The 72,089-nt window shown below is 37.2% G+C and overlaps 4 protein-coding genes and 1 long non-coding RNA gene across 5 annotated transcripts; 4 read left to right on the top strand and 1 right to left on the bottom strand.

The window, feature by feature from the left end:
* Positions 1 to 15,404: 15,404 nt before the first annotated feature.
* Positions 15,405 to 21,638, top strand: LOC131008094 (probable sugar phosphate/phosphate translocator At1g06470). The gene is made up of 4 exons (XM_057934994.1): positions 15,405 to 15,599; positions 15,740 to 15,924; positions 16,317 to 16,403; positions 21,459 to 21,638. The coding sequence occupies exons 1-4, from the start codon at positions 15,581 to 15,583 to the stop codon at positions 21,636 to 21,638; spliced, it is 471 nt and encodes a 156-aa protein (XP_057790977.1). The 5' UTR covers positions 15,405 to 15,580.
* LOC131011473 (uncharacterized) lies at positions 18,276 to 20,150 on the top strand. Its single transcript, XM_057939267.1, has 3 exons — positions 18,276 to 18,691; positions 18,780 to 19,841; positions 19,930 to 20,150. Exons 1-3 carry the CDS (start codon positions 18,359 to 18,361, stop codon positions 20,068 to 20,070), a joined length of 1,536 nt encoding a protein of 511 aa, XP_057795250.1. The 5' UTR covers positions 18,276 to 18,358; the 3' UTR covers positions 20,071 to 20,150.
* Positions 21,639 to 23,011: 1,373 nt separating the features above from the next.
* On the top strand, positions 23,012 to 23,904 carry LOC131011472 (uncharacterized). The gene is made up of 2 exons (XR_009096939.1): positions 23,012 to 23,610; positions 23,708 to 23,904. It is a non-coding gene; the product is annotated as an uncharacterized LOC131011472 (long non-coding RNA).
* Positions 23,905 to 29,047: 5,143 nt separating this feature from the next.
* On the top strand, positions 29,048 to 31,474 carry LOC131011470 (premnaspirodiene oxygenase-like). The gene is made up of 2 exons (XM_057939265.1): positions 29,048 to 30,042; positions 30,117 to 31,474. The coding sequence occupies exons 1-2, from the start codon at positions 29,152 to 29,154 to the stop codon at positions 30,738 to 30,740; spliced, it is 1,515 nt and encodes a 504-aa protein (XP_057795248.1). The 5' UTR covers positions 29,048 to 29,151; the 3' UTR covers positions 30,741 to 31,474.
* On the bottom strand, positions 30,936 to 32,157 carry LOC131011471 (serine acetyltransferase 1, chloroplastic-like). Its single transcript, XM_057939266.1, has one exon. The coding sequence runs from the start codon at positions 32,155 to 32,157 to the stop codon at positions 31,105 to 31,107; it is 1,053 nt and encodes a 350-aa protein (XP_057795249.1). The 3' UTR covers positions 30,936 to 31,104.
* Between the last annotated feature and the right edge of the window lie 39,932 nt (positions 32,158 to 72,089).

Raw genomic sequence — 72,089 nt, 5'->3', positions numbered from 1 at the left:
GATTTGATTTCAGCTTATGATTTTGAATTGAATTATATATATATTTGGAAGCAGAGTTATTAGTTTACTCATGCATGTTAGCTTCGCATGAAAAACCGCGATGTGAATTATTGAGCTAGTCAATAATTATTATTCCAGAATTATAACTGACTTACCAAAGTCATGTTATTTATTACTCCCTCCGTCCCGGCCAAGACGCTACATTTGCTTTTCAGCACGGGATTTAAGGAGTTGTAGATTAATGTTTTAAGTGTGTAATAATAAAGTGATAAAGTATGAGAGAGAAAGTAATAAAGTGATAAAGTAAGGAAGTGAAGATAATAAAGTGATAAAGTATGAGAGAGAAGGTAATAAAGAGTACTTAATTAGTGTTAATTAAGTGTTTAAAATTCCTTATTTTTGCCAAATATAGAAATGTAGCATCTTTGTTGGGACGGCCCAGAAAGAAATATGTAGCATCTTGGGCGGGACGGAGGGAGTATTACAATAGAAATATTATTTCTATTATTATTTTTTTAATATTATTACTTAAGTCATGAATTTATTCTGACTTGTCAAGATAATTAGATCTACGAATTTATTTTAGATTTATTTTATAGTCTATCGATATTAGCAAGCGAGCAATCAAGTATCGAGCTGATACATAAAAACGCATTACATATTACAGATTTATAATTTCCAAGACACAAGGATTCCATTTCATTTGTCACACCACAACTTTTACAATCTATCTTTTCCAATTATCACACAAGTTCCTAGCCCACAATTCTAAAACACCATCTGCTAACACAGAGAAAAAAAAAAAGAAAAAAAAAAGGGGGGATAGGAAGCTTGTGTGTGTGAAGCTGCTACAGCTACAGCTACAGCCGCACCCCCCCTTCAATCCCCTTCTCCCTACACCCTACCTCCTCCTTAGCACACTCATTCCCCCAATCCCCTTCACTCTACCTCTGTATCTATTCTATAGCACACTCAAATGTACACCCAACATTCCTCCTTTTAGCCTCAAACTTCATCCAGCAAATCACTTTCATTCTCTTCCATTCCACACATAGAATCCACCGAAGAGTAAGGAGAAGCTGCATTCTTTGTTCTGCCAAAACTCAAGAGGTAAGTTTTGCTTTAACTCTTTTCCTTTCAGTCGTTAGTCTCACCTGCATTAACACAAAGAGCAACAACCTTGAATATTTCAGATTCTCCCAATCCATTTATCCAACAACAACAGCCAACCAATAAGATACTCAAGGTATTTATGATATCCCAGACATTCATCCAGTCCACATTCATACCAATAACATGACAAGGGCTATAATGATAAGAGAACCTTTTTATATATGATAGACAATAGCTAAAGCACAAGTTCCATAGCAGAGTATAGACCGACTCAAGAAGAATCAAATTGTTGTAGCTAAAACAAACGCATCTCACACTCTATAAGGCAGAACACCAATCACTTTTCTTGTATGTATAAGAACCCGAACGAGCATAGTATGATTCTTAAGCAAAGCAAGGATGAGACTGCATCTTGTTTATATTTTAGATTAGGAATCGATAGATGAAGCAGAGTAAGATTTGGCTTAGCTTTTAGAAGGGGTAGGCCTACTGCCTTGCTGCCCCATCGGACTCCGAGAACAGCAGCGTCGATGATGTCGAGCGGTGAACGGAAGACGACTCCCGACCCCAGCTATGGGCATCCTCATTTATTTTACTTGGGCCATTTTATTTTTATTTTTATTTTTCCCTTGGGCTGCCTAATTATTTCATTAGGCCCAAAATTATTTATTTAGCAGTCGGACCATCTTCCTTGGGCTCAAACTTAATTATTTTACTTGGGCCTTCACCCAGCCAGATTATTTTTCAAATCCGGTCTTATTAATTATTTATTGGGCTGACTGCATTTATTTTTAATTTCGACGACTTTCATTTATTTAATTATTAGGCTGTCTTATGTTGAGCCTTTTAATTACTTGAACTTATAATATTATTCCACTAGCTCGTTGAGCATGACTAATTCAATCCAGTTATTTCTAGTTACGACTAATTCTTACGAGATTACCAAATGAGTGAGACGACATAGCTATTTTCATTTAATTGATTGAATAGAGCGAGATCTTTTAATTCCCATGTGGGTTAGAGCATCCACAATGCTTGTTGCTTAGAGGGGTGTCTTAGGAGTGGGCCCCACCTAAGACACACCCCTCTCCAATGCATTGTGTCTTAGGTGGGTGCTTAAAGTTAAATCCCCATTTCCACAAAATTCATATTTTTACACTTTTATTTTTAAATTCCCAATTTCATTAAAAATAAAATTAAACATTACAATATTTTAAAGACATAATTTAAATACAATAATAAAAAAAATTACAAGAATTTTCTTCAGCACGTCGCTCGTCCTCGTGGCTTGATGAGGAGGAAGACATTTTTTTTTTTGAAATTTATTTGATGTGGAGATGATTTTTTGAGATGTGGAGATGTTAAATGAATGAAGAAGAGTGGTGATATATATAGATAAAAGGGAAAAAAAAATTAAAAAGGGGAATTCGGCCGTTTGATTCCAACGGTCCTTTTATTAAAAAAAATTCAAACGGTCAAAACATTCAAAATAAATCGAATTAAATTTTTTTTTTTTTAATAGGCGCGTCCGCCGGACGCGCCATAAACTTCCGCCTCTCGCCCCGGTGCTTCGCCTCGCCACGCCTTCGAACCAGGACGGGTCTCCAGCGCGCGGCGTCTTCCTTCGTCCCGGCTCGACCCGCCCTTCAATCTTTGCGCTGTGGATGCTCTTAGAACACCCTAAGACGAACAGATTAGTCTTATTTATTTATCCGACCTCACGAGACGAACTTCAGTTAGTTCATTTTATTTAGTTAATCTGGTAGCCAGGATTAATAATAGAAATTCTCTGATTATTAATTCATGCATAAGAGAGTCAGGCATAGTTAATTATGCAATTGAGGATTTTCATCGAGCACAAATCTTATACTATATTCTCACAATTAAGGTCGAGCACGAGAGTAATAACTAGACAAGAGCTACTGCACCACAACAAGAGTTGTCATCAAGTGGGTTTATTTTTATATATATCAAATTATTTAAATGTTACATTTGAGCAAGTTCTTTCGTTGCAAAATCTTTGAATTGAAAATTTTTTCAACTATTGTCTTGCCAGAAATGTTTCAATTTTAGTATGATATCTATCTGCAATTTTGTAATCGAATTCGGGTCCTTAGCAGTTGATAGCTATCCTGCCAGGGCTAGTGTACACCAGTGACCGTGAGTCATCGAGCGGGTTGGCCGGTCAAGTGTCCGTGAGAGGTGGCCACCTCTCCGGCACACAGCTTCAGATATGATAGATTACAAGAGAACTTAGTCTGCGCAGACGAACCTTAAGAATCACAAATGATTTCAGTAGGCTTGAGTTCCTTTAACGAAAAAATAAATCCCTTGCTGTACTGTTTATGATGGCATGACAATTCACGGTTTTATTTAGTATGATTTTTTTTTTTATAATAACGTATAGGGTTGGGTTCCTGTAGTATCCAAGCTTATAATATTAGGGATCTCATTCTTGACCACACATTTATAACATGTGGCGCATCAAGATGGTGACACGTGGTAAGGAGCTTCCAAGCATTTCAAGGCAAAATCTGGAGAGGGGTAAAATTGGAATTTAATTTTTAAAATTAAAATTAAAAAATATATATTTTTTTAGATTTTCACAAAATAGATATATTTTAGATGCATAAAGTCTCACACGAAAATGCAGAAAGTTTTCATATGAAATGCATAACTTTGAACATAAAAATGCATTTGATTTTTACAGTTTTGGTATTTTCACCACCCCACCCCATACCACTCCCCAACCCACCCCACACCACCCCCCAACCATCTCCATTACCACCCCCCAAAAATAGGCATGTTTCACATGCATATAAAATCAAACAAAAATGCATAAAGTTTTCACATAAAAATGCATTAAATTATACAAAAAATGCATTTCATTTTAATAAATCTGGTATTTTCGCCACCCCACCCCTGCCCCCACCCCCACCCCCACCCCACCCCACCCCCCCCCCCAATTTGTTTTTTCAAAAACTGATTTTCTGACCACCTCCTCCTTAGCACACTCATTCCCCCAATCCCCTTCACTCTACCTCTGTATCTATTCTATAGCACACTCAAATGTACACCCAACATTCCTCCTTTTAGCCTCAAACTTCATCCAGCAAATCACTTTCATTCTCTTCCATTCCACACATAGAATCCACCGAAGAGTAAGGAGAAGCTGCATTCTTTGTTCTGCCAAAACTCAAGAGGTAAGTTTTGCTTTAACTCTTTTCCTTTCAGTCGTTAGTCTCACCTGCATTAACACAAAGAGCAACAACCTTGAATATTTCAGATTCTCCCAATCCATTTATCCAACAACAACAGCCAACCAATAAGATACTCAAGGTATTTATGATATCCCAGACATTCATCCAGTCCACATTCATACCAATAACATGACAAGGGCTATAATGATAAGAGAACCTTCTTATATATGATAGACAATAGCTAAAGCACAAGTTCCATAGCAGAGTATAGACCGACTCAAGAAGAATCAAATTGTTGTAGCTAAAACAAAGGCATCTCACACTCTATAAGGCAGAACACCAATCACTTTTCTTGTATGTATAAGAACCCGAACGAGCATAGTATGATTCTTAAGCAAAGCAAGGATGAGACTGCATCTTGTTTATATTTTAGATTAGGAATCGATAGATGAAGCAGAGTAAGATTTGGCTTAGCTTTTAGAAAGGGTAGGCCTACTGCCTTGCTGCCCCATCGGACTCCGAGAACAGCAGCGTCGATGATGTCGAGCGGTGAACGGAAGACGACTCCCGACCCCAGCTATGGGCATCCTCATTTATTTTACTTGGGCCATTTTATTTTTATTTTTATTTTTCCCTTGGGCTGCCTAATTATTTCATTAGGCCCAAAATTATTTATTTAGCAGTTGGACCATCTTCCTTGGGCTCAAACTTAATTATTTTACTTGGGCCTTCACCCAGCCAGATTATTTTTCAAATCCGGTCTTATTAATTATTTATTGGGCTGACTGCATTTATTTTTAATTTCGACGACTTTCATTTATTTAATTATTAGGCTGTCTTATGTTGAGCCTTTTAATTACTTGAACTTATAATATTATTCCACTAGCTCGTTGAGCATGACTAATTCAATCCAGTTATTTCTAGTTACGACTAATTCTTACGAGATTACCAAATGAGTGAGACGACATAGCTATTTTCATTTAATTGATTGAATAGAGCGAGATCTTTTAATTCCCATGTGGGTTAGAGCATCCACAATGCTTGTTGCTTAGAGGGGTGTCTTAGGAGTGGGCCCCACCTAAGACACACCCCTCTCCAATGCATTGTGTCTTAGGTGGGTGCTTAAAGTTAAATCCCCATTTCCACAAAATTCATATTTTTACACTTTTATTTTTAAATTCCCAATTTCATTAAAAATAAAATTAAACATTACAATATTTTAAAGACATAATTTAAATACAATAATAAAAAAAATTACAAGAATTTTCTTCAGCACGTCGCTCGTCCTCGTGGCTTGATGAGGAGGAAGACATTTTTTTTTTGAAATTTATTTGATGTGGAGATGATTTTTTGAGATGTGGAGATGTTAAATGAATGAAGAAGAGTGGTGATATATATAGATAAAAGGGAAAAAAAATTAAAAAGGGGAATTCGGCCGTTTGATTCCAACGGTCCTTTTATTAAAAAAAATTCAAACGGTCAAAACATTCAAAATAAATCGAATTAATTTTTTTTTTTTTTAATAGGCGCGTCCGCCGGACGCGCCATAAACTTCCGCCTCTCGCCCCGGTGCTTCGCCTCGCCACGCCTTCGAACCAGGACGGGTCTCCAGCGCGCGGCGTCTTCCTTCGTCCCGGCTCGACCCGCCCTTCAATCTTTGCGCTGTGGATGCTCTTAGAACACCCTAAGACGAACAGATTAGTCTTATTTATTTATCCGACCTCACGAGACGAACTTCAGTTAGTTCATTTTATTTAGTTAATCTGGTAGCCAGGATTAATAATAGAAATTCTCTGATTATTAATTCATGCATAAGAGAGTCAGGCATAGTTAATTATGCAATTGAGGATTTTCATCGAGCACAAATCTTATACTATATTCTCACAATTAAGGTCGAGCACGAGAGTAATAACTAGACAAGAGCTACTGCACCACAACAAGAGTTGTCATCAAGTGGGTTTATTTTTATATATATCAAATTATTTAAATGTTACATTTGAGCAAGTTCTTTCGTTGCAAAATCTTTGAATTGAAAATTTTTTCAACTATTGTCTTGCCAGAAATGTTTCAATTTTAGTATGATATCTATCTGCAATTTTGTAATCGAATTCGGGTCCTTAGCAGTTGATAGCTATCCTGCCAGGGCTAGTGTACACCAGTGACCGTGAGTCATCGAGCGGGTTGGCCGGTCAAGTGTCCGTGAGAGGTGGCCACCTCTCCGGCACACAGCTTCAGATATGATAGATTACAAGAGAACTTAGTCTGCGCAGACGAACCTTAAGAATCACAAATGATTTCAGTAGGCTTGAGTTCCTTTAACGAAAAAATAAATCCCTTGCTGTACTGTTTATGATGGCATGACAATTCACGGTTTTATTTAGTATGATTTTTTTTTTTATAATAACGTATAGGGTTGGGTTCCTGTAGTATCCAAGCTTATAATATTAGGGATCTCATTCTTGACCACACATTTATAACATGTGGCGCATCAAGATGGTGACACGTGGTAAGGAGCTTCCAAGCATTTCAAGGCAAAATCTGGAGAGGGGTAAAATTGGAATTTAATTTTTAAAATTAAAATTAAAAAATATATATTTTTTTAGATTTTCACAAAATAGATATATTTTAGATGCATAAAGTCTCACACGAAAATGCAGAAAGTTTTCATATGAAATGCATAACTTTGAACATAAAAATGCATTTGATTTTTACAGTTTTGGTATTTTCACCACCCCACCCCATACCACTCCCCAACCCACCCCACACCACCCCCCAACCATCTCCATTACCACCCCCCAAAAATAGGCATGTTTCACATGCATATAAAATCAAACAAAAATGCATAAAGTTTTCACATAAAAATGCATTAAATTATACAAAAAATGCATTTCATTTTAATAAATCTGGTATTTTCGCCACCCCCACCCCTGCCCCCCCCCCCCCACCCCCCCCCCCCCCCCCACCCCCCCCCCCCCAATTTGTTTTTTCAAAAACTGATTTTCTGACCACCTCCTCCTTAGCACACTCATTCCCCCAATCCCCTTCACTCTACCTCTGTATCTATTCTATAGCACACTCAAATGTACACCCAACATTCCTCCTTTTAGCCTCAAACTTCATCCAGCAAATCACTTTCATTCTCTTCCATTCCACACATAGAATCCACCGAAGAGTAAGGAGAAGCTGCATTCTTTGTTCTGCCAAAACTCAAGAGGTAAGTTTTGCTTTAACTCTTTTCCTTTCAGTCGTTAGTCTCACCTGCATTAACACAAAGAGCAACAACCTTGAATATTTCAGATTCTCCCAATCCATTTATCCAACAACAACAGCCAACCAATAAGATACTCAAGGTATTTATGATATCCCAGACATTCATCCAGTCCACATTCATACCAATAACATGACAAGGGCTATAATGATAAGAGAACCTTCTTATATATGATAGACAATAGCTAAAGCACAAGTTCCATAGCAGAGTATAGACCGACTCAAGAAGAATCAAATTGTTGTAGCTAAAACAAAGGCATCTCACACTCTATAAGGCAGAACACCAATCACTTTTCTTGTATGTATAAGAACCCGAACGAGCATAGTATGATTCTTAAGCAAAGCAAGGATGAGACTGCATCTTGTTTATATTTTAGATTAGGAATCGATAGATGAAGCAGAGTAAGATTTGGCTTAGCTTTTAGAAAGGGTAGGCCTACTGCCTTGCTGCCCCATCGGACTCCGAGAACAGCAGCGTCGATGATGTCGAGCGGTGAACGGAAGACGACTCCCGACCCCAACTATGGGCATCCTCATTTATTTTACTTGGGCCATTTTATTTTTATTTTTATTTTTCCCTTGGGCTGCCTAATTATTTCATTAGGCCCAAAATTATTTATTTAGCAGTTGGACCATCTTCCTTGGGCTCAAACTTAATTATTTTACTTGGGCCTTCACCCAGCCAGATTATTTTTCAAATCCGGTCTTATTAATTATTTATTGGGCTGACTGCATTTATTTTTAATTTCGACGACTTTCATTTATTTAATTATTAGGCTGTCTTATGTTGAGCCTTTTAATTACTTGAACTTATAATATTATTCCACTAGCTCGTTGAGCATGACTAATTCAATCCAGTTATTTCTAGTTACGACTAATTCTTACGAGATTACCAAATGAGTGAGACGACATAGCTATTTTCATTTAATTGATTGAATAGAGCGAGATCTTTTAATTCCCATGTGGGTTAGAGCATCCACAATGCTTGTTGCTTAGAGGGGTGTCTTAGGAGTGGGCCCCACCTAAGACACACCCCTCTCCAATGCATTGTGTCTTAGGTGGGTGCTTAAAGTTAAATCCCCATTTCCACAAAATTCATATTTTTACACTTTTATTTTTAAATTCCCAATTTCATTAAAAATAAAATTAAACATTACAATATTTTAAAGACATAATTTAAATACAATAATAAAAAAAATTACAAGAATTTTCTTCAGCACGTCGCTCGTCCTCGTGGCTTGATGAGGAGGAAGACATTTTTTTTTTGAAATTTATTTGATGTGGAGATGATTTTTTGAGATGTGGAGATGTTAAATTAATGAAGAAGAGTGGTGATATATATAGATAAAAGGGAAAAAAAATTAAAAAGGGGAATTCGGCCGTTTGATTCCAACGGTCCTTTTATTAAAAAAAATTCAAACGGTCAAAACATTCAAAATAAATCGAATTAATTTTTTTTTTTTTAATAGGCGCGTCCGCCGGACGCGCCATAAACTTCCGCCTCTCGCCCCGGTGCTTCGCCTCGCCACGCCTTCGAACCAGGACGGGTCTCCAGCGCGCGGCGTCTTCCTTCGTCCCGGCTCGACCCGCCCTTCAATCTTTGCGCTGTGGATGCTCTTAGAACACCCTAAGACGAACAGATTAGTCTTATTTATTTATCCGACCTCACGAGACGAACTTCAGTTAGTTCATTTTATTTAGTTAATCTGGTAGCCAGGATTAATAATAGAAATTCTCTGATTATTAATTCATGCATAAGAGAGTCAGGCATAGTTAATTATGCAATTGAGGATTTTCATCGAGTACAAATCTTATACTATATTCTCACAATTAAGGTCGAGCACGAGAGTAATAACTAGACAAGAGCTACTGCACCACAACAAGAGTTGTCATCAAGTGGGTTTATTTTTATATATATCAAATTATTTAAATGTTACATTTGAGCAAGTTCTTTCGTTGCAAAATCTTTGAATTGAAAATTTTTTCAACTATTGTCTTGCCAGAAATGTTTCAATTTTAGTATGATATCTATCTGCAATTTTGTAATCGAATTCGGGTCCTTAGCAGTTGATAGCTATCCTGCCAGGGCTAGTGTACACCAGTGACCGTGAGTCATCGAGCGGGTTGGCCGGTCAAGTGTCCGTGAGAGGTGGCCACCTCTCCGGCACACAGCTTCAGATATGATAGATTACAAGAGAACTTAGTCTGCGCAGACGAACCTTAAGAATCACAAATGATTTCAGTAGGCTTGAGTTCCTTTAACGAAAAAATAAATCCCTTGCTGTACTGTTTATGATGGCATGACAATTCACGGTTTTATTTAGTATGATTTTTTTTTTATAATAACGTATAGGGTTGGGTTCCTGTAGTATCCAAGCTTATAATATTAGGGATCTCATTCTTGACCACACATTTATAACATGTGGCGCATCAAGATGGTGACACGTGGTAAGGAGCTTCCAAGCATTTCAAGGCAAAATCTGGAGAGGGGTAAAATTGGAATTTAATTTTTAAAATTAAAATTAAAAAATATATATTTTTTTAGATTTTCACAAAATAGATATATTTTAGATGCATAAAGTCTCACACGAAAATGCAGAAAGTTTTCATATGAAATGCATAACTTTGAACATAAAAATGCATTTGATTTTTACAGTTTTGGTATTTTCACCACCCCACCCCATACCACTCCCCAACCCACCCCACACCACCCCCCAACCATCTCCATTACCACCCCCCAAAAATAGGCATGTTTCACATGCATATAAAATCAAACAAAAATGCATAAAGTTTTCACATAAAAATGCATTAAATTATACAAAAAATGCATTTCATTTTAATAAATCTGGTATTTTCGCCACCCCACCCCTGCCCCACCCCCACCCCCACCCCACCCCACCCCCCCCCCCCCAATTTGTTTTTTCAAAAACTGATTTTCTGACCACTGACCCACCCCCACCCCCACCCCACCCACCCACCACCCACCCCCTCTCCAAAAAAAATTTTAATTTTCAATTTTTTTTTTAATTTTTGGGGATGCATAATTTCATACACTGGTATGCATATATTATTACATGAAAATGCATAAAACATTAACTACAAATAATTATTTTTGCAAATACATTTTAAAAAAACCCTAAACACTAAACCCGTAATACTAAAACGCTAAACTCTAAACATCATTAAACCCTAAACACTAAAACCAAAATCCTAAAATAAATACTAAACACTAAAACCTATATACACTAAAATAATACACACTAAAACCTAAAAACTAAACCCTAAACACTAAAACACTAAAATCTAAACATCGTTAAACCCTAAATACGAAAACCCAAACCCTAAAATAAATACTCCCTCCGTCCACGAAAAAACTTCCTATCTTTCCTTTTTGGGACGTCCACGAAAGAACTTCCTACCTATTTTTGGACTATACCCCACCACTTATAATCCTCTTACTTTTCACTTTTCACAACTCCCAATATTAATTATAACACATTTTCACCATTCCAATACACTCAACTACCTTTTATCCACTCTCAATACACTCAAAAATATTTTTTCTTAAAACCTGTGCCACTCCCTCCTAGGAAGTTCTTTCATGGACACTAAAACCTATACACTAAAACACTACATACTAAACCCTAAAAACTAAACCCTAAACACTAAACCCTAAAAACTAAACCCTAAACACTAAACCCTAAACACTAAAACACTACACAATAAACCCTAAACCCTAAACCCTAAACCCTAAACACTAAAAATCTAAACACTAAATCCTAAACACTAAACCCTAAACCCTATACCCTAAACCCTAAAAACTAAACCCTAAACACTAAACCCTAAAAACTAAACCCTAAACCCTAAACACTAAACACTAAAACACTACACACTAAACCCTAAACCCTAAACACTAAATCCTAAACACTGAAAACCTAAACACTAAATCCTAAACACTAAACCCTAAACCCTATACCCTAAACCCTAAAAACTAAACCTTAAACACTAAACCCTAAAAACTAAACCCTAAACACTAAACCCTAAACACTAAACCCTAAACACTAAAATACTACACACTAAACCCTAAAAACTAAACCCTAAACACTAAAAACCTAAACACTAAACCCAAAACCCAAAACCCTATACCCTAAAATAAAATATTACTCCCTCCGTCCCAATAATGAAGTCTCCTTTGTTTTGGGCACGGGTATTTAGGAGAGGTAAAGTTGATGTTAAATTAGTAGGGACCACATAATTAGTGCTTTAATTAATGTTATTTTATTTCATAATTAACTGCGCCTCTCTCTCTCTTCAGCCCCAAAACTTCCTCCTCCAGAATCAGCCGCCGCCGCTGCCGCTGCTGAGGGGCCGGCGAGTCGCCGCCCTTATTCCTTCTTCGGTCGGCGTCAATTCCCCCTTCCTCTTCACTGTCATTCTCTCCATTTCTCTTCCTCACACTCAATTTCTCAAAATCGAGCCCAAAATCAAGCAGCATAAACCAAATTATGAACATGCAATGCTACTAAAAAACTGAAGAAAATGAAACACCTTTTGGAAAAACCAAGAAAACCCAGATCCAGTGAAGCATTACCATCAAAATGTGGCCGAAAATTATGAACGGAAAACGAAAAGAGGAACGGTGGTGGTGAGGCGTTGGAAAATTCGAGCAGATCTGCCGCGGTGGAGGCGGAGGAGATCAGAGGTGAAGGCGGTGGATGCAGAGGGTTGAGGCGGTGGAGAGATAGGAGGCGGCGTGAGGAAGAAGGCGGAGGGAAGACCGGTGAAGGCGCTCGGTTGGTGGTGGCGGCGGGAGGAAGAGGGCGAAGGAAGACCGGTGAAGGTGCGAGGTTGTTGGTGGCGGCCGCGTGAGGAAGAGGGCGGCGGGAGGAACGGTGGAGGCGCGAGGTTGATGGTGGCGGCGGCGGGAGGAAAAGGGCGAAGGGAAGACCAGGCGAGAGGTTGGTGGTGGCAGCGGCGTGAGGAAGAAGGCGGTGGGTGGCCTGACCGCCTGAGTCGTGCCGCGCGAACGACGGCGCCGGACGGAGAATTAAACGAGAGAGAAAGGCGGCGATTATGCTACAGAGAGAGAGGCGGCGATTTGAGAGTGAAGAGAGGAGAGAGAGAGAGAGAGAGAGTGACAGAGAGAGAGAATAGAGAGAGAAGAGAGAGAGAGAGCATTGTTAATTCAACTAATTCTAGCTTAATTTTTGCCAAAAAGGGAAAGGAGACTTGAATATTGGGACGGCCCAAAAAGGAATAGGAGACTTGAATATTGGGACGGAGGGAGTATAAAACATGTGTATATAAAAAAGAAGAATGCATAATCAAGAACAATAAAATGCATATATTATTACATGAAAATGCATAAAACATTAACTACAAATAAGTTTTTTTTTTTGGGGGGGGGGGGGGATGGGGGTGGGTCAGCAATCAGAAAATCAGTTTTTGAAAAAAAAATTGAGGGGGGTGGCGAAAATACCTTATTTATTAAAATGAAATGCATTTTTTGTATAATTTAATGCATTTTTATGTGAAAACTTTATGCATTTTTGTTTGATTTTATATGCATGTGAAACATGCCTATTTTTGGGGGGTGGTAATGGGGATGGTTGGGGGGTGGTGTGGGGTGGGTTGGGGGTGGTGTGGGGTGGGGTGGTGAAAATACCAAAACTATAAAAATCAAATGTAGTTTTCTGTTCAAAGTTATGCATTTCATGTGAAAACTTTATACATCTTCGTGTGAGACTTTATGCATCTAAAATATATCTATTTTGTGAAAATCTAAATTTTTTTAATTATTAATTCCAAAAATTATATTCCAATTTTACCCCTCCAGATTTTGCCTTGGAATGCTTGGAAGCTCATTGCCACGTGTCACCATCTTGATGCGTCACATGTCATAAATGTGTGGTCAAGAATTGGACCTAGGGATCTATTATAAGACTTGGATACTACATGATCCCATTCCTATATATATATATATATATATATATATATATATATATTGAAGAACTCTTGGGATACATATCTTTATACATGTAATCAGAACCTTTATTCCGCTGCGTACTCACAAGTCTTATGTCTAATGTTTTTTGCTAAGTCGGAGTTATCCGAACTTACTAGTTTTATTTGAGTCATTGTGACTAAACATCCATTATATTATAAAGGTTCCTTTTGTTGAGAATTATTAAATACGTTTCTTCCTTATTTATTTACCCCATTTTTATCCCCGCTTCTAATCCCCTCCCTTAGTCACGATTTTCTCATCTTAATTATCCTTAATTAGGTCTGGTCGTGACAAGGAGCGGCGCCGCTCACAGCTCCCTTACCACCGCCGTCTCCTCCTGCTCCCTATTCGTGGGCGGCCCACTACTACAAAAGTTTACATACATAACAGTGCATAGATAACGGTTTTTTTCAAAAACCGTTATGTATGAGCGCACTTTTAGGAATAGATAACGGTTTTGGAAAAATCCGTTATCTATGTAGTGTTGTCTATATGCATAGATAACGGTTTTTGAAAAACCGTTATGTTTTGCGTTATCTATTAGTTGCATACATAACGGTATTACAAAACCGTTAAGCCACCGTTATCTATGACCATCTTTTATAACGGTTTATTCATAACGTTAAAGAACCGTTATGTATAAGAGTCATTTATAACGGTTTTGGAACCGTTATGTTTGAGCGTATCTAAAAACTGTTATGTATAATTTTTTTAAATTTTTTTAATTATTTTTTTTTAATTTTTTTTAAAACTTATATTTTTTTTTTCAAAAAGGTTTAAATGTAACATTACGAAATCAAAGAATTTCCCAGTAAAAAATTCAGTGCATTTTATTGCAGGGATAACAATTTCCTATCATCAAGAAACTCAGAAATTCCCCCAATTGAATTACCTCGACCTCATAATTGAAATCGATCTGGAAACGTATTAGTCAAATTCAAGTCGCTGCCTTCTTCTCAGAATCATCCGATTTCTCTTCCGCCGCTTGATCGGTCGATTTCTCCGTCTCCTTCTCCTTCTCCGCCTCCAGCTGCTTCACCGCCGCCTCCTCCGCCTCCAGCAGCGGCGCGTAGTAATCGGAGTGCGCCTCCATACACTTCCTCAGAGCAGACGTCGCCTGAAAGCATTTCTCCACGATATCCTCCTTGTTCTTCTCCCCTTCCTCCACGCACTTCTCCCAATCCTTGAACGTCTCTCTGCAACCGCCCGCTTTCTTCGGGGCGGTCTGCGGGATCGGATCCGGGTTTGGGTTGGTCGGATTGGAGTGAATTTGAAGGAGACATCGCGCGGCTGGAAGCGGTGGAGGTGGAGCTAGGGTTTGCTTGTCTATATATAAAAGAAATCATTTGAAACTTTCAAAATTTACACAAAGAACATTCTCTCCCCCTTATCTTTCAAGCTGAGCGGACCAGCTAGGGCTCCGCCGCCGCGGCCGCCGAAGTTCCGGCGAGGAGCGCCGGCCTCGCCCACCTTATCTCTCATTCTTTTGACTCAATTCGGGCATTCACAAACTCACACCACCGCCCAATTTCTCAATCTCCGGCGAACGGCAGTGAGGCCGCCGCCACTCTCCCTCAAAATCTCACTTAACCACCGCCTCAATCTGAAAAGGTTCCAGCCGCCACCACCGCCTGTATCTCAAGAGGCGGCGCCGCTCTCTCCTCTAAACCCTAGATCCCTAATTCCTCCGTCTGAAACCCTAGGGCCCCAGATCTAGACTCCACCCTCTCCGGCCTCTGGCATCAATAGCAGCTCCTCGCCGCCGTGCCTGGACTTCCTTGATCCCGAGTCAGACGGCGGCTAAGGGTCACCGGCGATACACTCTTTAATACTTCTCCAGGTATAAGCTGCATTATACCTGACTCAACTGATTCAGTCTTGGTGTCTGAATAATTTTGTTCTTGTTTATGTTTTATTACCTATATATGCTCTCATGGTTGTGTTCCTTTCTTTTGTTTTTTAACAATTGGTACATGATGATATCAAAAATGGAATGAAGAAAGAAACCTATGGTAAGTGGTTGTATAAACTCTCTCTACAACATTACCTTGGCAAGGCTTATAGAATTGGATCATTTCTTTTAAGATCCTGCTTGTCGTTGACTTTAATGTGTGATCCTATTAAGTTTATGACATCTCTGTTCCTTTTCTAGGTCTTAAAAATCCACTTACTTTGATGAGCTATGTGACCCCTATAATGGCAATTGCAACTGGTGTTCTTTCTTTGATGCTGGATCCATGGCATGAATTGAGAAAGAACGATTACTTTAATAGCTCATCGCATATTCTGAGAAGTAGTTTGCTAATGTTGTTTGGTGGCACTCTGGCTTTCTTCATGGTAAAATTTCTTAAACCAATGTATTGGGTATGGTGATGGCATACTTCCCTAGTAATTTTATCTTTTGATTCTGTTCCATAATGTCTCTGAACCATCATAATGTATTGGGTATGGTGATGGCATACTTCCCTAGTAATTTTATCTTTTGATTCTTTTCCATAATGTCTCTGAACCATCCAAATGGATACTCACTTAGTCACTTCTTTCCCTATAAAAAAGCCCATTCTCTTACTTGGTATCAGCTAGAGATGTCGACTTTCCATTCTCCGCATTTTCTCCAAAGTTATAGGTCAAAAGGCTAATTGTGAACCATTCTTAAACATCAATTAGTTGTTTTTTACGTTCATCAGTTTAAATCTCTTTCATCTGACAAAAGCTTGATACTATTGCAGGTATTAACAGAATATGTACTTGTGTCTGTAACAAGTGCAGTAACAGTTACAATAGCAGGGGTTGTGAAGGAAGCTGTTACTATTTTGGTATGATAAAAATTAGGGTTAATTACGCTAAAACACACGAACTTTGGCCCGATTTTCAACTTTTCCATATACTTTAAATTTTGTCTGGATTTCCCTGAACTTAGGCCCGCGTTCAATTTTTCCACAATTTTTGCTCTGGCCAAGTGCCGAACTGACTTGTCTCTGACGTGTCTCTTACCTGGCAGTATAGACGACGACGTCGTTTTGCGAGCAATATTAAAAGACGTCGTTTACATAGTAAATAACCTAAATGACGTCGTTTCAGGCTAGGGTATGAAAATTCTTGGTTTACCTTAAACTTATTACTGTTCCCGCTGTAAATTCCATTTCACCATTGTTGACTTGCACTGTGGAGACGATTTTGACGCGGAGAAGACGACGATAACTTTGACGAAAGGAGACGCTGACGAGAAGTTGTTGTTGCGCTGAGAAGTAAATTTTGACGAGAAGAACCGCGAGTTGAAGGCTCGAAAATCTCGCGTTTGGTATTTCGATTTTGGAGGGAAAAATGGACGACAGGTACGAGCTTCACTCATTTCATTTGTTTCTTCGTTTTCATCGCCTATTGCTTAGTCCATGAGAGCTTCTAGGGTTTAGTTGAGTTTCGAAGTTCCGAAATCTGTAAGTCCATTTCGACCTAAATCCTCTTTTTTTTTGTTTCTTTGGCTATGCAGCGATGAATTTGGGTTGTGTATATATCACGGAGGGAAGTTCGCTACGATAGGAACAAGCAGCAGATTGTATTCTGGTGGTGAATTGACATCTAGATATGGCTTAGATAGAGATAGGTTTGGCTATCTTGATTTGGAGGAGGAAGTACAGAAATTAGGATACGTATCTTGGAAGTGTCTAGCATATAAGGTCCCTAGAACTCTTGTTTATATGGAATTATCTGAGGATAAGCATGTGATGCAAATGTTGAAGCACATCTCCAGGTCTTGCCGATCTATCTCTGTTTATGTAGATGATGGGAAGAGGGAAGTGGTTAAGGCTGTGACTGAAGTGGTTACTAAGACAGTGACAAAGACAATCACTACTACTAAGAGGAGTGTTGGCAAGGGAGGGGGGAAGTCTGAGAAGGTTAAGGAGAAGGTAGATGTGGGAAGGCAGAAAGTAGACAAGGGAAAGGGTAAAGTAGAACAGGGAGGGGAAAAGGGAGAAGTGGGAGATGATGTTGTGTCACAATATTCCCAATTGACAGATGCAGCAGAATGGAGCACTGATGAGGATGATGATGATTATTGCCCAGGGGAGGAAGATGAGGAGTTAGTGGAATCTGAAGACAGTCTAGGAGATATGGAATTAGGTTCTGATGATGATGAATATGAACAAGCTAGGGTGAATCTGAGAGAGGGTTTAGGTGTCTTGGGAGATAATATGTCAGATAATGAATTGTCACTTGAGGCTGAGAACTCAGATAGTTGTGATTCTGATGGGCAATTAGTTAGGAGTAAGCAGCCTAAGGTGGTATATGATCCCAAAATGGATATTGCAGATTTGCAATTGGTACTAGGAATGAGATTTGAGGATGGTTTTCAATGCAAAAAGGCATTAGTTAGTTGGAGCATAGTGAAAGGGCATCCTATCCATTTCAGGAGGGTCAACAAAGAGCAATGCGAGGCCTACTGTGAAGAGCCTTGTATGTGGAGGGTATTTGCAAGCACTGTTCAGAAGGAGAAGAGTCTTGTAGTTAAAGTGCTTGGTGATGATCACACTTGCACATTTGCTGTCCAGAATAGACAAGCAAGCTACAAGTGGATTGGTGAGCAGTACATTGAGGTGTTTAGAGTAAGGCCTCAAATGATGGTGGAGGAGTTCAGAAATGATGTCAAGAGAAGGTTCAATATTGCTATTCCTAATGGCAGATTATATAGGGCTAAGCTTATGCTCTAGAGACACTGAGAGGATCAGTGACTGGCCACTATGCAAAGCTAAGGAGTTATATATCTGAGCTTATGAGAGTTGACAGAGAAGGGAGATTTGAATTACTGGTAGGTGATGGTACAATATTTAAAGGGTTGTATATAGGTTTTAGTGCTCTGAAAAAGGGATTTGTGGAGGGATGTAGACCCATCATAGGCCTAGATGGTTGTTTCCTGAAGACTCATCTAGGAGGGCAGCTTCTTTGTGCTATTGGAAAGGATGGAAATAACCAGATGTATCCAATTGCTTGGGCGGTTGTTGAAGTGGAAAATGAGGCATGTTGGGCATGGTTTATCTCTATGTTGCTTGAAGAACTTGGTGTTACAGATGGTTCAGGTTACACGTTCATATCGGATCAACAAAAGGTAAATAATTCTACATATACTGAATTTGTTGAATTTACATATACAGATGTTACATTTACTTATACAGATGTTATTGAATTTGTTGTAGGGTTTGACAAATGCTATAAAGGACTTGGCTCCTTTTGCTGAGCATAGGAACTGCGCACGCCATGTTTATATGAATTGGAAAAAGCAGTTCAAAGGAGTAACACTAAAGCACATGTTCTGGGAAGGTGTTAGAAGTTCATACAAGGAGGAGTGGGATGCAGCAATGGACAAGTTGAAGGCAGAGAACATGATGGCTTATGAGAATTTCATTGAGAGAGACCCATCCAGGTTCTGTAAAGCCTTTATATCTACTGCATGTGTGAGTGATATGGTAGATAATAATGTGTCTGAAACCTTTAATGGGTACATACTAAATGCTAGAGGGAAGCATATAATACATATGTTGGAAGCAGTTAGAAGTGGCCTTAGGGAGAGACAATTTCAGAAGTTAAAACATGTTGAAAGTGTGTCTGATGTGTTAACACCTGCTGTTAGAAAAAAAGTTGAAAAATTGAAGAGTTTGGCTAGGTTCTGTACAGCTCACCCTGGGCTAGGGGGTAAGTTTGAGGTTGAGAACAAGGATGATAGATTCATAGTTTCTTTACCTGAAAGAAACTGCAGCTGTAGAGTTTGGGAGCTCACTGGCATTCCATGTATCCATGCCATTTCTGCTATCCATTTCATGAAGGAAGATCCAGCCAATTATGTCCACAAGTACCTGACTACTGAGACCTACTTGAAAGCATATTCATATCCATTGGAGCCAATAAATGGTGAAAGACAATGGCCCAAGGCAGTAGGCTATCCAGTTCAACCTCCACAAGTGAGGGTGATGCCTGGGAGGCCAAAGAAGAAAAGGAGAAGGGATCAGGATGAGACGGATCCCAAAAATCCTTCTAGACTGACTAGGGCAGGGACTGTTATGACATGCCAAAATTGTTTTCAGTTAGGTCACAATTCCAGAGGGTGCAAGAATGAGACTGTGGAGAAAGAGAAGCCAGAAAAGAGAAAGCCAGGAAGACCAAGGAAACACCCTAGGCCAGATGATGATGTGAACTCAGGTGGAGCAAGTAAGAGTAAGAAGAAGAGTAAGAGTAAGACCCTAGCTATGGAACGAGCACAGGTACAAGCATCATTTTCATATTTTCCAGTCATGCAGAATTTGTTTGATTCAATGTTGATTCTAACTATGTTTCTAATGCTTGTTGTAGGCATCAAAGGGTGTAGGGCACTTTGTGGGAGAGGAGACAGGAAACTCTTACATTTGCTCTGGGAGTATAGTGCATCAAGTACCAAGAGGGGAAGAACTATCATCTCAAGTGCCAACCCAACAATCCCAAACCAAGAACTGACTGTTGAAGCTGTCCTTATTTTGAAGTGGTTTTAAATGTCCAAAGTTAGCTCAGAAACTTGTTTTTGAAGTTCAAACTTATGAGACTCCTATTACTATGTATTTTGTATTTTCTTTTGCTGATGAAAGACAAATTCCATATTATATGAATGGAGCCATATTTTATTTTGAAGATGCCAATGTGTCTAATACAAAATGCCACTGCAGATTTCCATATTTTCATTACCAACAATTCAATGTCCATTGCACTTGAAAATTGGACAATACAATATGTATATGAAAATAGGATACTAAACAACAAGTTGAAGCACTAACATGTTCAATCACTAACCATAGCTTAATCTAGTAATCATTTCTACAAAATGAGTGACATCGAAACTGCATAAACCAACACTCCAAAACAAGCACCATACATGAATTGCTTCATGTTGACGAATAGCTTCTTGTTGTCTTTCTTTTTCTTTTTGAGATGCTTAATCTCAGCCTCCAACTGTCGGATTCTCATCATGTCCGCTTCAAGATACTGTTGTTGTCGGTAGTATTCGCCAATCCAGAAAGTTAGTTTCGATTCACCATCATCTTCTTCTTCTGCCTCTCCTATCGGAGTCTCGGGTTATACATTGTGAAAATCGACACTTAAACTAAACCCATTAATGAAAATCGACACTTACATCTTTCTTCGGACAACATATGAACCTCCGTCCAGGGTTTTGTTGTGTTTGCGACGTCATAAGCACGACGCGGCTTCCGCAATAACACTTTGTGGTCATGTCGAACATGGCCGAACCGCCGGAGGAGAAAGATTTAGCACAAGCCATGGTAATTGTTGTGAGAGGAGAATGATCGAGAGAACCCTAATTCTCACAATTTCATTTGATTTGGAATTCATAAACATAATCTCACGAAATAAGTAGATGATAAAACAACACAAAACGACGTCGTTCGTGTCTTTTAGAACGACGTCGTATAATATCCCGTCCGGCGTGTCCACGTCAACTTTTCGTTCAAGCAAAATATGCCATGTCAGCTTTATAATAAGGCCGGAGCAAAAATTGTGGAAAAATTGAACGCGGGCCTAAGTTCAGGGAAATCCAGACAAAATTAAAAGTATATGGAAAAGTTGAAAATCGGGCCAAAGTTCGTGTGTTTTAGCGTAATTAACCCTAAAAATTACCTTACTACTAATATCCTACAGTTCGGTAGAAACTGCTAATGTGATAATTCATTTGGCAAATATAAGGATTTATGACATTGGACAGTGGAGAGTTCTCTTATATATTTGAGGAACCATCGTTCTAGAAATTTTTTTAAATAAAAAAACAAGAAAATCCTGTCTCACGGATTTATTCGGCTTGTTCAACTGATTATGAGACTTTAATATGTTTTCAGGTGGCCGTGCTGTATTTCCATGACCAGTTCACCTGGTTGAAAGGGCTAGGCCTTCTGACGATGAGGATTCCTTTTTGCTGGAAAATGATGCTGGAGTTATACCCAAGGATGAGAATTTGGATTATGATTTACCACCGCCGAAAACATTCTCAATGCCAAGGGAGGTATGATTCTCCTTAATAAAATACAGCAAATTCGTTAAGGATTGGGGAAAATCATGTCTTGGTTAAGTTTAATGCTGAAAGAGTGAGATTGATTCCACTACCGTTGTAGCTTTAGGACTTGAAGGACATGTTTTGCATCTTTTATTTACTGAAGAATTCATCGTCTTCTTTGGCTGCACTGTAGGAGGATGCCTTGCTTCATTTTTTATTTTACATTGGCTGTCCTATCCTAGAACTCACAAGTGGCAAACTACAAGATCTTGTCCTGTGCTAGTAGGCTGCTATCTGTTTTTTTTTTTTTTTTTTTTTTTTCAGTTATAAAGATAGCTTCAGTAATCTTATACTAAAATCAGCCCTAAAGCCGTAAGATAAGGCAAAACGCAGAGGTTACAGTTCTTTTCACTTTTTATTGTATTTGATGCAGAGTATAGCTCTATGTAAATGTAATACTGCATAGAATTGGAAGGCATATCTCCTATGAGATTTGTCCAAGTAATAACTGAACTTTTCTCATACAATACATTGTTTACTTTCTGCTGAGATCTAATTTTGGTGTAGATGTTTGCCAAAAATTAAGTTCTAGTTTCCTCTCTTTTCATCTCTTGAGTGGTTTAGGATGCTAGAAATAGCTACTTGGGATCTTCATGATTATGTAAGCAGAAAATGTAAACCTAAATTATTGATTTCTTTAGTTAGTAGTTAGTACCACTGATAATCTTGGTGGCTAGACTTTTTTCTTAAACTATGTTTCTGATTTGGTAAAGGTAACTTCACGCCTTCACAAACTTGTTTTCATTGTTGAGATGAAGTCTTTTTCCTCGTCATATAAGCTGCTATCATCTCCACTTTCAGGTAAAATTCAAAATTTTCAAGGAATGTCTTCCAATTCCTGAGAGTTCCCTTAGGTATGTTATAAAGGAGAACTATACAGGTGCAAAATTTAAGCAAGAACTCAATGTAAAGCAAGTAAGTTGTCTCTTCCATATCCACTGGAGTTCAATTTATTTGGATCTGTACATTGTCATTATTTTTTTTGTTGTGTATGCTAAAGAAGAAACTTATCAATGGAAGCAAGTGACAAAATTGATATCAGCTTTTAGTCCTTTGGCTGCATCTATATGATAGAAATTGGGGGATATTGAGCATGTTACTATGTGTTAAGCCAATTTTGATTTATGAATAAGGGAAGAACGACTTTTAGTATTGAGTGGAGAACTTGTGGTGATTGGTTGTGTTATAACTTGCTTTCTTGGTGATGATGAGTTAAATATGATTTAAATTTCAAGCTAAAGCATGCTAATGTGTAGTAAGATGATGTATTTGAGATATTATAGCTTTTATTTGGCCAAAATATGAGTTATATGTTGAGTTTCAATAGAAACTGTATTGCTGTCAAGTTTGGCTGGACAAACCAATGTCTTGTGAGGGATTTTCGAGAGTGTTCCTATTGTCCAAATAACTTGAAATTTTTACTGTAATAACTTCAGCATGAGTAGGAGGTTTCTGTAAAATTTCAGCTAAATTGGACACCGTTAGATATGTCAAACAATTTTCTTAAAAGTACTGCGCGAAGCAGCAAGGTTCTGTGGCAGATTCTGCATTTTGTGAGATAATTTCTTATACACTTGAGAAGATATTGTATTTTTGTAACTTTCTAATAAAGATAGACTTTAATAGCTTTCTTAAAAGGTAAAACTTGCATTTTTCTTTGAAAAGGTTGATTTTATATGATTTTTCAAAGTTGAGATAATGATTTTTCAAAGTTGAGATTCATGTTTCTTACTTGAGAAAGTTATGAATAGAATTATGCTAAGTAATTGATGTTTCAGTTATTCCCTTCTTCATTCCCTCGGACTATATTCAACTATACGGTATATATGTAACGTTGTGAGAGAGAGCAGAGTTGAAATATCTCTTTCATATTTCTTTTATTTAAGAAGCTCGGGTTGGCTATGTTTTGCAGGTGAACTCGCTCGTGTTGGTGCAGGGTAATCTTCTTCTCATTTTAACAATATAGATAGAACATTGAGATCTTGAAGATTACTTATGTAACTCACATGTTGCCGGATTTTTTTAATTCTCCAGTTCATTATTGTGATTGAGTTTATCATCTTGGCGGATTAAGTAGATGGGAGTCGATGAGCTATGAGGACTACTACAAACGAGAAGGCTGAAGCAGAGAACGTCGTTTCAAATGTCTAGCAAGTTGCGCGCATTTGTAATATTTTTTAATTAAACATCTAGCTAAATAGAATATATGTGAAGTTTTCATTATATTTGGATGATAATGTATGAATATTTTGGATGATATAAAATATTGTTATTGTTGATTTTATCATTTTGTCGTTTTATAAAAATTGCAAAATTTAAAAATATACTACAATTATATAAAGTGCAAAAAAATTGTTATAAAAGTGCAAAAACCGTTATAAGAAGTAAAAAAAACTGTTAACTATGATGGAAAAAAAATACAAAATAACGGACAAATTCTCATATATAACGGTAATAAACCGTTATGTATAAGCATTATAGATAACGGTTTCATACCGTTATGTATAGAAAAAAAACTGTTAACTATGATAGGAAAAAAAACAAAAAAAATACAAAACATAACGGAAAAATCCTCATACATAACGGTATAAACCGTTATGTATAATCATTATAGATAACGGTTTCATACCGTTATGTATAGAAAAAAAAACTGTTAACTATGATAGGAAAAAAAACAAAAAAAATACAAAACATAACGGAAAAAACCTCATACATAACGGTATAAACCGTTATGTATAATCATTATAGATAACGGTTTCATACCGTTATGTATGAGCGTCTCGTACCGTTATCTATTCTCACATACATAACGGTTTTTAAACCGTTGTCTATGATACGTATCATAGATAACACCACTATACACAACGGTTTTTTTGCTCATAGATAACGGATAAAATCCGTTATCTATGAGCGTTTTTCTAGTAGTGGCCGTGGCGCAAGCAGCGTCCGGCGACGCCGTCCAGTCACCTCCCTCGCTTCACTGATTGTCCAGCACCCCTTCACCTAATTTTCCCTCATCTCCACTCTACTTCCATATTTCCAATTTCAATTTAATTATTTTGGATTGGATAAATATATACCAAATCTGATATTTGGATTTTCGTATGATAATTTCTGTGGAAAACTTGTTGGTTTGTTTCTGCATAAATGGAAGGCAAAAGGAAATAATGATGTATAAGACACATGAAATTTCTACAGAATAATAGAGTTTTTACCATTTTGAAGATGTGCAGTGAAAGACGAAGACATGATTCTTGCTTGATAAATGATGTATCTGTGTTTTGAAAATTATAGAGGCAGGATAGGAAAGTGATGAATTTGATATATATATATATATATATATATATATATATATATATATAGGGGTGGGCTATCGTGAGAGCACATCTTAAAATAAGAAATAAGAGCAATTTTTAATATATGAATTTTATGTAGAACACGTATAAATTCGCTATATAAAGGTATGAATTGTGAAAAATAATTTTTTGCTACCTTTGGGATTCGAACTCAGGATCAATCGTAGATCTTGATGATCTAAGGGCTGAAAATGATTCTTATTTTGTATCTTAAGAAATGCTCTTATTTTAGCCCTCCCCCATATATATATATATATATATATATATATATATGGTGGTGGATGAAAATATGGCGGTGATAGCGGAGAGGATAAAAGAAAAGATTATGACGGTTTAAAGGCGTGGAGGATACTGATTCAAGAATTTTGATGATAAAGAAATTGATAAACAACAAAATGTGAATTGGTAGCCATGTTCTAAATATTTAGTCTTAAATAAGAATGGTACAAATACTTTAAATTATTTAGGCCCAAAATAAAGAATATTATGAAAATATTTATTCATGGTTAAATCTTAAATTAATGTATGTGAGTATATTTGTATTGCTAAGAACATAATCAATAATTTAAAGTCATTTATCTAACTAGGGGCGCGACTAGATTCATCACAACCTCGACTCATAGAAATATATATTAACAACTTGAAACTTTAATAATTTTCACATAAAATTGCAAAGAAAATAAATGGTTTTGGGCTACGACACTTCATACCAAAAAAAATATATATATATTACTAGACTCAAAATCAAACGACAACATGACACTGACTGAAACAAAAGGTTTAAACAGTAAAAACCCAAAAATTCATAACTCAAAATAAACATTATGATATTAAACATTGCTGGAATCCCCAAGCACCTCCAACGACAACAACTTTGTTTCATCAACTTCGAAATGGCTGGTTCTTTCATCATAAGATCAACAACGTGATCCATAGAGACGTCAACATCAATGAAACGTGTAAATAATTTAAACATCTCACATTTTATAGTGTGACACTCCGTTCTCATGTCCCTGTACAACTTATTATCATGCCCGGGTGATGTAGCAGATGATGAAGGAGACTTGAAAATCTTATTAGGGGATTAGATTTTTTATTTTTTTTTTAACGAAGTAGGGGTCTTGGGTGATTTCCCGTTGCCAATCATCTTTTGAGATTTTAAGGGCCCGATATTTTTGGTATTTTTTTGGTTGGCAACCATAGTTTGAAATTGGAATAAGTTGTTAGAAATGACAAGAAATTAGACGAAATGAGAAGACGTACTTGAGTATATGAATGAAGAGTAGATTTCGGTAGCATATTTACATTTGTTTCAGCCAAGTATAATTTCTAGCGCAGAAACTTGTATGCGGGCGGGTCGGGTCCGCCTTGACCCGACCCGGATCTAAATGATATATTATTATGCTTTCACAATTTTAAACTATAATCAATGCTTGGTGCAGTGGTCTCCGCCTCACCTTCATTTTAACTTGAAGGTCATGGGTTTGAAACCCACTTCGTCACATATTTTTCCCTCTTTTTTATTTAAGCATTTTTTCTCTTTTTTTGTGTTTTTTTTACTTTGTTTTGTTTTATTTATATATTTGTTTTTTTTTCCTCTTTTTTTTTAAAAAAAAATGTTTTTTGGTTCATTTTTTTTTATATTTTATTTATGTTTCTATTTCATTTTTTTTATTGTTTCCATTTTTTTTCTTTGTTTCTGATTTTTATACAATATTTATTTTATTTTATTTTGTTTGTATTTTATTTCTATTTACATTATTGAAAAATAATTATGATTATTATTATTATGGAAAAAAGTATTTATTGACATAATGAAAAATAATATTGAATACATTACTGTTGTGATTTTATTATAGTCTTGAAACTCTCTTTAGAATTAAAATATTGTTTATGATAACTGTTACTTTTATTTATGCGAACTTATACTTTTAATTACTTGGTCAAATAAGTATTGTTCTAATAAAAAGTAATTATTGTTGTCATAAAAAGTAATAATTATTAAGAAGAAACGTAATATTTTTGAAACATTATTTATTCATACGAACTTTTACTTTTAGTTATATTCTCAAGTAATTATTTTTGTAAGTAAAAGTAATTATTCATGTGAAGAAACATAATGGTATTTTCACTCGCGATAATTTTTATTCTTAGCTATTTGGTCAAGTAATTATTTTCATTTTAAAAAGTAATTATTGTTATAATGAAATGTAATGTTTATAAATTATTACATTTGTTCACAATAATTATTACTACTTTTATTCATGAGAATTTGTACTTTTATTTATTTAATCAAATAATTATTATTGTAAGAAAAAAGTAATTATTGATATGTATAAAAGTAATGTTATTTTTACACGTTAGAACTTGTAAATTTGTTATTTGGTCAAGTAATCATTGTCATAAGAAAAAGTAATTATTGATATGATATAATGTAATATTTCTAAATTATTACATTAGTTCAAGATAATTGTTACTTTTATTTATAAGAATTTGTCATTTGGATTTATTATTGAATGGTTATGGTTTAGTATTCAGTGTTTATGGTTTAGTATTCTCTATTTAGGGTTTAGTATTCAGTGTTTAGGGTTTACAAAATATTGAATGATAGGTAATACTTATATTCACATAAGTATACATTTATGCACAATAGTGTATATATTAGGATAAATAAAAGTGAATATTTTCATTTGGGTTTAGTTTTCATTATTTAGGGTTTAATATTCAATGGTTAGGGTTTAGTATTCAGTGTTTAGGATTTACAAAATATTGAATGATATGTAATACTTAATTCACATAAGTATACATTCATGCACAGTAATGTATATATTAGGATAAATAAAAGTGAATATTTCCATTTGGATTTAGTATTTAGCAAAATATCGTACATTCAATAAATGTATAATTTGTTGTATAGAAAAGTAAAATTTACATTCATACAATGTAAACATTTTAATTAATGAAACTTCAATTAAGATAACATATATTAGGTTCAGAGAAAGTATAACTTATTATAAACAAAAGTAATTTTTACAGTGAAACAATGTATATATTTAAATAACCATTAATGTGAATAAAGGTAATATTAAAAAAAATGAAGAAAATAGAAAAAAAATTAGAAAGTGTTGAAAATACAAAATTAAACAGAAAAACAGAAGAAAATAAAGGAGCTAACAAAAAGAAAAAAAAAAGCTAAAATTGAAAAACAAAAAAAAAGTAAAAAAAAAAAAAAAAAACAAAACGAGAAAATAAAAAAAAGGCAAAAAAAACCGGAAAAAAGGAAAAAAAAAACGAAAACAAAAAAACTGAAAAAAAAAAAGGTAAAAGGAAAAAAAAAAGAAAAAAAACCGAAAAAAAGGAAGAAAAAAAAAGGAAAAAGGAAAAAGGAAAAAAAAGAAAAAAAAACCGGAAAAAAGGAAAAAAAAAAAAAAAAAAAAAAAACAAAAATAAGGTAAAATGGTATAGTTGGGTTTCGAATCCATGACCTTTAAAATAGAAAATGAGGCGCCGCTTGAAACCACTACAGCGCAGTACAACTTTAGTTATTATCTCTCAAAACTAATATACATACGTTCAAGACGGGTCGGGTCAGGACGGACCCGACCTGGCCGCATAGTATGCAGACTCCCGCATGCAAGTCCATCCCTTTTCCCAAATTTTCAGTTCTTAATTTTTTCAAATATTTGAGCAATTTTTTTCGAATTTTTCTAGATTGCAACAAGACTAAAAATCTGGCACATTTTTAATCAAAAAAAATTTCAACCAACTCCCAGACATGTTTAATTTTCTTGTTTTGCACGGCAGTCTCTGATGCTAGTTTCAACTTGCTTTGCAGGCGTACACTCACATATTCAACTCCCAACAGATGTATTGTTTAAGTGACAAGATGGCCTTGTGTTGGGCAGATGCTTTTCCATTGAGGAGTTTCTACATAAACATGTGAAAGAATCAGACAAATTAAGGAGAGATTCCAATTGGAACAGATTGAATGAGACAAATTAAGAAGAGATTCCAATGGGATCAACATCCGCCCTCTTGTTACTAAATGACCAAAACTCCAAAACTCACACTAGCGCATAAAAATCTGCATATTTCAAAAAATGCAAGCACCAAATTAATAGAATGAAGCTTGAATACTTGGTCTACTTGTCCCTCTTCATCTTGCTGCTACTCAAACTCAGAAAATCATCGAAACAAAACAAGAATATTCTCTTCCCCCTCCCTCCAGGGCCATGGAAGCTTCCATTGATAGGAGACATGCACCTTCTCTTTGGCTCTCTCCCACACATTGCTCTCAGAGATCTCTCCACCAAATATGGACCACTCATGTATCTCAGACTAGGCCAAGTCCCCACCATCATCGTCTCCTCCTCCGACGCCGCCAAGCAAGTCATGAAAACGCACGACCTCACCTTCGCCTCCCGCCCCCAGCTGCTGGCCCTCAAGATCATGTCGTACGACTGCACGGACGTGGCGTTCGCCCCATACGGCGACTACTGGAGGCAGCTCCGCAAGATCTGCACGCTCGAGCTCCTGAGCGCCAAGCGCGTCCAGTCGTTCCAGTCGCTGAGGCAGGAAGAGATTCTGATACTCACCCGATCAATAGCTTCTCGCGCTGGATCACCGGTTAACCTGACGGCCGAAACTTACGCCTCCGCCTACGGCTTCACTTCGAGGGCGGCGTTTGGCATGAAGAACACCAAGGGGCAAGAAGCGTTTGTTTCGTTAGTTCAACAAGGCATCGAAATGGCGTCTGGTTTTGATCTTGCTGATGTGTATCCTAATGTTAGATTGCTTCAAGCGATGAGCCCAACCAGGTGGAGATTGACGAAGCTGCATCGCCAGGTGGACAAGATTCTTGAAAACATCATTAATCAGCACAAATTAGACAAAACTGCAGAAACTGTCAACTCTAGCACAAGACAAGACGACCTAGTTGATGTTCTGCTGAGGTTTCAAGAGAGTGGACATGAACTTCCCCTTACCACTGACAACATCAAGGCTGTTATCCTCGTAAGCTTTCTGGTCTCATGGAGAAAAGAGTCCATGTCTAAACCAATTACAGAATTAACATTCTCTTGCAACAGGATGTTTTCAGCGCAGGAAGTGAGACGTCAGCAGCAACGGTGGCTTGGGCAATGACGGAGATGATGAGACACACACGAGTCCTAAAACGCGTGCAGGGCGAAGTGAGACGTGTTTTCAAGGACAAGGGATGTGTGGACGAAGCTCGCTTCGACCAACTCAAGTATCTCAAGTGTGTGATAAAGGAGACACTAAGGCTACATCCGCCACTGCCCCTGTTACTCCCCAGAGAGTGCAGCCAGGTCTGCAGCATCAACGGATACCAAATCCCCTTAAAAGCTAGAATCATGGTGAACGCGTGGGCAATCGGGAGGGATCCCAAGCAGTGGGACGATGCTGAAAGCTTCGTCCCAGAGAGGTTCCTTGATGCTTTAATCGACTTCAAAGGCAACAACTTCGAGTTCGTTCCATTTGGCGCGGGTAGAAGGATATGCCCTGGGATTACATTTGGTCTCGCCAATGTGGAGCTTCAATTGGCAATGTTTCTCTATCATTTCGACTGGAGTCTGCCCGATGGCATCGAACCACATCAACTAGCCATGACAGAGACATTTGGGGCAACAGTTAGAAGAAAAGATGACTTGCTAGCCGTTCCTACTATCAAGATACCCCTCCCATTCCTCTAGGGGCGGATATCCCAACACCCGTGATCATTTCATCATTTAACCTAGTTTTGCTTGATTCATTATTTAAGCTAGTTTTACTTGATTCATATGTCATTGAAAGGGTGAGATTGGAGAAACCATACTCTTATATCATGCAAACTAAACGCCCCTAAATCTATTTCACGTTTCACAAAAACTTCAACAATCCAAATCCAAAACAGAGCATATTTGGAATCTTTCCCATTGATCACAACAAAAGTTACAGGACAACAAAAGCAGTCAATAAACTTGAAGAATTGCATCTATGCAAATAGGAAAACTTAGGCTCTCTCTTATAAGCATACACAAACACTAAGTATACATACATACACAGAGACGTAATAATCTAAATAACATAATCCGACCAGTCAGAAATGTGTGACGTCTGATCCATGGTGAAGCTGGGCATCTTATCCAACTTAATCGGATTCTCCTTCCCCCCAATCAACCTGGCCGGATTCCCAACGGCAGTGGTCCTGGCCGGAACCTGCTTGAGCACGACGGAGCCGGCGCCAATCTTGGCCCCTTCCTCAATCCTCACATTGCCAAGAACACAAGTCCCTGCACCAATCAGCACCCCATCACCGATCTTCGGGTGCCGGTCGCCAGAGACCTTCCCGGTCCCACCCAACGTCACGTTATGCAGAATCGACACATTATCTCCGATCACTGCGGTTTCGCCGATCACTACGCCGGTGGCGTGATCCAGCAAGATCCCCCGCCCGATTTTGGCCCCCGGGTGGATATCCACCGCGAAGACCTCCGAGACTCTGTTCTGAATCAAGAGGGCCAAGATTTTGCGACCGTTGCGCCATAGATTGTGGCCTATTCTGTGAGCTTGGCAGGCCAAGAATCCCTTGAAATTCAAGAAGCAATGGACGTAGCCGATGCAAGCAGGGTCCCTCTCCTTGACCGCGAGCAGGTCGTCGCACACTGCGCGCATGATTTCTTGATCATCTCTCAAAACCCCCATGAAGAGGTCGTAGAGGGTGCCGACGGGGAGGCTGGAATCGCTCAATTTCATGGAGATGTGATTGGCCAGACCGCTCTCCATGGAATCATGCGACAGAATCGAACTGGAGTAGTAGTTGGACAAGATGGGTTCTTGATCCACGACCGCCCCCGCCTCCTCCTTCATCCGCACCCACAAATCGGCCGCCTGCTTCGCTGAATTGATGGGGACGACATCGGGTAAATTGGGTCGGCAGAATTTGACGTAATTCTCGAAGACGACGTCGTCGTCAAATTTGTGGGATGGGGTTTCGGTTCTTGAAGAGTGGACGCAGGTTGCTGCCACGGAGGTCTTAATGAAATATGGCTGCTTTAGAAGAAACGGTGGTGCTGCGAAATTTGTGGACATGGTATATACAGGGAAATTTGTGGATAGGGACAGAGTCATTTAACAGGGGAAATGATAATGTTGAAGAGAGTTATATAAAAAAGAAAAGAGTTTGCTTGAGCGGAATTGGCGGCGGGGATGAGGAAGGGTGTAGGAGAAGGCGCGTGCGTGTGGAAGTGGAAATTTCATATGGTGCACCAGACGCCATGCTAGGGTTACCCAGTTTCAGCTCAATAAAGAGGGCAAGATTATGTCGTTACCAAAATTTATTACTCCAGTACCATATTCCTTGAATTTTTCTTATTAGCTCTATTCTGGCAAATACTATACGTATCTAATTCAAGAGGTGCTCTTCTGTACACCCGGGTGTACTATACACTCGGGTTGTATCCGACTCGGATCCTGACTCAGTTGAATTATTCTAATTCATTTTTTTAAATGATACTTGATGCAGCCCAAGGTTCGTCGTTGAAGAAGCAGGAGTTGAAGAAGATGCCATTTGAAGATGGTGGAGTTGACGCGTTGATTTTGATTTATTTACTTTTGGGCCAAAATGGGAAGACCTTGTTTATTTTATTTTCTGCATTGTTATTTTAGAGCCCAATAGTTTAGCTTATTGGGTTATTTTCGAAAATTAGGGAATAAGGGCCTTGTTTGGTTGATTAGGGTTTTATTTAATTTGTTTTCTTATTAGACTAGGTTTAGTTTTTGCCTATATATAGGGCTTTTAGGGTGTGGCCGAAATTTGAACCTTTTTATTAATCAAAACTGTGAGTTTTATTCTCTCTTGAGACCTTTTCGAATTCTTCTTGAAATTCCAAGTCGAATTCATCTATCGGCGTAACGGCGTGTCAACCAACCCTCGTCGGGTGTCATTCATCGTTCCCGAGTTGCTGCGTCAACATCACGTTGGGGTTTAGGGAATTCAATTCGCCTAAATTATTTCGTGGGTTAGATTCAGAGGTTTTGGGATTCCATTCATCTATCGTTCGTTTTCGAAAGTCTTCCGCTTGCGTGTTTGTTGAACGGTCTGGCAAGGATCGTCTCATTTGGCACCAGAGCCGCGTTTCGTATCCAGGTTTTTTTTTCTATCTTCGTATCAAGGGTAGAAATTTTAGGGTTGTGTCTGTTCCGTGTCGTTTCTGTTTTCGTGTCGTTTCTGTTTCCGTATTTTTCATTTTCCATATTTCCGCGTTTTAGGATTAACAAATATTTTGTGTTTTCTGTGATTAGGGTTTCCGTATATCTATCTTCGTTTTGGGGCAGTCCATATTCTGCTATGTCTCTGTTCGAATTCGTTTTAGGGCAGTCCATAGGGTTTTCGTGTTCTGCCATATATCACTTATCTTACACGTACATACACATCCATACACATCCATACTTCATATTTTTCGTTTAGTTCTTAATATTTTTCATCTTGTGCAATTTTTGTTCCTTTATTTCCTTGGGTCGTATAGAGTCTTTTGGGACAGTTCTGCGAACACTTTTTCTGAATTTTGATTAAATCTCGTAGTCTTTTCTGGGTTCCTTGGGTAGTTTAGAGCGTGTTGAGACAGTTTCTGTGCAGCATGTTTTTTAGTTTTCAGTTTTCATTTCCTCGTGTGTCGTCTTCGTTGGGTAGTTTTGAGCCTTTAGAGTCAGTTTTGTTGTTGTGGTGATCTTGTGGGACGTTCTTTTGGTGGTTCGTTTGTTATTGTTGGTGTTGAGTTCAGCTGGTAGATTGAGGGAATTCGATTCCTTGAGGGAGAATTTTGAGTGGAAAAGGCAAGAGAGAGTGAGATTATTAGAGTGAAAAGAGTCATTAGTTTGAGTGATACACGAGTGCTGAGTGATTCATTGTTGAGTGATACACGAGTGCTTGTGAGGTAGTGAGGTCCTATTATTTTACTAACTGTTTGTTGTTTCTATGTCAATATGTCAAAGAAAAATGAATAGGTTTCATGTAACGAGGAACATCCCGTTATTGATCCAAAGACGAAGTTCATAATGGAGGCACTTCGATTAGATTTAGGAAATATTCTTAGATCCGAGTTGGAAGGGGTGCATGAAAGGATCGACCAGATTGAGCAGTCTCAATCCAAAGAGACCAATTTCACTCGAGGAGGAGGCAGAGGCGGCAACAGACGAGGTCGTGGTGGTGGAGAAGGTCGATTCCAATATCGTCAATATGAGGAGCATGGAGACGATACAAATTTTGGCGAGGAAGAGGACTGGCATCGCGATGGCGGTAGGACGTGGCAAGATAACAATCAGGGCAACATCAAGATGAACATTCCCTCTTTCCAAGGGAAAAATGATCCACAATTGTATCTTGAATGGGATAGAAAGGTGGAGCTTCTGTTTGACTGCGAAAACTATTCAGAGCTCAAGAAGGTGAAGTTGGCGGCAATAGAGTTTTCAGATTATGCGCTTGTGTGGTAGGATCAGATGGTGACGAGTAGAAGGAGAAACAGTGAACCACCTATTTAGACTTGGCATGAGATGAATGCTGTGATGAGGAAGTGTTTTGTGCCTAATCATTACTACCGAGAGCTTTTCAACAAGTTGCAGAACTTGAAGCAAGGGAGTAAGAATGTGGATGAGTATTATAAGGAGATGGAGGTTGCCACGATCCGAGACGACGTAGTGGAGGAGCGTGAGGCGACTATGGCGAGATTCCTAGCTAGTTTGCATTGGGACATTCGTGATAAAGTGGAGTTGCAACACTATGTTGAGTTGGAGGATATGGTACACATGGCCATAAAGATAGAGAATCAGCTCAAGAGGAGGGGCAGCAACAACAACAACCAGAGACAGAATCAGGCCAATTGGAGACAATCCCAACCAGTTTCTAGTGGTTCCTCGTCAAAAGGGAACCAATGGAAGAAGGAGACGCCGCCGAGAGATGACAAGAAGCAGTTCTTTAGATCTCGAATAGAGGGTTCGAATTAAGCAAATCCGCCAGTTTTCGATGGTCGAAATCGGGATAAGAAGTACTTCAAGTGTCAAGGATTCAGGCATATTATGAGTGAGTGTCCAAATAGGAGACTTATTATCATAAGAGATGACGGCGAAGTTGTGACTGATGGTAGGGAGACCGATCCGGATATGCCAGTCTTGGAGAATGTCGACTATGAAGAGGAGATTGAGGAGATTTTCGCACCTGCTGGATAGCTGAAGGTAGCTAGGAGAGCTTTGAGTGTTTACACTGATCACTAATTTCTTAGCAACAAAAATGACTGCAACTAACACAGGTAATTGTAGCAAGCAACAAGTAATCGAGTATCGTATCCACATGGACTGACACAACAAAACAACTCTAGCTATCTCCTAAACAGACTATAGCAGTAGACAAGCAACAGAAAGTAGAGATTGACTGACTTAAACTAAAACGCAAATAGCAATAAATCAAAACACGTAAGGAAAAATCAAATATTAAAAACAACTGATCCTAGGATAGTAAATTCATTAACTAAATCTACGCAATAAATCTATTAATCCTATGTACCAGTTTAATCCAGTTATGATGAGAGATCACTTAATTAATCAATCACTCTCGCTAGAGCAGCAACGATCGTAGATTAGTAAATTCTCTATCTCCGTTAGGTCTCAAGAAAATCTACTAACTCCCAATAGCTCCTAAGAATAGCTCCCTATGATCCACCTATCTCCGCTAGGTCTCAAGGTTAAGATCATATCACACATTCCTGAATCCGCTAAGCAGTTATCTCCGCTAGATCTCAAACCGAATAGCTAAACATGCAAACTATTAATCAGATAATTCACAAGAAATTAAGCACCAGGAATTATGAATCATAAACTGGAAGGCACAAAGGTATTAACAAATAAATCACATAAATTCAATCAACTATTTACAAACCCTAGAATCAGCTAAAGGAAACTAGCCAGACATACTGAAATAGAACATAAACATAATTAAAAAGAACACAATTAAAAAACCGAATTATATAAAAAACCGAATAAGAACAATTGTAGCGGCTTGAATCTTCAATCTTGATCCAAGCCTTGAAAACTAGAAAGCAATAAAATTCTAAAGTTAGAAAACTGAAATGTTAAGTCTGGGAATTGAAAAAGTAAAGTTGGGAACCTTAAATAGGTCAAAAGAAGACCTATTTATAGTACCAGGGTAAACTACAGAGTTCTAACTCGAAAAGAACTTGAAAAACGCACAAAAACGCAAAAACACGGACGAACGGCGACCCCGCGGCGGTCGCCGCCTTCTTCACATATTTTCCTCTGGCTGCGGCGGGCTCATGGCGAGCGCCGCCCGATCGCCGGCCACGCCGATTTCTCGATGGGCTGCGCGGCGGTCGCCGGCTGGGTCACCGTGCGCTGCCTAAAATTCCTTCGAGCTCTTCAAGCTCGTTTCCTCGATTTTCGCATCTGAAACACTTGTAACTTGCTATTTGGATCTTCAACATCCGTATGTATCTTTCAAAACATTCAAACCTAAAGCAAAATAACCAAAACCATACCCAAAAGCAATATCACAAAAGAATATGAAACTTAAACCAAATGATATCACAACCAAGCATTATTCTAGCACTTTGAACACTTAAACACTCCTAAAAACAATGCAAAATGAGTGTTTATCAACTACCCCAAACTTAAATCATTGTTCGTCCTCGAAAAATGGAAAGAATAAATTCAATAAACACGAATGGGTAAGAAATCTAGCTCATCGATGCCTCCGAAAGATAAAGAATGATAGAATTCTCAAATTCTCAATAATTAAGCACAAAATTCACCAATAAACACAACCTATAGCAAAATCAACCTTGACATTCCAAACAATTGAATCTCACAAGGTATGTGTATCACTCAACTCTCAATTTGATGGAACGGGACGTGTATACTCTCATTGAATTCAATGCAATATAGATCACTTACCATAAGCTTGCCAATCGTCTACAATCTCCATCGCTAAAAGTGTGCCAAGACTAAGATCAAAAAGGTCTTTTTCTTCGGTTTATAATGTAGGGACATTGGTTAAGGTAGGGAAATATAGGCTAAGTGACTCAAATAGATCAAAAACACCAACCTTATGACTTCACTAATCAAGAATGGAATAAATTCCATCTTCCACCCAACTATGCCACCATAATCAACAAAAGTCAAGGGATTTAATCATCACAAAACAGAACTAAACACTCTTTTATGCTCTCCATTTATTTCAAACAATCAAAGTCGATTTTCTAACCAATTTCTCAATGTATACTCGACTACACATTTTTTTCTTTTTCTTTTATTTTTCTTTTCCTTTTTTTTTCTTTTTTTCCAACAATTTTTTTTTTCTTTTTTTTTTTTCACAACCTTCTAGAGCTTATAAGAGTAAATAGTAGCACAATATCATCCCTTCTTTTCAATCAACCCACTACAACTCACCACACAAGGATCCCCATAAACTTCATCACCCCCTATCATCCGGCTAGAGAATAAAAGCTAAATAGGCTCAAAGTGGATAACAAAGGATAAATTTTTCAAGGACAGTGTTTGGGAAAAATTGTGGCTAACAAAAGATTGTCTAAAATCATCTCATAATCCTGGGCACAACAGCAACCTCGACACAGAAACCATGACAAGTTCTAGAAGATCACCACATGCATGACAAAACTCACAATAAAGAATAAACTGTGTATGATAAACAGTTATAGCTCAAAATCTCACAGGTTTATTCAACGTCTAAAAGTAAAGGTCAAAATCACTCTAGAATTATGCAAATTAGTTCCAATTATGCTCAAATCATCAAAGAAAATCAAATTCAATTTTTTTTTTCACAAAAATCATCATTGACATCTCACCAGAAATCTAATGGAGCAATAAATATCTCAAAAACAAAACAAACACACACCACCAACCAAGCAGGATAAAACAATAAAGCTAACAAAAAGATAAAAGTGATACACATATCTACTCTCACCCCTCCCCCAAACTTATTACAGAACATAAGTTCGAAAATAAGTTTGGAGGGATGATGATATGTGTGTCACTACTCACAGAAAAACATGCTCCATGGTGGTGGTATGAACAAGGCGCGAGTTCCCGCATCTTCCAAGCTCAACACTGCATTAAAACCCCAAAACGAAGAAAACAAAGAAAAAAAAAACTAAACGAAGAGAAAAGAAAACAAAAAAAAAACGGTTGGGTTACCTCCCAACAAGTGCTTAATTTAACGTCTAGAGCTCGACGATACCTCATGGCTCATGGAGGTCGGAAACAACACTCTAACCATTGGAAAGCTTTTCTACTCTTGGGTGCCCTCTCCACAAAAACACTTCTCTTGGCCCGGACATCCTCCACAAGCATTGCCCCCTTCTCATTCTTGTTCCGAAAAATCCGAAATTTCACTTTCTTCTTCTTGGGGGTATGGGTTTTCAATGACCCCCCCATCATGCTCCAAAAACAAACACATCTCAAAAGTCAGAACTTCTTTTGGCTTTGGAGTTTTTTTCTTAGCTTCATACTTGGGCAGCTCATTCTTCTCAACCTCTTCATCCTCCGAATTTGCTAGAAAACTGTCAGCCAAATTAATCATTTCATTCTGGGGAACTTCCTTTGGTGGAGGTTTCTTGAAAATCACAGTTTCCCCATAGGCTCCCAATGTCATCGTCCCCCTTTGCATATCTAGCTTTGCTCCACGTGTGGCAAGGAAAGGTCTCCCTAACAGCAAAGGCATCTTTGGATCCTCCGGAATATCCAACACTACAAAGTCGACTGGGAAGAAAAAATCACTCACCTCCACAAGCACATCTTCCGCAACTCCTAGAGGTTTAGAGCAAGACTTATCAATAAGCTGAATTGTCTTGTTGGTTGGCTTCAAATCCCCCAACTGCAACTTCCTATAAACTTTGAGAGGCATGACATTTATGCTTGCTCCGGTGTCACACATCACTTTCTAAACAATGACTTTCCAATCTTCACAGGAATATTGAAGCTGCCCGGATCTTCTCTCTTTGGAGGCAACTGATACTCCTTCACTGCGAGCACCTCCTCAAATTCATTGAATGCACTCTTCTTTTCCATCACAACCTTCACAATTTGCACCTCATTTGGCTTGTTTCTCAAGATCTCTACGGAAGGAATATTCACAGCCAACTTCTTAAATGTCTCCAAGAATTTGGAGCTTTGCTCATCTAATCTTGGCCTCGGGAATGGAAGAGGGGGAGAAACAGAAATACCTTCATCCTCAACTGAATTATTAACCACCCGGATGGAATGACATTGCTGATTTTGCTGAGGCTGTTGATGTTGGCTCTTCGAATTGAACTGGGTGTTGCTAGGAAATTGGCCTGACTTGTTCTGCGCAGCTGCTTGGTTGGCCATCTGACCAACTTGATTCTCTAACATCTGCACCTGCTTGGAAAGTGCTGAGAAATTATTTTCCATGATAGATATCTTATTTCCCACATTTGTCTCCATCCCAGTCATCTTCATGAGCATCTGCTTCATCATGTCCTCCATCGAATCTTTCTTTGGCTCATTGATTACTCCCCCACTAGAAACAGAGAATCCTAGTAGAGGTTGCACAGCATTGTTTGGGTTGCCATAAGATAGATTCGGATCCTTATTCTTATTTTATATCTTAAGAAATATACTTATTTTAGCCCTCCCCTATATATATATATATATATATATATATATATATAGGTGCGCGCTCCAGTGAGATCACCTATTTTTCGTGTAACATGAGGACAATGAATAAGACATACTCTCTCCGTCCCCAAAATAAGTTCCTCTTTGGGGACGGCACGGGTTTTAAGGAAAAATGATAAAGTGTATTGATAGTGGAGAAAAATATGTTATAATTAGTATTGGGAGTGGTGAAAAAGTGAAAAGTAAGAATAAATAAAGTAGGGTTAATTACACCAAAACCCATGAACTATACCCCAATTTCCAAATTTACCATGAACTTTTTTTTTTGTCAGCAATTCCATGAATTTAAAAGGTTGATCAATTTTTCCATGTTTTTTTGCTCCGGTGATGTTCCGAGCTGACGTGTCGCCTACATGGTATTACTAAGCTGACATGGCGCCTATTGGACTGTATGATTGACACTTGAAAAAAAAAAACAAAAAAAAGACAAAAAATAAACAAAGGTGGCTGCTCCTCCACCGTGGAAGTCCATCGGAGGTCGCCGGCAGCCATGGCTCCCTCCAGCCATTACAGCCGCCACCACACAGGTGGCTGCTCCTCCACCGCCGCCGTCATCAGAAAATGATAGCTTTCTCCACCGCGCACCCACCGCCTTCCCCCACCCTCGCAAAACCAGATCTGGCGCCACTAACCACCTCTGCGAACTTCGGCTCGACTGCTGCTGCTCGATTTTCGGCGGACTCCACCGCCCATTCTCTCTCCACCACGCACCGCCTTCCCCTACCCTCGCAAAACCAGATCTGGCGCCACCAACCACCTCTGCGAACTTGGGCTCGACTACTACTGCTCGACTTCCGGCGGACTCCACCGCCCATTCTCTCTCCACCACGCACCGCCTTCCCCTACCCTCGCAAAACCAGATCTGGCGCCACCAACCACCTCTGCGAACTTGGGCTCGACTGCTGCTGCTCGATTTTCGGCGGACTCCACCGCCCCTTCTCTCTCCATCACGCACCGCCTTCCCCTACCCTCGCAAAACCAGATCTGCCGCCACCAACCATCTCTGCGAACCACCATCGACTGTTGCTGCTCGATTTTCGGCATCCTTCGCAACCACCATCCCAACTACTGCTGCGAACCACCAGATTTGCTCGATTTTCGCCACCAACCTTCTCTCTCCACCAACCACCGCCTTCCCCTACCTTCGCAAAACCAGATCCGCCCCCACCAACCATCTCTGCAGATCCGCCGCCTCCCAGATGCAGCAGTGGGGTTTGGGCTCGACTGCTGCTGCTCGATATCCGGCGAATTCCACTACCCCCTCTCTGAGAGAGAGAGGTTTGGGCTCAAAACGACGTCGTTTTACCCCCTACTAAGCGACGTCGTTTTGATTTCCGTCCGGCGATGCCATATCAGATTTCAGATCACTTTAAAATGCCATGTCAGCTATAAATTTGGGGATTTTTAGAAAGCGTGGAAAAATTGATCAACCCTTTAAATTCATGGAATTGCTGATAAAAAAAAAAGTTCATGGTAAATTTGGAAATTGGGGTATAGTTCATGATTTTTGGCGTAATTAACCCAATAAAGTATTATTAGTGGTGGGGTAGTTGTCCAAAAATGGAAAGAAAGAAAGAGGAACTTATTTGGGTGACGTCCCAAAAAGGAAAAAGAAGAACTTATTTCAGGGACGGATGGAGTATAATACTAATGAACAAAACGTTTATCTAACGAACAAGATGTATATACTGATGAAAAACAAAATTTAAAAAATTGGTAATGAATAAGACATATATACTGATGAACAAGGTAGTATATACTAATGAACAATGCAGTATATACTGATGAATAACAAAATTTAAAATATTCTGCTCCCTCCAGGATTCGAACCACCTTGTGAAAAAAAAAATCTCCCTCCAGATACAATATCAGTCATAAGATTGATAAAATAAACGCACCAGATCGTGCCCTAAATCACACTAAAATTAGGGGGTCTTATTGGAGAGGCCCCCCTATATATATATATATATATATATATATATATATATATATATAGAGGAGAGATCAAATGAAAACATTAACTTATGTGTTAACTAGGAACCAATATGAACCCTTCATTTTAAAAAATCTATGGACAAGATTAATTGATAATAATTAATGTTTAAGACTTAATAACTAATTAAATGTCTACGCCTTTTTTTGTGGAATCTTTCAATTAACCGTAGGTCCCTTATTTAGTGGGATCATTTAGATCATAATATTAGTTTTATAAATACTATTAATTGTGTAAATTATTTTAATACTTATCCATTTCTCTCTCTCTCATTTATTTCATAGTTACGGTGAATACTCTCTCTATTATTTCTATAGTTTCATAGTTACAGTTAGTATTAATTAGCACTGAATTGTGCCGAAATTAGCAATTACAAATTGAGTAATTAGCATTTAATTTAAAAGTAATTATTCATTTCTCCATCTGACTGACGAAAACATAAGTAACTAATGTATAAGAAAAAAAATATATATTCTTAATCCAAAGCATTTAACGTTTCAATAATTAGCAAAAAAGTTCCAAAGCAAAAATAAAAAGAAATTATAAAAATCCACCGTAAAAATAAATTAAAAAATAATGGTTCTTAATTTTCATGCTTTTGGCAATGTCAACTTAAAACTCATTACTTTCATTTTATCCAAAAACCGAGCTATAAGTATATAACTGCATGTAGTATATATAACATATTATTATATTAAATTCACATAAATACAACATTAGAATTTTACTATATAATTTAGAAATGTTAATGATTATTGATTAAAATCTAGAGAATTAGAAAGTATTTAGCACTGAATTGTGACATAATTAACAATTAGAATTCAAGTAATTAGCATTTAGTTTAACAGTAATTATTCGTTTCTCCAAAGTTTGGAGTGACATAATTAACAATTAGAATTCTAGTAATTAACATTTAGTTTAAAAGTATTTATTCGTTTCTCCAAAGTTTGGAGGTTACTCGATGGAAACAACACTAACTATTGTATTAAAAAATATTCGACGAAAAAATCCAACATAAAAAACATGATACAAGATCAACCAGTATAAGCACAAATGAATATTTAAGCAATAAGATATAATAAAATAAGCATCTACGATTTAATATAAAAGCATAATACGCAAGCAGCCACTTCCAATGCCCAAATGCATTTCAAAACATCAATATCTTAGAACAAATAAGCAAATCTTGATCAATATATAAGCATACTAATGAAAAAATATTTGACGAAAAACACAAATGAAAAATTCGCATTTAAAAGAGCCCTGGAAAAACCCAATATAACCGAGCATCTATCTTATGAAAGAAAAAACATCTTACAAGTAATCAATAAACAATAGCACATTTAGATACAGAACCGATCACCTACCCACCGTGGGCAAGCATCACGTGCCCACCATTGATGTGGCAATTTTAATTAGGAAAGATAACTAATAAATCTTACTCTAATTAAAATTATCTTACTATAATTACAATTGTCACATCATGGTGGGCACGTTATGCATGCCCACGGTGGGTAGGTGATCGGTTCTGCATTTAGATATATAATTTAAGAATCCTACTTTTGTTGCTTCTTAAAGTATTTTTGTATATATGGAATGTATTTGATACACCAAATGAAATGCTTAATTAATTATATTCTGTACGAGATAAAATTAGAGGGATTTGATTGTATTTTATTGAATATTAATTTAAATTGTGTAGGGATAGTATGTCAAATCACATGCTAACTTTGCAAGATTTGATTTGCTAAAATCAAATCTCTATCGCTATGATTAGTAGATTACTTTTTATTTCGATTTTTAGCAATTAAATAAAGCATAATTCATTAAAACTAGTACTTAATCTGCACCGTCCAGTTAATGTAAATCAAGGATCTAAAATGGTTCCTAGTTAACATATAGAGGTTAGTTTCTATTATAACCCCTCCCTATATATATATATATATATATATATATATATATATATAGGGTGTGGTTCTAAAGAGAACTACATTATTTGTGAGAACGGGAGAACCATCAAATCTAATGCATTCACTGTAAAAATTACTGCATCCGCTGTTAAAATTAATGCACTCAAAAAAATAAAAAAAAAAATGCTCCCTTCAGAATTCGAACTCAGGATCTGCATTCATCCAACAAGATGATGCATCCACCGTAGATCTTGATAATCGAATGGCTGAAAATGGTTCTCCAGTCTTCTTTTATTTATGGTTCTTTCCTGAACCTCTCCCTATATATATATATATGAGGGCTAGAATAAAAACACTCTTAAGTGTATAAAATATAAATGATTTTCAGCCCTTAGATCATCAAGATCTATAGTTGATTCGTAACCCTTTTGGATGAATTCGTGGTCCTGGGTTCGAATCCCAAAGGTAGCAAAAATTTATTTTTCACAATTCGTAACCATGTTGGATGAATTCGTAACCCTGTTGGATAAAATTCGTACATTAAAAAACGTTTATATTTATATTTTAAGAAGTATTTTTACTGTGGCCCTCCCCTATATATATATATATATATATATATATATATATTCATGTTGTATGAATTCAAAAGTATTTATTTTTTTGAATACATTCATGATATAATGTCACACCCCAATTCTTGAATGAATAAATATAATCGAGGTGCAACTAATTCATAGAAATAAACAAGGAACAACCTTGTTAAAAACCCAAATAAGATGACAAGTCGGGCTAGTCCCCTTTGGATCACAAGTTTAGTTTCATGCTTCTGACAACCGACATTCATTAGCATAAATCTAGGAGTTAAAAGTCTAAACTCGATCAGGGATATCATTTAATATTGAACATGAAGATCTTAAGTTGATAAAATAAAAGACAGTTGAAAGCTAGCGTTGCAGCGGAAGTCTTAACATAATATTGAATCCTAGCCTCAGCTCCGTCCCGTCAGCACCGGCCAGCCAACCTGAAAAAACATTTGAAAGTATTTGGGCTAAGTACTAAAGTACTCAGTGGGCATGCATTTTCTGAAACATTTCATTCATTTCGTAAAGACAGTTTATCCAATCATACTTGACATGACTTAGAAGGTTTTTAAGTGAAAGAACTTCTAAGCATGTTAAAATAATTTTTATTTGTGCGCACATGTCACACTCCCTTTCCGTTACTCGCTGTGATCCCGGACCTTTTAGCCACCGACGGATCCATTACTCCCGCTTGCTTGAACTGAGGGCGTAACCTAGCCAAGTTCCCATTTGGGACCCAATGCTCCGGAACACATCCCGTCGAGCACCCTTATAACGCCTCATACATGATTAGTGCCCGATGGAGATCAACCCACCAGGTCAGCTAATAGGTGTACACAATTCTCAAATAACGTGTTAGGTCAAGAGAGAACCTCGATCGATTCATTGTTGCGAGCCTTAAACAGAGCAGAGTGCACAAAATATTTTATTGGATAAACAGTTTGCATTTTATTGAATAAACAATTTGCATTTCATTGAAACATTTAGAGCTTAATAACTCAATCATACTTTATATATTTGGAAAGTAAGCCCACCTGATTAGGCAAAGCCTGTCGTTTAATCTTATAATCTGAATCGGAATAGCAGTGCTAATCCTCCTGACGTTCAAAGCCTACAAGAAATCTATTCTTAATAGGTCTCTTAATCTAAACTCAAGTCACGGTAAAGTGCTTAACATTCTATGATTCACTTAGTCGGGTTTTCAAAATTTAAATAATAAATAATTGAAAACAATTCTCTTGAGTTAAGAACACCAACAATATTCTTACTCGTCTTTCTTGTGATTGGAGTATTTTTAAAAAAACCAATTAAATCATGATGCAATGCATGACTCATTTCATACTTAAGTATAATAGTCTACTTAAAAAGCACAAGTCCAAGTTACATAAACAAGGGCAGCCCACTGCCGCCTCTGCCCCCTTTCTCTGCTCTGCTATTCAGCTCTAGCATTTCAGCTCTGGCATTCAGCTCTGGCGTTTCAGCTCTGGCATTCAGCTCTGGCGGTCTAGCTCTGGCATTTCAGCTCTGGCATTTCAGCTCTGGCGGTCAGCTCTGGCATTCGGCTCTGGCGGTCAGCTCTGGCCTCCCAGCTCTGGTCTTCCCAGCTCTGGCCTTCCAGCTCTGGCCTCCCAGCTCTGGCCTTCCAGCTCTGGCTTTCCCAGCTCTGGCTTCCTTCCCAGCTCTGGCTTTCCCAGCTCTGGCCTTCCAGCTCTATCTTCCTTCCCAGCTCTGGCTTTCTCAACTCTAACATTCCAGCTCTGGCTTTCTCAGCTCTAACATTCCAGCTCTGGCTTTCCCAGCTCTGGCTTCCTTCCCAGCTCTGGCTTTCCCAGCTCTGCTCAGCATTCATCTCCCTACTCATCTCTTCATCCACAACCTCTGAACATACGCTGACTCTCTCTCTTTCTCAGCCTACCAGTACAGCTCTCGCCTATCACCTCTTTGGCAACGGCGAAGCGCCGTCACCTCCCTCTATTTTCGGCGACCGCAGCGAGCCACGGCCGCTACCCTCAACTCTCATCCAAAACTCGACAAAAATTCTACCTTTCTTCCTTTTCTTAACACAGACACCCAAAGTATGAAAGCATGAAAACAAGACTCTACCTTTATCTATTATTTCAAAAAAATTATGCAGCAAAAATACATATAAACACACAAAAACATGAACATGAATTTGGGTTTTTAAATCGAAAAGTGAAGTGAAGTAGCAGGGGAGTTAAAGGTGGAACCTTTTAGAGGTTTGATCAAATACTGATGGTCGGCTGCTTGAAATCACTGGGTTGCTGTTCTTGAAGCTCGGCGTTTGAAGCTCAGTTCGGGAAGATACGAGAGAGATGAAGTGAGTGAAAGAGAGAGGAGATGATTTGGGCGTAGCAGCGGAGGAGGTTATATTTGAAGAGGGGGAATAGTGAGGCGGTGGAGGTGGAGTGAAATATCTTGGTGAAGATGGGTTGGACTTTCATTTTTTTCTCAAATGTAAATAAAACATAAGGCCCAACATGAAAAGAAATTCACATACTCACATTAAAAAGCTTGAATGCTAAATTAAATAAATATGCAATGCATATAAATTCAATTACTAAATTTACAAATGCTTTTGTAAATCATTTTTGTTGGAATTAAAATAAATTCTTTTTCTCAATCCGGCGTGAATCATCTAAATTCTAAGTTCAAAATTATTCTAAACTTAGCTCGAGGAAATGGGGTATTACATCTCTCCCTCCTTATAAAAATTTTGTCCTCGGAATTGCATATCTGATATTCTAGCTTGTGATACTAGTCGTTCGTTTCATTCATCTCTTTTGTGGCCTTTTCCATCTTGTGATGGTCCCACTTCATGACGAAAACAATATTATTGTCTCGTAAAATTTGAACCTTGCGATCAAGTATCTGGACTGATTTCTCTTCATAACTTAGGTCCTGGCTAAGACTACTTTATCTCGCTTAATCACATGCTTTCTTAATTGTGAGATGCAATCCGTATTGTATACATCCACAATGCTTGGTAGCAGAGCCAACTTATAAGCTACAAAGGCCTAACTTATCTTAGGATCGCAAAAGGTCTTATATAACGGGGTCGTAACTTGCCTATCTTTCCGAAACGTATAACTCCCCTTGAGGGAGAAACTTTGAACAAAACTCGATCCCCCACATTGAATTCTAACTCCGATCGGCGTTTATCGGCGAAAGACTTTTGTCTATCCTGAACTTCTTTGATTCTTTGCTTGATGTGGTCGACCTTCTCAACCATCTGTTGGACCAGTTCAGGACCTAACAGCTTTCTTTCACCCACTTCATCTTAGTAAAGTGGTGAACTACGTTTTCAGCCATACAAGGCCTCATATGGACCATTCCAACTTGTTGCTTGATAACTGGGTCTGGTGAAAATTTGGTAATTCATTGGGAAAAATATCTTTGTACTCTCCAATCGGTTGAACTTTCTTAATTGTTTCCTTCGTCCTAAGTCTCCTTCTTAGATTGGCTACGAAATTTTAACATCAAACTTTTCTCATCATCTTGGTAACTTTCACTTCAAAGCTTAATGGCACTCCTTCTGCCATGTAAACTCATTTTCTCATTTCCAAAAGATTATTCAATGTGGGTTTCTAAGATTCCATTGTGGTGGTGTTCCAAATTTCTTTGAGGTGATGGCATAGTGCTCCAGTTCTCTACAGTTTAAAACGATCATTTGCTCTATTCGGACATTCTTCTTAATGGAGCTTCTGGCACTTTAGCCAAAGCGTTCACTCTTTTGGCTTGAGCTTGCTATCCTTAGGGTTGGGTTATACCTTAAGTTAAGCTCCATTGCTTTCTTTCCACTTCAGAGTTTCCCCTATTTCTTTCATTCCATTTTTTTTTACCATACTCACTATCTGCTCCAGTTCTTCGCTTGGGATTTCCAAAAATCGCTTTGATTACCAATTCTATTGTGACAACTATATAGTGCGAGTCTATATATTGGGATGATGCTCTACCTCGAGATCAAAAATCTTAATTGACAATCACCGAGATCTTAGTCATGTGGGCTGGCCAAACCCAACAAAACGAATCACTCAGTCAAATGGGATCTTCGCCCCCAATCATGTCAACTTCTTATTCATGTAAGGCTCTTGTCAAACTTCTAACTTAATATACTTACTGATAAGTACTTCATCATAAAATTACTGATACCATGAAAGTCCATTCTATGCCGTTCTAGCAAAGCTATCACGACTAACATCATAATCATAAGCAACATAAGTTCTTATGTGAAAAACTTAATCTCACCGCTATTGAAATAGCTCAAGTGAATCCTTAGTCTTAAGGTATTGCCTCTATGTTGTAACATATCTATGTTAAACATTTCTCTTTTACCAATCCTTACTTAAATCAATCAAGCGGTGCTATCACGACTAACATTCTCAAGGCATTCTTTGGTGGTACTCACACGGTTTGTAAGAGGACACCTCATTCTAATCGTACAGGCAGCTAGCCTAAAACGACAACATAAAGCTTTCTCATTCATTCATACATACATACATACATACATACTTCTGTTTCTTTTGAAACCTTAACATATATGGACATTTAAAGTCCCTTTCATGAAAACTTTGCTTGTGCCGGAAAGATTCAAGGAATCTAACTCGACCATGCATTCATTGATTCGTTAAGGGCTCGGGTAGTCCCAAACACGTAACTATCGTTAAGGGTTCGGGTAGTCCCTAACACGATATAACATTCATTGAGTCGTTATGGGTTCGGGTAGTCCCAAACACGACACTATCGTTAAGGGTCCGGGTAGTCCCTAACACGATACTTAGCTGGTTATATGGGTCGGAGACCCAAAATAACAATATGAAAGCGATTAGCAATTCATAACTTATAGCACATGGAAAGCGGTAAGCAATTCACATAGCATTATTCATTGAAAGCGCACACTTTTTCTTGGAAACATTCATAACATCTGAAATACATATATGTATATTTTTGAAACTATTATCGTACCTTGGCTGCGGCAGTGTGACGGCGAGCTGAGGGCTACTGACATTATTAGAAGTCTAGAGATACTATTCTAGACTCGACATCAAAAAGCTTATGGTTATCAGAGACATGAAAGAAAACTTATGCTCTGATACCACTCTGTCACACCCCAATTCTTGAATGAATAAATATAATCGAGGTGCAACTAATTCATAGAAATAAACAAGGAACAACCTTGTTAAAACCCAAATTGAAGGAATATTAAACTGAATAAATGCTCCGTTTGCCCGATGATCGTTTCTTGGATTATTATTAATTCATCATACAACGATTAAATCCTAACATGCTCCTATGAATTTAACAGCTGCACATTGGTGTTAGGAAAACTTACTTGAGAATCGGATGCACAAGCTGTTGATGATCGCGTCGAAAGAATCTGACTCAAGCTCTGATCTTCTCGACTGTATCTCGCTCAATTCCCAACGTTGGATGGACAACGAGCTATGGAAATTCCCAAGACATAATGACCACTCACGTTTCCTACGCCTCTCTCTGCTCTCAAAAACCCTAATTTTTATCAGTGTATTTTCCTGAGAGCTGACAGCTGTATTTAATAATACAGAAAACTGAGAGGGGGCGCCAGTTTCTAGGTGAGGACCGAAAATCTGCCCTACTTGGGCTAGGAGACATTGGGCCAGCCCAGGGACCAGATACAAGGAATAAAGATGGGCCTCAAATAAATTAATTTATCTATGGTCAGCCCAGACCATAATTAATTTATAAATATCAGTTCATTCCACTAGAGAACCGATACTGACTTACCCCTTTATTGCCGGTGATGAGTCGGGGCTTGTATTTAGACTTATTAAATCTCCGTATTTAAAATATCCGACATCCATTAATTAATTAGAGCTCTGACAGCTTAAATTAATTAATCTCTTAATAATTCCTTAAGCAGTACCACTCAAACTTTATTATTACGCCTGAACTTAATCAACCTGCAGGGTTTAGCGTAATAAACCTTATTGAGCTCCTTAAGGGGATGTCATTATCCTATACCGGATACGGGTACTAATACAGATAATCAAATATCATATATTAACCGCTATCACCCAAGATACAGAGTACTCGAGTTAGTATATAACTTTCACCCATAGTAAGTCAAAGTGATATACGAATTAATATATATATCTGAATACTTATTAGTATTAAGATTTATAAGTCACCGAGATCTTGATTCTTCACTTAAGTCAGATAGAAGAATACATCTCAAACTGTGGTCCTATCAATACATAATGACGTACCAGTATAGACAAGTAGCCAAGACAAACTACTTCCATCTATACTGCAGCCTAAACCAATAACTTGTCCTAGAGTTATTTCGGCTGTGATCATATTATATCTCTTAAGGTTATTCCAATTATATGGTCTTCTGTGATCTACAACACACCATATAATCTACTTATACAGAGATAAAGAACATACATATGCAATCATGAACACAATCAGATAGGAGATAAGAATAGTGAAAACATGAATCATTGTATACAAGCATAAAGTTCTTGCTTTCAGTATACAAATCCAACAATCTCACACTTATACTAAAGCAAAACTTTTAGTATACAATGTGTCTAAATACTAGCTATTACAAAAACTTCACTTCATCTCTCCCACTTATACTGAAAGTTTTTCTCTAAGTGGGTGGCATCAACCGCAATCCCATCCCTCGAGCATGCTTCTCATAGGTCTTTTGCGGTAAGCTTTTCGTGAAAGGATCAGCTAGGTTCTCCAATGTGTCAATCTTTTCTACTAGCACATCTCCTCTGTTTACGATTTCTCGTATGATGTGGTACTTTCTCTCTATGTGTTTTGATGCCTTGTGGCTCCTGGGTTCCTTAGAATTTGCCACTGCACCCGAGTTATCACAATAAATTATGATACTCTTAGGCAAATTAGGGACCACTCCTAGATCCAAGAGGTAGTTCCGGAACCATACAGCCTCTTTAGCAGCTTCCGAAGCAGCTACATACTCGGCTTCCATGGTGGAGTCTGCAATGCACTTCTGCTTTGCACTCCGCCACGATACGGCTCCACCTCCCAAGGTAAACACATAACCAGAGGTAGATCCCTTCTCATCCCGGTCAGCCTGGAAATCCGAATCGGTGTAACCCAAAGGAAATAGACTGTCTGACTGGTAAACTAGCCTATAATCTCGAGTCCGTTTCAGGTACTTGAGAATATGCTTTACCGCAGTCCAGTGTCCTGGTCCAGGGTTCGACTGATATCTTGCAACCATGCTAACGACATAGCAAATATCAGGTCTCGTGCATAGCATCGCATACATGAGGCTACCTACGGCGGAAGCATAGGGTATCTTCCTCATCTCCTCAACCTCACTAGGCGTCTTAGGACACATGTCTTTAGACAGAGGAATGCCATGTCTAAAAGGTATCAAGCCTTTCTTGACATTTTGCATGCTAAAACGAGCAATTACAATATCAATGTAAGACGCTTGAGATAAGCTCAACATCCTTTTCTGGCGATCACGAACGACCTTGATCCCCAGGATGTACGCTGCATCTCCTAAGTCTTTCATTTGAAACTGTTCAGATAACCACTTCTTTATGTCTGATAATAGCTCAACATTGTTGCCAATGAGGAGGATATCATCTACATAAAGTGCAAGGAAAACCACGTCACCATTGGCATCTAAACGGTACACGCAACTTTCGTTCTCACAACGAGTAAATCCATAGGATTTAATGACCTCGTCAAAACGTTTGTTCCATGACCTCGAAGCTTGCTTAAGTCCATAATGGACTTCTTAAGCTTCCACACAAGATGCTCTTCGCCCTTCTTCACAAAACCTTCAGGTTGCTGCATATAGATGTCCCTTCCTTCTTCAAGGAAACCGTTTAGGAAAGCGGTCTTGACATCCATTTGCCAAATCTCAAGGTTCATGTGGGCTGCTATGGCAAGGAGTATTCGGATAGACTTGAGCATGGCAACCGGCGAAAAGGTCTCATCATAGTCTATACCCTGTTCCTGGGTATAACCTTTCGCCACCAGTCTAGCTTTAAAAGCTGCGACTTCGCCATCCGCATCTCTCTTTCTCTTGTATACCCACCTACTACCTATAGCTAAAAAGCCATCTGATAGTTCGGTCTTCTCGTATACATCCATAGCACCCATGGATTCTATCTCAGAAACCATGGCTTCGTACCAAGAATCTGCATCCTGATCTTTCATCGCTTGTCTATAGTTATCAGGGTCGACATCCTTTTGTTCATCAACAGGAAGAAGATCCGAAGATTCTCCCAAGAACATAAATCGATCGGATTGAATTACAACCCTCCCACTACGACGAAGCGGTGGTGGTACAGCTGTGACAATGGTTTGTGCAGTATCCTGTGGTGCATTCACTTGCACACTTGGCTGAGGTGATGGAATCGTCTGTCCATTGCCTTCGATTTGTTGAAGGACAATCTCGGACTTAGACTTGTGATGTTTTTCATAATCGTGTTCCAAGAATCGTGCGTTGGTGCTAACAACCACTTTCTGATCCTTCGGATTATAAAAATAACCACCTTTCGTTTCCTTAGGGTATCCTATAAACAGCATTAGTTCGTATCTCGGCTCCAATTTCCTCGCTTCCTTGTCTAGCACGTATGCAGGACAACCCCATATCTTTATATGATTCAAGCTGGGCTTACGCCCTGACCATAACTCAATAGGAGTTTTAGGAACCGATTTGGACGGTACCCGATTCAGCAAATAAACTGCTGTTTCCAAGGCATATCCCCAAAACGAAATAGGCAATGATGCATAGCTCATCATAGATCGTACCATTTCCATAAGAGTCCTGTTTCTTCTCTCTGCTACACCGTTCTGTTGGGGAGTACCCGGTGCAGTCAATTGGGATGTAATCCCAGAATCTGACAAGTATTGCTTGAACTCGTTCCCGAGGTATTCGCCACCGCGATCAGACCGCAATGACTTGATAGATTTACCCCTATTCTTCTCCACTTCCGCCTTGAATTCTTTGAATTTCTCAAAGCATTCAGACTTGCGTTGAAGTAGGTAAATATACTCATACCTTGAGTAATCGTCAATGAAAGTGACGAAGTACTCATACCCTCCACGAGCTCTAGTGGACATCGGTCCACACAAGTCAGAGTGAATCAATTCCAACACATGCGAGGCCCTATTCCCCTTTGCCTTAAAAGGCCTTGCCGTCATCTTTCCGTCTATACAGGATTCGCAGGTTCTAAATGGAACCGCTTGAAAATCTTTCAAGATTCCATTTGAAACGAGCCTTTGGATCCTATTTAGATTGATGTGGCCTAATCTTAGGTGCCAAGTATGTGTATATTGTTCATGAGAATAATACTTCCTCTTATTCGGATTTGGAAGGATTTGTGATGTAGATGCAACATGGACAGAGTTGTTAATTGGACATGTAATAGTATAGAGAGAGTTGTTCAAAATTCCAGAACAAATAGTCTTGTTATCTCTCATGATAGAGACACCCCTATCAAAAGTAACAGAATATCCATTCAAAAACAATTTTGAAACAGAAATTATGTTCCGCCGAAACTCCGGCACATACAAAATATCCCTCAAAACTAAAATGTCATCACCAAAACATAAAGATAAATCTCCAATTGCAACAGCTGCGACCTTCGACGCGTTGCCCATGGAGATGGTGATCTCATCACTTGCCAGTTCCCTTGTTGGCATGAAGCCCTGCAAGGTGTAACAAACATGGTCAGTTGCCCCCGTATCCACTACCCATGAATGAGTAGAAAACGAAGCTAAACATGTTTCAGTTACTAAAACTTGTGACGTACCTTGTCCCTTTGCCTTGAGCACTGGACAATCTTTCTTCCAATGCCCAACCTTGCCGCACTTGAAGCACTTTCCCTTGGCCGTTGGCTTGTTCACACCGCCGGTAGGGCCATCTACTTTGGCTTTACCGCTCCCACTAGCCTCATGGTCATGCTTGCCCTTTGGACCTTTCCACTTCTTTTTCCCGCCTTTCGACGAAGAAGCAGATCCCTTGGCAGCAACAAGGACCTCTTTTCCACGGCCCATCACTCCCTCTGCTGCAACTAGAGCATTCAACAACTCATTAAGAGTGTAGTTGACTTTGCTCATAACAACATTGAGACGGAAGTTCTCATAGGTTTTGGGGAGAGTATTGAGGATGATATCGACCTTGGCTTCGCCTTCGATACCCCCTCCTAGCAGATCAAGCCTGTGAAACAAATTTTTTTTTTTTTCAATTACATGATCGTGCACAGGACTGCCCTCGCTCATCCTACAAGATAAGATTTCTCTCATCAAGTTAAAGCGAGCAGACCTCTCGGACTCCCCATAAACCTCCTTGAGGTTTAACATGATGGTCGTCGCGTCATCCATGACCTGATGCTGGAGTTGCAAAGTTTGCGACATAGTCATCATAATATAGCACTTGGCCATATTATTCGACTTGTGCCACCTTTTATGCGCCTCACGTTCCGCATCAGTCGACTCATCAGTTAAGGCCGCGGGACGTGGAGTGGTAAGCACAAAACTGTGCTCATCAGCGTCAAGTATGTACATTATATGGCGTTTCCATTCGGTATAATTAGGACCGATGAGAGGATTGTTTGCTAGAATGTTAATTATCGGAGACATAGACATATCTGAAAGTAAACAAATAAACATGTAAGAACATGAAGCACATAATTCGTAACAATAATATTGTAACCTTTTGATAAAACAATATTAATGAAACCTCCAACGGCTCAAAGAATTCCATGTGCAAGCCACGTGGGGTGGACGTTTACACACGAACTCCTCAACCAGACTATTTACCTAGTCATTTAATTTCTATCCATGTCAACTTAACCTTTTGACAAAAGAAATCAATAGTTGGCACCTTAACTAGACCATATCATCATCAAGAAGGGACTCCTTTGGGAGTTGTACATTGTACTTGATATGATATCTAAGCAATGACCACATTTTAACCTTAAAAATTAAATTCTCGAAATTAGCATACTCACTCGGACCATGCCGCTTTCAATTTAATTTCCTTGGTTATCTTATTTAATACCATTCTCCAAAGTACTTGTGAAAAATTATACAAGTAAGCCACGTGGGGTGGACGTTTACTGCATAACTCCCACTACTTTACTGGTTTTAAATATTTTTATAAAAACCTCTTCTGACAAACTTATGAAAAACAAATATGAAGTAAGCCACGTGGGGTGGACGTTTACTCACATTGCTAATCACTTTGTCTAGAGACCGCATGTGGAGGTCTAAAATAATTCTAATTAATTAAAATTATTAAAACTGCTTAGTCTTTTAAACTTCAAAACGTTTGTTCATGCTCAAGCACATAATCCTAAACATGCTTTCTAGAACGCAACATGTAAAACATGCTCGCAGAATTCTAAAACATGCTTAAGAAAACGGTAAACCTACTAGCATGCTCGTCTAAGCGCAATTAATAAACAAATATTAACAAGCAAAGACGTGCAAAAGCAGGTAAAGAGCATTAGGGATTAACAACCACGACATGCAAAGAACATAATTAAAGAATTAAAATTCTTCGTGACCCATTCGTGGAAACCCAACATCTAGTCTATTACAAAATAAAAAAGAAAAACAGGCCCAAAACTTAAAACGCAGCCCGAAAACATCAAGCCCGTCGTCGGAATTAGGGCTTGGGCCCCTTAGGGTTTGAGTTGCACCACCTGGGGTTTGGAACCCTAGGAACCGCCGCCTCCTAGCCTCGACAGCAGCCAAACCAGCGCGGCAGCAGCAGCCCCGGCGTGGTGGCAGCCGCCTCGGCTCGGCAGCCTCGGCAGTCCTCACGCACAGCAGCAGGTCCGGCCCTCGGTGCTTTCGGCAGTAGCAGCGCACAGCAGCAGCAGGCGCGCACAGCCACCAGCACCCGGTCGACAGCCTCCAGCAGCAGCAGCAACAGGTCCTCGGCGATCTCGGCGGCAGCAGCTCCAGCGGACGACAACAGCAACGGCAGCAGCGGCAGTGTGCCGCCTGCCGGGCGCGCACCACCCCTGCCGGTTGCTTCCAGCCGCTCGCCCAGCCCTAGCCGAGCCCGCCTCGCCATCAGCGCGTGTCCAGACCAGAGAGCAGCAGCGGCCGCGCGGTCGCCTGCCTGGGCGCGCTGCGCGCGGTGTGCACGCACCCGCGCGCGCGTTGCCCAACGGCGCCCGCAGCCCCTCGCTCTCGGTCACCCCCGCCCTCGCCACGATCCGACAGCCTCGGTGACAGCAGCACGCGGTAGCGTGGCAGCCTGACCAGGCGCGCGCAGCACACGGTGCAGAAGCGCCCGTGCGCGCGCGGCCCTCGGCGCCGGCAGCCCGTGCCGCACCGTGCCCGTGACGTCCTCCTTACACCGTTCTTCGTCGTTGAATCGTTGTCATCTTCGTCTTGTTCCTCAGTTTTTACAGATTACAAAGGAAAAACAAATACAATTTGAAATCCTAATCTAACCATGGATTTTCTCGTGGTGAAAAACAATTACAACGTCAAAACGACATATCCCACGAATCAACGAATCACGAAGAACAACAGCAGTTAAACAAACACACATTATTAATCGTAAATAAATTAATAATAGAGCCAAGAAATTAATCCTGGGCTCTGATACCAATTGAAGGAATATTAAACTGAATTAATGCTCCGTTTGCCCGATGATCGTTTCTTGGATTATTATTAATTCATCATACAACGATTAAATCCTAACATGCTCCTATGAATTTAACAGCTGCACAGAGGTGTTAGGAAAACTTACTTGAGAATCGGATGCACAAGCTGTTGATGATCGCGTCGAAAGAATCTGACTCCAGCTCTGATCTTCTCGACTGTATCCCGCTCAATTCCCAACGTTGGATGGACAACGAGCTATGGAAATTCCCAAGACAGAATGACCACTCACGTTTCCTGCGCCTCTCTCTGCTCTCAAAAATCCTAATTTTTATCAGTGTATTTTCCTGAGAGCTGACAGCTGTATTTAATAATACAGAAAACTGAGAGGGGGCGCCAGTTTCTAGGTGAGGACCGAAAATCTGCCCTACTTGGGCTAGGAGACATTGGGCCAGCCCAGGGACCAGATACAAGGAATAAAGATGGGCCTCAAATAAATTAATTTATCTATGGTCAGCCCAGACCATAATTAATTTATAAATATCAGTTCATTCCACTAGAGAACCGATACTGACTTACCCCTTTATTGCCGGTGATGAGTCGGGGCTTGTATTTAGACTTATTAAATCTCCGTATTTAAAATATCCGACATCCATTAATTAATTAGAGCTCTGACAGCTTAAATTAATTAATCTCTTAATAATTCCTTAAGCAGTACCACTCAAACTTTATTATTACGCCTGAACTTAATCAACCTGCAGGGTTTAGCGTAATAAACCTTATTGAGCTTCTTAAGGGGATGTCATTATCCTATACCGGATACGGGTACTAATACAGATAATCAAATATCATATATTAACCGCTATCACCCAAGATACAGAGTACTCGAGTTAGTATATAACTTTCACCTATAGTAAGTCAAAGTGATATACGAATTAATATATATATCTGAATACTTATTAGTATTAAGATTTATAAGTCACCGAGATCTTGATTCTTCACTTAAGTCAGATAGAAGAATACATCTCAAATTGTGGTCCTATCAATACGTAATGACGTACCAGTATAGACAAGTAGCCAAGACAAACTACTTCCATCTATACTGCAGCCTAAACCAATAACTTGTCTTAGAGTTATTTCGGCTGTGATCATATTATATCTCTTAAGGTTATTCCAATTATATGGTCTTCTGTGATCTACAACACACCATATAATCTACTTATACAGAGATAAAGAACATACATATGCAATCATGAACACAATCAGATAGGAGATAAGAATAGTGAAAACAGGACTCATTGTATACAAGCATAAAGTTCTTGCTTTCAGTATACAAATCCAACACAAATAAGATGACAAGTCGGGCTAGCCCCCTTTGGATCACAAGTTTAGTTTCATGCTTCTGACAACCGACATTCATTAGCATAAATCTAGGAGTTAAAAGTCTAAACTCGATCAAGGATATCATTTAATATTGAACATAAAGGTCTTAAGTTGATAAAACAAAAGACAGTTGAAAGTTAGCGTTGCAGCGGAAGTCTTAACATAATATTGAATCCTAGCCTCAGCTCCGTCCCGTCAGCACCGGCCAGCCAACCTGAAAAAACATTTGAAAGTATTTGGGCTAAGTACTAAAGTACTCAGTGGGCATGCATTTTCTGAAACATTTCATTCATTTCATAAAGACAGTTTATCCAATCATACTTGACATGACTTAGAAGGTTTTTAAGTGAAAGAATTTCTAAGCATGTTAAAATAATTTTCATTTGTGCGCACATGTCACACTGTTTTTCCGTTACTCGCTGTGATCCGACTTCGAGGGTTTTTTAGGACATTAACTTAGATTGATTTGAAAATTAGGACAATAACTTTTGGACTTGTAAAAATAGGACACTAATTATTTTTTAGAGTAAAATAGGACACTAATTAATAAGTGTTGCATCCGCAGGACATTTTTCAGTCAATTATCGGCTGAAAAATGTCCTATTTTTGCGACGCTTATTAATTAGTGTCCTATTTTACTCTAAAAAATAATTAGTGTCCTATTTTTACAAGTCCGAAAGTTATTGTCCTAATTTCCAAATCAATCTAAGTTACTGTCCTAAAAAATCCTCTGACTCTTACCCGACCGTTTTAGCCACCGACGGATCCATTACGCCCTCAGTTCAAGCAAGCGGGAGTAATGGATCCGTTGGTGGCTAAAAGGTCCGGGATCACAGCGAGTAACGGAAAGGGAGTGTGACATGTGCGCACAAATAAAAAATATTTTAACATGCTTAGAAGTTCTTTCACTTAAAAACCTTCTAAGTCATGTCAAGTATGATTGGATAAACTGTCTTTACGAAATGAATGAAATGTTTCAGAAAATGCATGCCCACTGAGTACTTTAGTACTTAGCCCAAATACTTTCAAATGTTTTTTCAGGTTGGCTGGCCGGTGCTGACGGGACGGAGCTGAGGCTAGGATTCAATATTATGTTAAGACTTCCGCTGCAACGCTAGCTTTCAACTGTCTTTTATTTTATCAACTTAAGACCTTCATGTTCAATATTAAATGATATCCCTGATCGAGTTTAGACTTTTAACTCCTAGATTTATGCTAATGAATGTCGGTTGTCAGAAGCATGAAACTAAACTTGTGATCTAAAGGGGACTAGCCCGACTTGTCATCTTATTTGGGTTTTAACAAGGTTGTTCCTTGTTTATTTCTATGAATTAGTTGCACCTCGATTATATTTTTTCATTCAAGAATTGGGGTGTGACATATAATGAGTATTACCATTGCAGTTTTTATTTTATCGTGACCATGAGTCTCTCCCTCTTTAGAATAAAATTTAACATGTGTAGTATGGAATGTAAATACCTATTTCGCTAACTTTGTTGTTTACAAATGGGTGCTTTCTTGATTTAAATACAATTGTATCAATTTTGAGTTTGCTTAATTCTACAACAAAAGAAACTCAAATAATTAACGTAAATAAATTGTGATAATTAAATTGAAATAATTGATGTTGTAGTATTATTTTAGATTTTATTTTGTATATAATCATTGTTGTGAATTAATGTAAGTTGGTTTAATTTGTTGTATTTATCATCATTTTATAAAAATTATATCTTAAAAAATCACTAGGCAGGGTTGCACCTATCGTCCAATGACTCGAATGACGCTGAGCTAGGTTTGATAAATAGCAGTAAGATTGATTTTCGGCCCGACCTGATTCGATAAATTCTAAAAGCCCGGTAGGTCGAATCGGGCTGACTTGACTCACCCATTTTACCACCTCTAATTATATCTCTATCTTAAAAATCGAATATAAACCAATATTGTATATCGACTACAACCTTAGAAACCGAATAGTGAATAAACTTTTATTAATGGATTGGCCTGCATACACTACATTATGTGCGAAGGGTGAAAGTAGGCTTTTTTTTTTCTAAAATTCAAATTTGAATTTCAAGAAATTAATTACTCCATATGTCCCATAATATATATCTTAATTCTTTTGTGTATAAAGATTTAGGCAAGTGAATTAAAGTCTACTCCCTCCATCCACAAAAAACATCATTTGAGGGTGGACACGGATTTTAATAAAGTTATTAAATTTATTGTAAGTAGAATAAATGTATAATTTATAAGGGTAGTGGTAGTACAAAAAAATAAAATAAATGTACGTTGTTAGTTAAAAAAAAAAGAATAAAAGTACAATTTCTAGTAAAGTATAAGAGATAATGTATGATGTGATGGTTTAAAAAGTGAAATGAAAAAGGGTAAATATTACTTTTTTTGTGAACGAGTGGAGTATAAAATATGTTGGCCAACATGATTTGAAGACCAAATTATTTCCTTTTCAGAAAACACGACATTTATTATAAGACAATTCAAAAAAAAAATTGAAGATATTTGTTATAGGAACGAAGGAGAATATCATTTACGCAAAATATTTGATATAATTATACTTCATATGTCCCGTAATAAAGTATCACATACAAGATGACACAGATTTTAAGAAAATATTGATAAATAGTGTGTTGAGTACAAATGAGTGGATGTGGTTGAATTGATTGTGAAATTATGTAGAAATGAGTGATTATGATTATATATATATATATATATATATATATATATATATAGGGGGCCGCTCCAATGAGACCCCCAAATTTTAGTGAGATCTAGGGCACGATCTGATGCGTTTATTTTATCAATTCTATGGCTGATATTGTATCTGGAGGGAGATTTTTTTTCGCGGGGTTCGAATCCTGGAGGAAGCAGAATATTTTAAATTTTGTTATTCATCAGTATAAACTGCATTGTTCATCAGTATATACTGCCTTGTTCATCAGTATATATGTCTTATTCATTACCAATTTTTTAAATTTTATTTTTCATCAGTATATACATCTTGTTCGTTAGATTTACGGTTCATTAGTATTATATGTCTTATTCATTGTCCTTAGTGTTTCACGAAAAATAGGGGGTCTCACTGGAGCGCGCCCCTATATATATATATATATATATATATATATATATATATATATATATAGGGTTAGGTTCAATGAAAAAGGCCTAAATGTAAGAAAGAAGAGAGAAGTAATCTCATCCGTTGATCTTATCTAATCTAACGGACATGATTTGTTCACGCCATATTCAACGAATTTTCGTTGAATATTCGTGAACATATACAATATTTTTGGGGGTTCTGGGTTTCGACCCCCCATATGTTCAACGAAAAAATCCGTTGAACATGGCGTGAACAAATCATGTTCGTTAGATTAGATAAGATCAACGGATTAGATTACTTCTCTCTTCTTTCTTACATTTAGGCCGTCTTCATTGAACCTTAGCCTATATATATATATATATATATATATATATATATATATATATATATATATATATATATATAAGTAAAGCCATATTTTAATATAAAAATAATAGTTTTTTTATAAAATGAATAAAAATTAAAAATGTAATACTTCCTCCGTCCACTAATTCAAGACCAACAAAGTGTATTGTTTATTAGTTGAATGGAGAAAAAGACCAACAAAATGTATTGTTTATTAGTTGAGTGTAGAAAATGTATATTGTTTATTGGAATTTACAATTAAAAAATAAATAAATAATTACTAAAAATAAATAGGTCTTGAACTGGTAAACGGACTAAAAAATAAATAAATCTTGAATTAATGGATGGAGGGAGTACTAGTTTGCTGTAGGAGTGAGAATTTAGAAAGAATGATTGGTGATCCCCATTTTCTTGGTGGCTTGTAAAATTTCCGGAAGAAGATAGGTCCTAGTTTACAGCAATTATTGATACTCAATAAGAAGTGTGTGGGACCTACAATCCCACTAAAATGTATGCGGCGCACCTTCACCGTTGGCTGCCTAAACCTTTGAAAGTTTGAAATTGCTTTCCCCACTTGCTCAGATTCTCTATTGGGACCACCACTTTTCATGTCTTTTCATCATTTCTTGTCTTCAGCATACCATTTCTTTCATATTTATGTGATACGATTCTTTCACTTCCTCTTATTTTTCCCACTATTTTATTTGGTGAGAATTTAATCTCGCACTGAGTGGTGCTTACTCCGTTTCTATGCTTAAATTCTAAATATCTTAACCTCCGGTGGATATCATGTTGTGCTCGACATATCCCACAATTTATTTCAGAGTTAGATTAAATGTATCTTACCTTTGTTGAATTGGATTCGAGATTATATCCGTGTTCAGATTTATTCATGGGCGTTAATGTGACTAACTTTCCGCAGTTAAACTGATAAATATGAGAGAATTATTTGTGTCAATTGTCAAAAATGCTCACATTTGATAGTGCACCTGCGAAAATGCATTTTTACATAAAAAAAATGTAGAAAATGCCCGAACAAAATGAAAAGAGAAAGAAATCTTTAATTTACGAGAAAAATATTGCCCATCAAGTGTTTGACAAAAAACTACAAAGAGATCAAATTTCTCGAATCCAGATCATCGACAGACCTGAACAAAAATCTAGCTCTGAGACTCACAAACGAATCAAATACGAGAGGCCAAACGACTCTGGAACTCATCAACCAAGCTGAAATTGGTGCCACTCGAAAAGTTGATAAAAAATTTACACAATCACTTACTATAAGTTTTGGTTGTAAATTTTTTTTTATTAAAAAATGATGGATAAGAAAACATGAGAAAGTATTATATATATATATATATATATATATATATATATATATATATAGGGTGTGGTTCTAGAGAGAACTACATTATTTGTGAGAACGAGAGAACCATCAAATCTAATGCATCCACTGTAAAAATTAATGCATTTGCTGTTAAAATTAATGCACTAAAAAAATTTAAAAAAAAATGCTCCATTCAGGATTCGAACCCAGGATCTACATTCATCCAACAAGATGATGCATCCACCGTAGATCTTGATGATCGAATGGCTGAAAATGGTTCTTCGGTCTTCTTTTATTTATGGTTCTTTCTTGAACCTCTCCCTATATATATATATATATATATATATATATATATATATATTATAATATGTTCAATAGAGTCATGCTTTGACAGAGGAGTCCTAGGCAACCGATTTGTAAACAAGTTATGAGGAAGAACAAGTTCTGTTGTTTGCAACTGTTAATGAGGATGAAAAATGTCAAAAGTTGAAGTGATAGAAGTCCTCGAGGAGCTCGATGTTATCTATTTCAATTTAAAAGACCTCAAGTTGACTCGCAATAGCACGGGATCAATTGCAGTGTAACAAGCTAAGCCAAGTTGAATATAAGGAAAGACTAAACAGTGTGAATTTGTATCACACATAAAGAAAAAAAAATAGTCCTAAAAATTCTATTCACGGTTTGGGTTTGACAATTATCTCGCTTTATTATAAACAAGAAAAGAAGATGTTGGGTCTCGGAGGGTTGCTGAACAGGTGTATGGGGGGGGGGGGAAATACACCTGTAGGCTATTTTTTGAAAACTTTTGATGTTAACTGAAATAGTATCAACTGACACTGAAAGAGTTTGAAGAGAAGAGCAGTTAAATAGTTTCAGTTAAACAACAGAACTTTGACTGATATCCAAATAGGGACTTGTTGGAAACTGAATGAAATATCCTAATCCTAGTTTTGATGATACCAAAATCAATAAATTTCACTTGTAATAGACTAGAACTGTTCGAACTCAAGTGTTAGAGTTCTTTTCTAGTTTAGTTGTTGTTCTGAAGATTGGAGACTGAAGCCGGAGGACTGAAGACTGAAGTTGTCGACTATTGACGAATTAAGGCAGAGTCAAATACTGATATTTGACTAACCAGTCCAAGAATCAGTTACGATTGATTACTTAATGTGAGGCACGTGGATTCAGCGGACTAATACTAAAGTCAAGTATCAGTTAAACATTCTTCCTCGGATTGAAGCTCCAAAGGTTAAAGGAAGCCACGCACTCCAGAAGTACAGCCGCATGAAATACAGAGATCTCAGGATCGTCCTTTCTCTGCAGAGGTCATTCATTTTTTGTGATTACCTTTTCAGAGATGTCCTATCTCCTGCTCCTCAAAGTAGCCGTTCTCACCAAACAAAGGAACCTCGAAGATTGAAGCCTCAGCCCAAGTTCAAATTACTCTCTAACGGAAGAATTCTTGAAGACCATTTCAGCCAACGGATCTATTCAATACGTCTCCTATAAATAGAGCTCGAGGATCACTTCAATCTTCACCGATTCAACTACATAAGCTGAAATGCTGTCGAATTCGTCACTCAGCATTCAAAGTCATTCCAAAGTTTGAATCGAAGAAGAGAATCACAAAGCCCAAAATCAGTCACTGTTGATTACATACATTCTCTTAGAACTTAGGCAAATATTGTATATCCAAAGCCTAGGTATAACTGATTACAGAGAACTTATTCTTTGTAATCTAGTTAGCAAGTTTTCAAACCTCTTTTCAACCGACCGAATTGAGAGTTTGAGTTGTAAGGAGTTCAGACCAGTGTTCTGACTCCAAGAGATCTTAGTCTTTGCGGAAAGGCATAGTTTTGTCTCAGTGAAGCTAAGAGTGAGAAATCCAACCCAGTGTGTTGGTACTGAAGATTGGATCTTCAGTTGTCTAGGTTTGCTGTGCACCCGTAAGCACATGCCTAGTGAAGTTGTCAGTCTGATCAACTGACCGAGGATGTAGGAAGTGTTTTCCGAACTACGTAAAAATTCCTTTGTTGTTTATCGCTTTCAGTATTTACCTTTCTTATCTGTGCACAAACGTTTTATCAACTGAAACTGATTAATAGCAAAGTGGAACTTAAATCTTTCAACTCGTTCAAGTTTCATTTTCAAAAATAGCCTATAGGTGTATTCTCCCCTCCCATACACCTATTCAAGACCCTCCGGACCTAACAGGACTTCAATCAGGTTTTGAAACATAAGAGTGTTATGAATCTTACTGATTATCCGAAGATTTATCAGTTAGACTAATAACACTGGCAGCGGAAAACTTAACTTTTGAAATAGCCTTTGATTAACATGTTGTCAGGTTATAGTTTCACTTTGTAATTAATCAGTTTCAGTTATAAACAAGTTTGTGCACAGATAAGAAAGTAAAACTGAAAGCGATGAACAACAAAGGATTTTTACGTGGTTCAGAACAAGTTCCTACGTCCATGGTCAGTTGAGCACACTGACAATCACTCTGGGCTTGTACTTATGGGTACACAGCAAACCTTAAACTGAAAATATAATTTCTAGTACCAACACTCTGGGTTGGATTTCTCGCTCACTCTTAGCACGCTAAGACACAAGTGCCCTTTCCAGTGGGTGGCTAAGATCTCTTGGAGTCAGAAACGCTGGTCTGAACTCCTCTCTACTCAAACACTATTTTCGCTCGGTTGAAAGGAGGTTCGAAGTACCAACTAGATTACAGAGAACAGGCTCTCTGTAATCGAAAACTTAGGCTTTGGATATTACAAAGAATTTGCCTAAGGAACTAAGAGAATATATGAAATCAGAGAATTGATTTTGGCTTTGGGAATTCTCTTCTTCGATTCAAAACTTTTGAAGGCAGTGAATGGCTGAGTTGCGATTTTGACAGAGTTTCAGCTTGTGCGTTTGAATCGGTGAAGATTGTAGTGTTCCTCGAGCTCTATTTATAGGATAAGTCTTGAATAGATCTGTTGGCTGAGATGGTCTTCAAGAATTCATCCGCTGTGAGAGTAATTTGAACTTGGCTGAGGCTTCAATCTTCGAGGTTTCTTAATTTGGTGAAGAACGACGTCTCAGGTACAAGAGGTAAGGCGCCTCTGAAAAGTTATCACCAAAAAGGAATACTCTGCAGAGAAAGGACGATCTTCAATATCTCTGCATTTAATGCGGCTGTACTTGAAGATTCGTGGCTTCCTTTATACTCAGGAGTTTCAGTCCGAGGAAGAATGTCAACTGATACTTGACTTGAGTATCAGTCCGCTAAGTCCACGTGGTCTACATTATTACTTAAGCCATAACTGATTCTTCAGTAAGCAACTCTTTCAGTCAAAACGTCAGTATTTGACTTGGCCTTTTCACAGCTAACTTCAGTTGAGGTTTTCAGTCTTCAGTCTTCAGTCTTCAGTCCTCCGGTCTTCAGTCTTCAGTCTTCAGAACACTAGATAAACTTGAAAAAGAACTCCAACACTTGAGTTTGGAAAGTTCTAGTCTATTACGAAGAAAACCTAAGAATTTTGGTATCATCAAAACTAGGGCTAGGATATTTCATTAAGTTCCCAACAGAAGAAAAATAGTTAACTTCGTCCATCAATTTGAGATATTTGTTAAGCCCTTGTTATCACGTAAGATTCATCATTCTTCCATCCTATTTGAGGACAATCGATTGGAGCTTGGATGTTGCCACAAACTGTGTTCGATTACATTCAGAATTCTACTACCTATAAAGCTTATGGATTTGGATAATTCTGTAACTAGATTAGGACGTATAATGATTAGATTTTGTATAGCGGGATAGTTTATGAAAGATGCTGAAATTTTAGGGGGTTTTAATAGAAAAAGATAATTATGGACATTTTATGAAAAATGCTAAAAGTTGGGAACACAATGGAATAGTTTTTTATTTATTTTTATGACAAGGTAGAAAAAAATCCACCACAGACTCCGCGCGAGTTGAATTATCTTTCCGTCACTAAATTTTGTATAGTGAGACATTTTATATATAAAAAATGCTGAAAATATGAAAATTTTTAATAGAAAACAAAAGTTGGAAGACATTTTATGGAAAATATCAAAATTTGAGGATACAAAACATTAATCCTTAATAAAGTTAAAAGATGAATACAAGTATACAAGGAATTGAATGAACGCTGCGCCTCTAGACTTGCAAAAATGAAGTAAATAATATTCAATCATAACTAATACTCTCTCATTCCACGATAAGTGTGGTGTGGATTGGAGGACACTAATTTTAAGAAAATATATTAGATGATGTGTAAAAAGTGGATGAAAGGATCCACTAAAATTAATTTATTAGGTAATTAATAAATAATCTATAAGATAATTTTTTTTATATAAATATTGTGTATGGATGAGGGTAAAAATATAAGAATATAACTCCTAAAATAGAAAGACCATATTTATTATGGACCGACGAAAAAAAAAACTACACTTATCAGAAACGAAGAGAAAGGGCTGCACCTATAATAATTTGGTGATAATGGCACGATGGGAAGGGTTTTGTGGAGACTATTAGAAACTACATCTAAAATAGCAAGTCGTTTGTCCGTAGGCAAGAATAACATCAACCAGAGTAAACTTAATGTTGTGTGGTGTAGTGGTTATGTGCGCTCTTCTTATCTCAAAGGTCAAGGGTTCAAAACCCATTTCCCATCCCAAAAAAAAGTGGAGTTAATGATATAATGAGTATTATCATTTTTTAAAAAAAACTTTGTCATGATTGTGAGTTAATTTGCCCCTTTTTAGAATAGACTTTAATTAATGTAGGATGGAATGTGAATGTATATTTTGCTAATTTAATAGTTTAAAATGAGTACACTTTCTTGATTGAGTTAATTGCCTATAAATACACGAACTATACTCAAATTTTGGTTTTTGGCCAAATCTATTTTTTGGTCAAAAAATACATAAATTTTTATATTTTTGGAATTTGACCGGAGCTGAAAGTTCGTCGGCTAATAAATTGATTATCTGAATTCTGATGGGCAATCCGAAGGTACCGTTGGAAAGCTCTTAATGTTATCTTTCTAATAATACTTATACTAGTATGCCTATATCCGTGCAACACGAGCGTTATTCTTAAATAATAATTTAAATAAATAAATATAAAAATAAAATATTGTGTGTAAGTTAATAGAATTTTAAGTCATTTCTTGATTTTGCACTTTTGACACTGCAACGTATAATTAATCATGTATAAAAATTGGTCTTGACAAAAATAAACCAACATGAGAGAGATACATGATCTTGACTTTTATCGTAATTGCATAAGTGACAATTAGAGGGAATTTTCATCGTTCAAACTTAAATGATAATTTTGGATCAACATGAGTCAATGATTTTTTTTTTTGGAATTAGAAACTTTTTTATTTGCATTATTTCCTATAAGAATTGCGCTTCCAAAACATCGTATCCCCGTTTTGTTATCATCAATCGAGTTCTATTACACAATTCATTTGCATGATCATTATTTCTCAACAACATAACTGGAGTTCCAACCTTTAAGTATATTTCATGATGTGGTATACTCTTGAATATTTGATGTTATTCAAGAATTATAGAGTACGTACATGTAGTACCAAAAACATAAATAAAATTAATCAATATTTGGTTTCCTAATTTTAAAAATATATTATTAAGTATTAAGTTGTAAATATGTAATATGTTTAGTTATTTAAGTATTCAGTTGCAAATATTTATAATGTTTTTGGTAATTTAATATTAATACTATAAATAATATAACATTAAATAAATTTAAAAAATAAGAAAATATATTGATATAAGAAACATATCTGAATTCGTAACTTGAAAATATAGTAAAGTGTAAATTCATTATATACTTAATTTTAATTAAAAAAAACTATTAATTAACGTATGGTAAACAAAAGTATAAATAAAATAAATATAAAAATATCGAGATAAATAATTTTATTATCAACCCAACAATTTGTCTTAAAATAGTTATTATATGTTGTTAATTTAATGCTAATAAGTATGTAAATAGTGTATATCATATTACTATTATTATTCAAAAATATAATTAGAAATAATATACTCCCTCTGTCCACGAAAAAGTGCCCTACTTACCCTTTTTTTTTCCACGAAAAAGTGCCATGTTTACACCTTTTTGTACATTCATACCCTTTACTTTTCAATTTATTTACAACTTATGTCATTAATAAATCCACACTTTTATTTAATCTATGCAATTAACCCACACAATTAATCCCATTTTTTTTTTAATTTTCAGTTTATTTATTTATTTTCTTAATTTTCAGTTTATTTATTTATTTATTTTCTGAATTTCAAGTTTGTTTATTTATTTATTTTTGAATTTTTAGTTTATTTATTTCCACTTTATTTATTTATTTTCTGAATTTTCAGTTTATTTATTTATTTATTTCCAGTTTATTTATTTTCCATTTTATTTATATATTTATTTTCTGAATTTTCAGTTTATTTATTTATTTATTTTCTGAATTTCAAGTTTATTTATTTATTTATTTTTGAATTTTCAGTTTATTTATTTTCCAGTTTATTTATTTCCAGTTTATTTACTTATTTATTTATTTATTTCCAGTTTATTTATTTTCCAGTTTATTTATTTATTTATTTTCTGAATTTTCAGTTTATTTATTTATTTATTTTCTGAATTTCAAGTTTAGTTATTTATTTATTTTTGAATTTTCAGTTTATTTATTTTCCAGTTTATTTACTTATTTATTTATTTATTTCCAGTTTATTTATTTATTTTCTCAATTTTCAGTTTATTTATTTATTTATTTTCGAATTTTTAGTTTATTTATTTCCATTTTATTTATTTATTTATTTATTTCCAGTTTATTTATTTATTTTCTGAATTTTCAGTTTATTTATTTATTTCCAGTTTATTTATTTTCCATTTTTTTATATATTTATTTTCTGAATTTTCAGTTTATTTATTTATTTATTTTCTGAATTTCAAGTTTATTTATTTATTTATTTTTGAAATTTCAGTTTATTTATTTTCCAGTTTATTTATTTCCAGTTTATTTACTTATTTATTTATTTATTTCCAGTTTATTTATTTTCCATTTTATTTATATATTTATTTTCTGAATTTTCACCTAATAAAATAATGCCAAATAGTTAGTGCAAGATTAGTAAAAGTAACCACAATACATTAACACTACCCTTTTAGTCTTTTACACCACCTTTACACCACCTTTTTCAGCTTTCTTAAAACCCGTGCCAGCACCCAAATGGGGCACTTTTTCGTGGACGGAGGGAGTACAACATTGCATGCACAATTCCGCACATTTAAATTCTGCAATACAAAAAAGAAATATAACTTGAATTCAAATCCCATAAAAAACAGTTTACTAAAATTGTGTTCAGAACTTTCGAAAAAGTCGGTCAATTAAAATTTTAAAAATGGGCGGCTGTTATGGGTTGGAAAATATAGCAGTTAGACTGCTCTTTTATAGTATAATAATATATATATTGTTGGGTTTTGATAATCGAAAATAGTAAAAAAAATGGCATGAAAGTCGAGGTCACGAACTCTATATTTTTTCCTTTTTTCGACCACTTTCGGTTTACCAAAACCCAACAATATAAGTATCATTAGAAAGACAACGTCAATAGCTTTCCAATTGTACATTCAGATTGGCCATCAGAATTCAGACAATCAAGTTATTGGCCAACGAACTTTTGGGGTCATGTCAAATTTCAAAAAATTAAAAGTTTATGTATTTTTTTTACCAAAAAGATAGATTTTGTTAAAAACCAAAATTTGGGTATAGTTTGTATATTTATAGGCAATTAACCCTTTTTGATTTGAATACAATTATACTCCCTCCGTCCACCAAAAATATGCCACAATTTCCTTTTTCGTCCGTCCACAAAAAATATGCCACTTCCATTTTTAGTAGTAGGGTCCACACAACTCCACTCACATTTAAAGTGGGACCCTTACTCCACTACCAACTTTACTCACATTTTCTTAAAACCCGTGCCGAAAGCAAAGTGGCATGTTTTTCGTGGACGGAGGGAGTATCAATTTTGAGTTTGCTTAATATTTTTACTATTACGACTTTAAATTTGTTTAAATACTTTGAAGTGTTATTTAATAAATACTACAAACTACTCTCTCCATCCTCCGAGCTTGAGCCGTATTCCTTTTCGGGCCGTACCAAAGAGCTTGAGTCGTTTTTTTTTTTTTTTTTGTCAAACATTAGGGAAATAATACCCTAATTAAGCTACTAATTACATCCTTATTTTTTAACCAATTTTCACTTTCCCTCTCCTCAAACACATTATTCACAAATTTACAAAAATAAAAAAAATTAATTTAATTAATTATATAAATAATTAATTGTATATAAAAAATAATTATTGTTAATTCAGATTTAATTAATTAAATTTTATATTAAAAAATAATTTAAAATAATTAACTATATAAATAACTACCTAACCATAAATTTACAAACATACTTAAATAACTAAAGAATAACTCTTTAATTTTCGTGCCCAAAAGAAACGCCTCAAGCTCGGCGGAATGGAGGGAGTATATAATAAGATTTTCATTTATTTTTTATTATGTTTTGACTTACAATAGTATGATTTAAGATTTTTATTTTATCTTCAATTATATTTTTGAATTGATGATTTGATTTGATTTGATGTTAGTCGATTTAATTTATTATTATTATTATTATTATTATTATAGCAAAAAAAATAGAATTTAAGAAAAAAAAATATTGGACGGGTTCGACCCGACCCCCCAGTAGATCGATAGGGGTTAGGTTGGGCTTGTTATTTTGAGGCTCGATCATATTTCGGCCTAACCCGGCCCGACCCACAATAATTCAAAAGCCCAGTGGACTAGGCCGGGCTGGCCCAACTCAGCCCATTTGACAGCTCTAATTTTACTATTCGGTTATCAAAACTTATTCTCTAAATTTCTATAACTATATATGTACTGCTTTAAATTTTTAATCAATCCTCAAATAATATCACCAATACTTAATTAACAACAATGAATTCAATATAG

Source organism: Salvia miltiorrhiza, chromosome 2, assembly GCF_028751815.1.
Source record: "Salvia miltiorrhiza cultivar Shanhuang (shh) chromosome 2, IMPLAD_Smil_shh, whole genome shotgun sequence".
NCBI lineage: Eukaryota > Viridiplantae > Streptophyta > Magnoliopsida > Lamiales > Lamiaceae > Salvia > Salvia miltiorrhiza.
The sequence above is the reverse complement of the archived record's forward strand: the minus strand, read 5'-3'. Positions and strand labels throughout refer to the sequence as shown.

What these genes read in the sequence shown, in the direction of transcription:
- LOC131008094 (XM_057934994.1), top strand. An exon ending in GCACTCTGGCTTTCTTCATG is followed by an intron (nt 15,925 to 16,316) that starts GTAAAATTTCTT and finishes ATACTATTGCAG; the next exon opens with GTATTAACAGAATATGTACT. An exon ending in AGGAAGCTGTTACTATTTTG is followed by an intron (nt 16,404 to 21,458) that starts GTATGATAAAAA and finishes ATATGTTTTCAG; the next exon opens with GTGGCCGTGCTGTATTTCCA.
- LOC131011473 (XM_057939267.1), top strand. Translation starts at nt 18,359, where the DNA reads ATGAGAGTTGACAGAGAAGGGAGATTTGAATTACTGGTAGGTGATGGT. An exon ending in TCATATCGGATCAACAAAAG is followed by an intron (nt 18,692 to 18,779) that starts GTAAATAATTCT and finishes AATTTGTTGTAG; the next exon opens with GGTTTGACAAATGCTATAAA. An exon ending in TAGCTATGGAACGAGCACAG is followed by an intron (nt 19,842 to 19,929) that starts GTACAAGCATCA and finishes TGCTTGTTGTAG; the next exon opens with GCATCAAAGGGTGTAGGGCA.
- LOC131011470 (XM_057939265.1), top strand. Translation starts at nt 29,152, where the DNA reads ATGAAGCTTGAATACTTGGTCTACTTGTCCCTCTTCATCTTGCTGCTA. An exon ending in ACATCAAGGCTGTTATCCTC is followed by an intron (nt 30,043 to 30,116) that starts GTAAGCTTTCTG and finishes CTCTTGCAACAG; the next exon opens with GATGTTTTCAGCGCAGGAAG.
- LOC131011471 (XM_057939266.1), bottom strand. Translation starts at nt 32,157, where the DNA reads ATGACTCTGTCCCTATCCACAAATTTCCCTGTATATACCATGTCCACA.